This window comes from Haliaeetus leucocephalus, unplaced genomic scaffold (assembly GCF_000737465.1).
Source record: "Haliaeetus leucocephalus isolate CR32 unplaced genomic scaffold, Haliaeetus_leucocephalus-4.0 Scaffold351, whole genome shotgun sequence".
In the NCBI taxonomy this organism is placed as follows: Eukaryota; Metazoa; Chordata; class Aves; order Accipitriformes; family Accipitridae; genus Haliaeetus; species Haliaeetus leucocephalus.
Window position 1 is genome coordinate 4,760,281 of NW_010972787.1, and position 72,089 is coordinate 4,832,369.

At 43.0% G+C, this 72,089-nt stretch overlaps 1 protein-coding gene across 1 annotated transcript; it reads right to left on the minus strand.

The window, feature by feature from the left end:
• Positions 1 to 17,012: 17,012 nt before the first annotated feature.
• On the minus strand, positions 17,013 to 43,860 carry LNX2 (ligand of numb-protein X 2). Its single transcript, XM_010572684.1, has 9 exons — positions 43,460 to 43,860; positions 35,498 to 35,736; positions 34,210 to 34,409; positions 30,820 to 31,191; positions 29,152 to 29,298; positions 26,729 to 26,906; positions 24,098 to 24,329; positions 22,180 to 22,338; positions 17,013 to 19,410 (listed from the first exon to the last, which is right to left on the minus strand). Exons 1-9 carry the CDS (start codon positions 43,858 to 43,860, stop codon positions 19,275 to 19,277), a joined length of 2,064 nt encoding a protein of 687 aa, XP_010570986.1. The 3' UTR covers positions 17,013 to 19,274.
• Between the last annotated feature and the right edge of the window lie 28,229 nt (positions 43,861 to 72,089).

The following is a 72,089-nucleotide window of genomic DNA, read 5'->3' on the forward strand; positions in this document are numbered from 1 at the left end:
TTCTCACCTGGAAGGGCACAGCAGTGTGAGCAGATAGGCCCACTGGGGAAAGAGTTTCAGTTCTCTGATTCTCTCACTGCTCCCTGTACACCCGCCTTGGTAATAACTCTGTGGGGCTCAGTGCAAGGTCCTGAGCCAGACTTGAGCAGCTGTATGCTGTGTTCACCCCCATCTTATTCTTCCCTGGGGGGCCACCGCTTTCCTCGGAACTCAAAGCTTTGCTTAGGCTTCAAAGACCTGTAGTCTCAGGGCTTAAAAATACCTATATAAGTATTCCTTGTGTTCTTCAAATAAAGTGTTCATTCTCAGAATTTAATTGACAGCACTTGGTTTATTATTTATTTATAGAGCATAATTTTGGAGACAAAGGTCATGGACCACAACATCACAAAACAGTTTATATTCCATGTTCATCTCTTCAGTTTTCATCACAGAGGAAAGTGTGACAATGTACGTTGCATACTTCCTTTGTCTTTATCATATCAATCTTAAAAGAAACCTATACTCCTTTAAGAAGTCTTGCGTCATTAGCTGTTCAACAGATTGCTCTAGCTAAGCTTAAAAGGGAGGAGCTGAAAATTGTTAAGTCTTTTGTGGACACAGACATCCCACTTTGGTCCTGACTTGCGCTGCTCAATGGTGTTACTGTATGAAGCAGACTCAGCAGCTGCTGTAAATTGCATTTCTCTTGTTCCAGCCTATGCTGTGTCATACCACCCATTGAAATGTGCAGGAACTACGTCCGTGCTGTGAATTGTGACTGAAAAACTGATCTGGTTTAAAAATAAGTATTCTGCAGGTTTTTTTTAGAGGTGAGGCCAAGAGCCTCGACTCATTTCACAATGTGGCTGCAAAACGGTTGCTCCAGAGCCAAGATGTAACGCAGTACCAGGTGGGCAAAGGAATGCACTGCAGAAGCGAGGGGCAGAGATGCTCTGCTGCCCACCACAAAGCCATAGCCTCATGTGGAGACAGTTCTCCATCAGCCACTGCTCTCCTCTCCTTTCCCTGTCCTTTCATTCCCACCCACCATGCTACCACCTGTGCTGGACTGGCATGAGCAGTTTTGTGACTGCCGAGTCAAACAGCTGAAAAATGACTTGGCAAAAAGGTGAGTTATTTTTCATCCGAATAAGTACAGTGGTCCTGGTCACCCTGTGTTGCATAAATGACTGTGCTGGCACAACTGGTGGACAGACTAGAAGCAGAAGCAAATGCTGAAGATGGAGTTGGGAGGAAATACGGATTGACTGTCTTGTTAGTGGCTATGTAGACATGTATACGATACAAATACATTTGAAATGCATACAGCCCAAGAACCAGACTCTATGCCTTCCGTGTCCCCCATGGTCCTACCACATAACCCATATCCAGACACCAGGATCCCTCACGCAGCACTACCCCACCATCGCTCTGATGATGCCCATGCGTTGGCAGGTATTCATGATCTGCTGCCCGGTGGTAATACTCTCGGTGTCGGCGTTGACGTTGCAATGGTGCAATACCAAGAAACGTGCCTCAGTACCACGGCGGTGTCACTGAGCTATTGCAGAAATGTTTCAGGTGGCTGTGGATGGGGACAGAAGGGTCAGCGGCCGCTCCTGATGTCTGAGACTCTCCCACGTACAGGTAGTTGTGTCCCTCATATAGACTCTATGCTATGGAAGGGAACACACTTTTGTCTGTCTTCAGAAGGGAATGGTGGTGGATTTCTCCTGGGGGAAAGAGAGATGCTCAGAGAGAATTAAGGAGGCTACAGCTCTTCCATTAGTACAACCTGGCACACCCTGTGCTGTGGATCGTTTTCCTGGGAAAGAGGCTGTGTCTGCATCCAGCCTGGAGAAAGATGTAATAAGCAGCTATTAGCAGCGTGTCTGCAGGTTGCTGAGCACTGCAGCGAGCTGCTTGTCAGCTCTGAACCAGGTTCCTGCCGTCTGCCCTCTTTGAGTGGAAAAGTCCTTGAAAATCCATCTGTTTCTTAAAATGGAGAGATTTGATGAAATTCGTCTGACAATAACTATGTAACAGGATCGGTTTGGTGGCGTTTGGTTTGCTAGTACGCTAACGTATTGTCTCTGTGCTTACAAACTTCCATTTTCAGTAAGCTGCACGTTGATCGCTTTGGATTCTGGTTTGCTGCTGCTTAAATTACTGTGCTAGCCCACGCCTCGGAGTGCTTTGTGCCAGGCTGCTCGCCGACTTTTAAGACAGTCTCGTTGCTCTGATCTTAGCATGCTTACATCAGGGCTTTGCACTCTCTCTGTAAGCAGGGGGAAAGGAAAAATACTCACGGGGGTGAGAGGAGGGGATTTCTTCATCAATACCCAGGTTGTGCTTCTGGGGTGTAGAAGGAAAACTTAAACCCAAACTCTGAAAAGTCCAGAACAACCTAAACCAGTGACCACGTTGTTTTCTGGGTTAGTCAGGCCGAGATCTGTTGTAAAGCATCAGCTTGATTGACAGGAAATCTGATCGTGATTTTTTTGTGCTGTATGCCATGCCAGAGGGACCAGCCGGGTGAACTGGGGCTTTTTGGGGGTTGCACAGGCAGGGGCAGGAGGACTTGCCTAAACCATGAAGAAATGGGAAAAAGCTCAGTTCTCCCTTTCTCTGTACCCTCACCAGCGTGCCTGCAGCTTTTCCTCTGTCTGTGTGTGTGTTTATCTCTTTCCTTAACACACATACACAGAAAAAAGCAGTTTTAGCAAGAGGCAGGATGAAGGTTGTAAAAAGCGCATTTCTTTCCCTACTTGGCTCTCTTCTTGCAAAAATAGCATTAATTTTTATCACTATTACACAAAGTAAATGCTGAACAGCATCCATCGAGGAAACACCGGCAGCCAGGCCCGCGGCAGAACAGCGGAGGTGCTAGACGTGGGGCTGGACGCCCGGCGAGCGGCTGACGCTTTCTGGCTGGGTCTGCTGTTCTGCACCCAGGGTGGGTGCAGCGTCCCTGACTGCCAAAGCTGGAGCTGACCTCGAGCTGTCTTTATCAAAGATGAGTATGGATATCCACAGGGTTTCATCTGTTTATAGTGGAATGAGAAGGGTTGGTATTTAAGGATGTAACTGGCTCCCCGTGATAAATCTTTCCCTTCCTGCTCGCACCACACTCCTGTGCAGGCAGAGGACCGCACAAAAAAATCCCGGTTTCTCAGAAGTTTCCTAGGGTATATTTTATTTACAGAGCTACAGGTCTGGAAAAATCAGCAAAGCCACCATAGTTGTGCTTTTTAAGCGTTTTCTCCATCACAGTCCTTTTTGGCGTGTATCTTACGTGCCTGCCCAGGTGAGCTCCCCGCTGACCTAGCTCTTCAGCCTGCAGATCCTTCTCATAAATTCGTAGTATTTAAGGTCAGAAGGGAACCTCAAATCACCTGGGCAGACTGCCTGCCTATCACAGGCTATTACATTTAATTTGCTTACCTCTGTCTGGAGCCCAATTACTTGTGTGGGAATACAGGCATCCGGCCTTCAGCTGGCCATAGCTATTGCCTTTGGCACTGAGAGTTAATGGTTAAGCAGCCGGTGGAGGTCTGCTCCGCTTCCAAGCTGAATTTGGGTGGCTGCAGCTTCATTCCTTAGTTCTTGCTGTGACTTTCTCCTCTATATCACACAGTCCCTTTGCAACCCTTGTTTTGCCTCTGAACAAATTCATACAAACTGTAGCGAGGTCAGCTCTAAACATCCTTCATAAGCTCTTCAGGTTTTTCACAGCAGCGTTTTCTCCAAGTGTTGATATGGCGTTTTTTTGGTAACTTCTTAAATACTGAGCACCTTCCAAAACTGCAGAGGCCAGAAGTGGATACAGTGTTAGGGTCATCAATGTGCACAGTTAAAATAGCCCTTTCAGCCCTGGTTGGATATTCAGGGACCAAAAGAACCTTTTAGGCACAGAAGGGACATATTTCCCAACTTTTCTCCTGAATTCCTCATCCCTCCTTGGACACAGGCCTGCTGCCCTACCGCTCCGCATCTGGCTCCAAGATTCAAAAGCCTTTTCTTTGTAGGGCTTGGCAGACTGAGAAGTCCAGCTTACGGTGTATGACTCACTTAAGAGGTTGCTGTAAAAACCCATTAAAAATCATTCTGGTGCAAGAGCTTACGGGACCTTTGCTCTTGCCTGTGCATCCCCACGCAGCCTGAGCATCTCCAGCTGCTGGGAGCCGGGCGGATGGTTCAGCCTTCCCTAAATTGATGGATGCATAGTCTGTCGCAAGGACGTTGAGCCAAATATGCGCTGGCGCAAATAGATGCAGCTCCTGTTAAATTCAGTGCGAAACCAGGCGTATAAACCAAAGCTGAATTTCAGCTGGAGTCTCTTTATTCTGTAATAAATTCCTAAATGGATTGTCAGGTTTGATATTCTCTCATAAATGTCTAATTAAGGAAAAAGCAAATCTCTGCTTCATAAAATCCCTGACTGATAGTACTAATAAAATGTCATAAATGCAATGAATGTTGTGATAATGCTTTTAGAGACTAACTGCCTTTCATTATCGTTAGCACAGAACCGATCAGCACCCAGTCTAAGATACCGCCGTGCCATGGTGGCATCACCGGGTGCAGGACAGGGCCTGGCCAGGAGGAAGAGGAGGAAGGAGGGGTCTTTGAGTCAGCGGCTGGGTTTGGTACCTTCCTCACCAGTCCCTGGGCTGGAGACCACCTTGCCCCGTCCCCAGGTCCTTGGGACTTCACCAGCGTGGGTCGTCCCCGCGCACGGTCCGTCCTCCGCTCTGCAGAGCATTACCCTCGCGGCAGGGAGCCGGGTGGGAGGATTGTGGCTTCCATCCCAGCAATTTGGGGAGCCTCAGCTGTGTTCCAGGCAAGGAGGAGGCTCCCAGCCCAACTCGTGTGTCCCCGGGCAGGGATGCAGGACTTTTGCTGCTTCCCCTGCATCCCACGCTCGCCCCCACACCCCAGCCGTACAGATTTAAAGTTGGAGACAGTTGCGTGGAAATTATGTGCAAATATGCAAATTATTTCATTATGTCGCTGGCACGAAATGGCATACATGGAGCGGATAAAAGCTTGGCAGCTACAGAAATGGGGAAGGCAAAAAGGAGTTCAAAGAGTGATGCTAAGCTCCCTCGTCCTCCTCTTGCCCTCCAAGTGAGCGAGCTGCAGGGAGAAAAAAGCCTCCAGGCTGGCCTTGGGAAGCGTGACATCTCCACCTAGCTTTCCACGGCCACCTCCATCATGCTTGGTTAATGCAGCTGAACATCGACGCTCTGGCTGGAATTTACTCACATATCGAGCCACATCCCTGCCGCGTTTGCAGTACGTGTGTATTTTTCCCGGCCTCGTCTACTAAATCATGAGTGGTAGAGAGAAGGAGGGATGAGGAGCTTCCATTTTCTTTATCCTCCAAAGCGAAAAGTCAAGACTGGCAGTAAGAAAAGATTTTTTTTGCATAATTTGTTGTCTGACACAGCAGTGCTGGGAGTCAGGAAGGGATGGGACGGTACCTGTGAAACCCCTGGAGTACGACGCCGAGGAAGTTATGAAAGAATATGCATAAATCTTTCCAGCACGCACTTTTTCCCAGCCCTGCTTGGTGTCACAGTGGCTGTTGGTTAGATGGATGCACCCATCGCTGCCGACCCAGGAGCCCGCCTGCTCCAAAATCCTAACCCCGGCTGGCTTCTGTCGGCTGTGTCCAGTCTCAGCAATTAGATCATTTAATAAACCATCTCATTTCGGGCTGTTTTGTGTAAAGCATTTTACCTGGCTTTATTTCCCGCATTGCTTTGTATTCCTTCAAACTCCAACCCCGCAAATCGATGCGGTGCCGCTATTGTTGCCTCTAAAATGTTTACTCCTGGCTCTCTTTAGGACCTAAAAGGCTGAAAACTGCATCGTAATTGCCCAATTAGTCCTAATGCTGCGTAGTGTTGACTGTTTAGTTACCATATATTGTGTACAGAACTAATTGTGGTGAAAGTAAATGAATGTGAAGGAAACAAACAAGCTACTAGAAAATAATTACTTGGAGTGTTTCTTTTTAGTACCTGTACAGCAGATTTCATTATAGTCAACAGCTTCTAAAGCTGCTTGAAATAGCGGTATTTGTCATTTTCATAGAAACTTGATAATGACATTAATTTATCTTAATGGTCTGTTCTATTGTTATAAATAGTAAAATTAGCTTAAATTGTCTTGCTTTTGCTGGTTTTGGATGGCTCCAAAGGGCCCCACAACAGCAGATGAGTAGATAATTTGGTGTGCTTGACAGATTTCCAATAATTTGTTATGTGGAACATGAGGTAATGCTAGTACCATTAATGTTCATTTTCCTCTAAATTCATTACTGCCCTTTTCCCTTTTATCTTTTTTAATGTCTGGGCCATTTTTCTATATTTCAAGTGGAGCTACAAAGCCTATTCATATTCAGCTATAGTAGCTATTAACATTCTGCACATAGAGAACATCATGTAGAAAAACAACTCTTTATGAAATGATGAGGCTGGTGGCTATTTATGCTGGGAAGTAGGCAAAATGGGTTGTTTGCTGGTATTAGGGATTGGCTGTAATTAAGTCAAATGTAATTTTAAAGAAATTTAAATGTTTTCATTTTTATAGCCAAGGTAAAACACAATTCAGGGAAATTCTAAGAAGGTGTAAATGCATTAATAAAAACTATTTTCCCTGTTTTCTGCCACTTCTGTTTAAACTTCACTGAGGATTTTATGCAGGACTAGTTATTTGCACAACATTTTCTACCCAATTTAAACCTAATTAGTCTTGGGAAAGTATTAACATTAACGGTACTTTTATGTGGGTTTGCTGATACGGTAATGATCTGAACAAACAGGAGAGCTTTCCATCAGGGAAGAATTACTTTGCCTTCCTCTCCTTTTCTTTCTTTTTACTTTTGTATCTAACCAACATCGGCATCCTCTTCCCCTCTGGGTGCGGAGACGCGGAGCAATGGAAGGGAAGGAAGGGAACGAGGTTTCGCTGTCCATCTCTCTCCAGTGTGTACGTAGCGTATAAGAAAACCCAAGCAGAAGCAGTAAGACGGGAGGCTGGCTGCCGTGGGGTGACTATGGAGGGATGCCCGGCACCGTGGCCACGTCCCCATCGTGTGGTGGGGGAGCAGGGGCAGACTGGGAGGGGAGAGGGGCTTCGTACTGGTCTTGCTGGTGAACAGTGGTGGAGGTGAGGAGCTCCTGTTCAGCCAGGTAGGAGGGGGATGACCCTGCGGGCACCCCCTTTCTGCTGGAAAGCGCTGAGAACATTCTTAATTTCTGTATTATTTTTACATTAGTTCTAGATTTCACCGAATCACAAAGGGGTTGTGGTGGGAAGGCACCTCTGGAAGTCATTTGGTCCAACCCCCTGTGTAAGCAGGGCCACCTTTAGCTGGTTGCCCAAGACCGTGTCCAGAGGGGTTTTGGATATCTCCAAGGTAGGAGCTGATATTTCTTCAGTTTAGGTGTATCAGGCAACACGCACCTTTGAGAGACCACGAGTTAACACGATCATCAAAACAATGCATTATTTTAAACTCGTCATTAAAATCAGCCACTGCTTACGCCTGATGTAAACGTCCACCCTTTAAGTCCGCGTCCCGGCGCTGCCGCTCGGTTGTGATGGTGGGACCCCCTCACTCAGGTTTAGCCACGCAGGGGGGCCCTCAGCTAACCCCCTCATGGGTTAGGGGGCACGAAAGCCTCCAGGGCTGGCAAATGTCTAAGTATGCGGAGGAATCACCTTCCCGACCTCCCTGCTGCTCGTGGAGGCACGATAAGAGGAGATGCTCAGCCTCTGGGTGGGTGAAGTTGGCTGAGATGGGCCCTCCCCACAATGAGCTGGATGGACATATTCCCTCTGCAAAATTGGGGACCCCGAGGCGGGGGGGCCCTAAAACCAGCTGGCATTGCTGCCCAGCTCCCTGCAGCCGACAGCCAGCAAGGGCGCAGGTTTTGGGGGGGGGTGGCTCATTCCCGAGTTACCCAATGTTACCCCTAAAGAGGTCGCGTTTCCCTGACAGCCCCCAGACCTCAAGCTTTGAGCTGGGTTTTGTCTGAGACGCATCGTTTCCGACCCAGGAGCACCTTACAGGAGATGGCTTGAGGCGATGGCCCCCCCAGCGTGGACCTCCCCGAGTACCCCAACCCTTGGGACTCCCTTGGGCACCCCATCTTTATGTTTTACCATATGTGCTTAACGTTGTCTGATGCCGCCTGCGTCCCGGGAGCGGAGCTCAAATCTTCATTGCTTAATTTTTCTTGACTTGGCCTCTCCCAGGGGCTTCACATCTGATTTATCTGGAAAACTCCTCCTCCTGTCTATGGTAGGATTCATCTCACCTCCCTTCAGACACTATTGTGCAAAAGTCAGTACCTCGCCTGCTCATCCCAGCTCCCTTTCAAGACAGGGGAAAAAAAAAAAGCTATGCCCACAGTGTGAGTCATCTGATTTATTTCAGACAACTACATTAGGATGAGATGAACAGCACCTAAAAGTGCCAATTTCTCTCCATTAAGGAGAAAGGGAGCCCAAGCTCTCTGGTATAAACATCAGGTATCAACATGACAGATAATCTGTGCCTGGGCAGAGCATCTCTATCCTCATGCCTCACATCCAGACCGTCGGTGGGAGAGACGCCCGTCCGGTGAAATTCTCCTCCTTCGTGAAGGTCCCAGGTAGCTCCACGTTCGCATAGCTACAGCCATGTTTTACTTCAAGATATGAAAGTACAACGTAGTTACACATACCTGAGTCTTTCCAGACTTCCCAAGCTTATGTTTCTTTCCAAGTTTGGGCTGAAGCTTACCTGCAGTCTCCCCAGAGGTCTATTTTGCTGTTCCTGTTTCGTACATATGAGTTTTAAATCTTTTTTTTTCTTTAAAGTTGTGCTTGTCTTATTTTTCAATTCTGGGGATGTCACTGCACAATACTGAATTTTAAGAAAATCCTTTTTACCTGCTGCTGCTCCTGTACTGAGAAATATATTGACTTGATTGAGCATTTATAATTAAAATATCTGATACTCAAGGCTCCCAGAGACTCACCGAGTGACAGTCAGACACACCCGGCTGAGGCTGGAAACAGCACATTTTATCTGTTGTTCACAAGTGTCTGTCACAACATGCCAGCTTTGCTCCTTGCTCCCTGCTTAGCTTTTATCTCTTTGATAACAAAAAATCACGCTAAATGAAGGGGAAATTTGCATTGCAAAGATGCATCTCTGTGCTCAGCCTTCCACCCTCGTGCAAAGTCGACAGGTTTTTCATTTCAGCATTGCAACCCATACAATTGATAAAAAAAACACTTGCAAGCCCAGGTGAGCAGCTCCTTATTCTTTTCTGTGAATGGGAGAGCAGTGTCTGAAGGATGCGGCTGATAAAATATTTACCCTAAACCAAGGAAGATGTCCATCTGGCTGTTCATTTTTTAAATAATAACTGAAGAATGAGCCGCGAGCCTCACATCTTAGTTGATGTTGATCTATTTGCTGAGAGAATGAACTAATTCTAGCAATAACCAAAGGGTTTTCTCAAAGCAGACAAATGCATTAGACTTCGTTAAATTGGTGCTAGTTTTCTTCTGCCTCGTGAAATATGGGTGTGCAGCAGCAGCCATCTGCTGAAAGACGTTTCTGTGATGCTTCTCAATTGACTCCGCTCCTGATCAAAAAAAAATCCCTCCCTGTACCTTCCTTGCCAAGAAAAATAACAAGCCACAGAAATAAAATGAAATACATGTAGACAGAAGCATAGCTGATGGGTGCCCTCAAAGCCTGCCCTGGAGTTGAACCACCGGTCCTGGCTGTAGCTTGCAGCAGCAATTCTGGTCCAGGGTGGCGAGATCAGTCCTTCCCAGGTCTTGGTACTTTGGGAAAGGTATAGATTATTTAAAAAGTGAGAGGAAGGTGAATTAGGAGTGAAAGAAGCAAAGGAAAAATGAGCATTTTTTTTTTTTTTAACCTAGCTAAGACTGATTTACAGCTGTGTAAGGAAGCAGAGCCGTGCCTCGAGGAGCTGCGGGTCTGGAAGAAGAACAAACAAGTGAAATTCAGTCTTGCCCATGCTGGGCCACCCAAAAGGCTGCAAACTTTGAGGTAATTATCTATAATTTGTTACCTATACCATACAGGTAGTTTACAGTTAGTTAGATGGGTAACTATAATATATGGGTAAAACATAATAGATAGGTCATAAAAATACATTATCTATAAAATATGCTAGAAAGTTACCTACAATTTCCCTGTCCCGAGGTTCTGATTGATTACGCACCCTCATTCCTGACCACATCCAATCTGGCTGGGAAGCAGGATGAAACCCGTCCTTGTGCAAGCGCTGCTGGCGCAAGTGGCTCTGGGCCCAGGCCCAGGGTTTCGGAGCGTGTTTTTGGAAATCGGTCCCACCCAACCTCCGAGAGGGTTCCTGGGGTGGTCGCTGCCGTACAGGTTCACGTACAGGGCTATTGACTGAGGGAATATTTTCCTGTGAGTGGGTGAGTCCCAGGAGACTCAGCTGATGAAAAATATTTTGCTATGGTTGAGGTCTCACTAGATTTCTGGCAGATGCTTTCGGAGAGGAAAAAAAAAAAGGAGCAAGTGTTTCGTTCAATAAGTTCCTGCGAAATACAGTTTCTTTAGATTGCAGTTCAGGTTGCTCTGGCCGGCTGAGAAAGACACTCTGAAAAGACAACTATTTTTGATGCCAGAGAAAGTACCGAAACTGGCATAGATGATGCTATCGTCCAGGGGAAAGGCAGTAAAACTGGCACCGCTGGAACACGAGCAGCGTGGGGGGGCGAGGACTGACCCTGCACCCCACGGGCACGGCCCGGGGCGCGGACTTTTTGGGCAGGAGGGGGGTGTTCTCGGGGTCTTTTCTGCCTTGCTAAATGAACTGGGACCCGGGAGCCAGCCCTGGTGCCAGGCTGCTGGCAGCACTCGGTGCCCGCTCTGCTTTAGCTTCACAGTGCAAAGGTTTTCACTGGATGGTAGATTAAAATGTGGGCGCCGAAATGGTGTCCGCAGAGGAATAAGGCAGAGGGTCCAAAACCACCGTGGCCGGTGCAGGGGAGCAGAGGGACTGGTTTCACCGTGGGAGGTGCAGAGTTGGATCCTGGTCCGGTCTCAGCCCAGTTCATGTGCAAAAGGCACTGGGGAAAGAGGGACCACTCGCCTTTTTGCTCCCCCGGAGGGTGATGCCCTAGACGCACCTCTGCGCGGCGGGCGAGGAGCTATGAAAGGAGGCAGATGCAGCAGAAGACACGTCTGCTATTTGTGTCCCTGCCTATGGGGCAGGTTAACTGGGATGGAGGAGAGGGGCTGGCTGCTCTCGCCCCGAGATCAGTTGCAGCCCACCAGCAGCACTCCCAAATTTGCCGATTATCGTAGTTGAACTGAGCCGAGTTGGAGATGGGGTAACTGAAATTCAACAAGTCTTGAAATATTTGCTCTTCTGCTCCTGCGTGAACTCACACGAATCTATTTTTCAAGGTTTATGGTAAAACCCAGTCGTGCTGCGCAGGCCAGGCTGGAACGCTTTTCTGCATCATTAATTCCTTGGCTTGTTTTTCTTTTTCCGAAGTTCTCTGCAGGTCATTCCCCCCCAAGTGCAGCGAGGGATGGAAGAGCACATTGAAATCATTATCGATAAACAGTTACATCTTGAAGCTACACAGAGCCATTATTTCACAAAGAGGCGAACAAAATGGTTTTGCATCGTGTGAATTATTTTCCTATTTGAAACACAGAATTTCTCTCAAATAGCTTTAAAACCCATATCGTAGTGAAGCATCCAGTTTGTTCCATTAACTACTCACAGAGTCAACTGGAGAACCACTGTTATTAATTTCAATGGAAAGCTAAAATGCAGTTCATTTTCTGTAATTGCAGGCCCATCACCTAAAGACCCAGGAAAAGCTTTTAATCCAAGGCATTTTTAGAAGGGTATGATTACATCGCATATCTTCATAAGGTGCATAATTACCAGGACGTCAATCACAAAGAAACACAAAGAGCCAAACTTTCGGGGCTGTTAGAGACCGGTCCCCTCCCACCGCCCTGGGACCGCCGGTCTGTGGGGTGCTGGGGTGGGTGCTGGAGGTGGGGGACCTCACCGGGACCCAGCCGTGATTTTTCCCCCCACGGTGGGGAGCAGCAAACCCAGCAGCTGTCCCGGTGCCAGGCTGTATCCCCAGCGCTGCCAATGGTGTCGGCAGCGATGGAGAGCCCAAAATACCCCTTAGGCCTCCCTGCGGACCATGTGGTACCTGTCAGAGGATGATGCAGAGAGACCCTGAGCCCGGAGGAAGCATTAGTGGGCTGGAAGATGCCTTGGAAAAAACAGCACTTAAAGGGTCGTAGGGGAGCAGCCGAGCATCGTGGCAGGGGGACAGGGAACATGCAAAAAGGTCGGAAAAAATGATGGAAAGCTTGAGAAGAAAAATCTGGGGGTAAATGCTATTTAGTCTAAGGATGAGAAACACCCTGTGGGGTGCAGAATATTCAGTAGAATAAAATTTCAGCCCTGGGGCACAGGAGAACCCATCACAGCTGGACGGGTGACCCGGACCCCCTGGATGAGGGCTGCAGCGGTGTGGTGGCTCCCATCCCAGCTGGGCTGGTGGACATCACCCCGTGCCAAGCTGCCAGCCGCACTCGCACCGCAGCCAGAAAGGACCGTGCGGTTTAAATTCGAGGTCTTTGCTCCCTTGACTCTATTCAATCGAAACAAATTGCGTAGCTCCTCCAGCCTGCCTGTGGGAAGAGGAGACTCCAGCTGGAGGGAAGAAGAAAGGAAAACCTTTGGTTTTGAATTATTGCTTGGCCGTTTCGCTCAAGGAGGGACAGGCGTGATCGCCTGCTGTGATTCAAGGCTGCTGCAGCCCGGAGGCGTACTGGCAGGACTTGCAGCCGCGGGCAGAATTTCAGAGCAAGTCCACCGTTCCCAAGCGGGGTCCTTTGTACTTACAAACCTGAATCACGGAGGAAACTCAAATCGGTGGAAACACATAGATGCCAGAAGACAGAGCCACTTAAATCAAGCGTTTGATGTGCATTCACAGCCCCTTTCCTTTCCTTCAGCTCTTGGCTCCAGTCCTCTCACGCTTTAAGCACCGATGGATGCTGAGCAGTGGCTGCAATGGCAGAGGTGTGACAGACTGAAGCTCTTTCTTTCCAGGGCTGCCTGAGCTGTAAAGAAAGAGGAGCCACCTCTTGCCATGTCCCACAACGAGGGACCCTTTAATTGATTGCAAAAAGAGCTAAGAAGTGCACTTTGCACCTCGGTGGATGAGGACTGCGGTGGGTATTAGTGGTGGCAGAAGTAGCTGTTTGGAAAGCAATTTAATTAATCAAAAAGTAAGAAACAAAAAGGTCAAGTTGCCTCTGCTGTGCTGCATTTAATCTGCACGTGTACACAGGACTTCAGGCTCCTGAGTGTTTTGGTTTTTTTTTTAGCTGGCACATTTCCCCAAACACGGTAACATTTTTTTAACTTCTGTGGATGACATTTTCTAATATGTTTAAGGATCTGTAATATTTTATGCTTGTAGCTTTTTGCGATTGTTGTTCCAATATGGCACTGATGCCAGTATTAAAGTCTAATATGATTAGAAAGCTCAATTGTATAACCAAGGGGTTATACTCTTTATCTATTCTAATCTGATTAAAATGCTTCTCTTCAGTAGCTTTCTGCAATCGCTTTATAGCAAAACCTGGGAGCAAAGCCACCAGCGCTTTGGTTTGTCCCAGAAGGAAAGAAATACCAAATGGGTTCCTTAATTGCGTACTTCATTCGTTACCATACAAAGCTGGGTCCAAACCGCAAACCCGGCTCGTTTGGCTTTAGTGGAGCTGCTCCCCGAGAAAAGGGTTGTGGAACCGGTCGGATGCCTGGGCTCACCCTGCAGCTGGTTAAGGTTCAATACCTGCTTTAGGGGCAGAAAAAGGCATTTTGGGTCTTGCTGCCTGGTGCCGAGGTTGCTAAGCAATGAAGTCACTACAAGTGGCTAATGTTGTGGCTACATCTAAACCCCATCATAGCATTACATTCATCATTGTAATTAAATTCTCTCACTGCTTACGATACCATCTCCCTTACGTGATGTATCTTGTCCAGCCTAGTGCTAAACTAGTTAATGCAACAGAACGCATCCACCTCTACTTTCCATTGCCATTTAGTGCTCACATGCCACAATTTATCACAAATCTGAAGGCACAGTACAGAAAATGCGTTGCAGAGAACATGATTAGTCCATAAATAGGTAAAAGCACGAAGAGCGAGCTCTGTTTTGCTAAAACTTGCCTCCTCGCCTTCAACTGGTCCTCTAATGATTACCAACTGTGTAAGACCGACCACAGCTGCTGAAATAGTGCTGGTTTTGCACCACCACACACTATACTTTGGGGGCAAAATGGAGCTGCTAGATGAACCCCCTCCACAGCAGAGGTTATCGGGTGTGCGATGGGGCTGTAGAGTTAGGTGAGCCTAACTCCGAGACCGGAGTTAGAGAATGCTTCTGATACGTGTTTACATGAACCCTCGCAGTTGCATCGATGGGAGCGGTTGGCTCTCATTCTTCCTTCGGCAAAACAAACTTGGGTTTCCCTGCTGAGGAGCGTGCTGTTTCTGCTTGGCTGTGCTTGCAACCCGCAGATTCCCCCAGCCAGCCTTTACCAGCATAGTTTGACAATAAAAACAACCCCCAAACCCAAACGCATTCCCTTCTCCTTCAAAAACAGCTTCAGGCGCAGTGAATGCCACGGCTGATGCTGAGCGGGCTGCGCACCTTTGACTGGACTCTCAGGCCTCTCTGATTTCTGACTTGTCTGAAGTTTTCTGCACCGCTCTGCAGAAAGGAGCTCATCACCGTCATATCAATTGCCGTGCATCCTTGACGTGGGCATTGCATCCATAACGCGCTGCTAATATTCAGGGGACCCGTCCACGTGATATGGCAACAAACAGAAGGACAACATCAACATTTAGCTGGAATTAAGCTTTCTTACCCTTATAATATTATCTGAATTGTCCCAGAAGCATAAAGTCTAAAGCCTTCTCCAACCTCTGGGCAACAAGGAATCTAAGAATTGTTCTTCACTAGCTGGATACATTTGTCAGGTGTGATGAGGTCACTGCCAATCATTTTCTCCTTTTTCTATGTGTCAGGGGAAATCCACTTTTTAGCTAAGTAAGCTTGCCCAGAAGTTGCCTGAGAGAACTGGGATGAGGGTGTTCACTGACCTTCCTCGGTGTTAAAACATCTTCTTGGGCCATGTGGCGTCAGACACGTGTGGCCTTAACCCAGTGTTTGCCATCGTTGCTGCCCTGCCTGGCATACTCTTTCTTTTAACTCATCAGGATCTCCTACCTTAGTTCGTTAACAAATTTTTATGATCCATTAAAATCGCCTCAGAAGTAAATGGTCAAGTTTCTTAACTAAAAGGAACTTGCCTTGCTTCTGATATTATGGGGGTCACACTACATCTGAGACCCAGGCTTAGATTTTCATTATACTGGTCCCAGATCTATTAGGGAATCTGCAAATAAATGAATTCTTAATTCTTTTATGATGTTGAATTTTCCCCTCAGTTGTTCCTGACTCTAAATAGGAAGTTTAGAGCAGCAAATATCTTCAGATTTTGCTTCATCGGCATGCTGTGAAGCAGAATAAACTCTTTTACATTCTTCGCTGAGATCCCTCGGGTTGTTTGGGGAAGGTGTTCATGACTAGGTCCACCACCTCACACGACAGCTCTGTGCACCTTCAGCTGCAGCAATGAATTCATTCATCTGTCTGTAAATCAAAACTCTGACGGTCTGGCTCTTACCTCACAAGAAACACAAGAGCCAATAACCTACTGGCAGACGTGGTTTCTTCTGCATTTCTGTACATAGGCTTGGTTTTGTTTTAAAGGAACTCATCTATTCTGTGCTGGTTTTGGCTGGGACAGAGTTACATTTATTCACAGTAGCTAGTTTTGGATTTGTGTTTTGGATTTGTGCTGGAAACTGTTGATAACACAGGGATGTTTTGGTTATTGCTGAGCAGGGCTTACACAGAGCCAAGGGCTTTTCTGCTTCTCCCCCCACCAGTGAGCAGGCTGGGGGGGCACAAGAAATTGGGAGGGGACACAGCCGGGACAGCTGACCCTGACTGACCCAAGGGATATCCCAGACCATAGGATGTCATATCTAGTATATAAAGCTGGGGGAAGAAGAAGGAAGAGGGTGATGTTGGGAGTGATGGCGTTTGTCTTCCCAAGTCCCCGTTAGGCGTGATGGAGCCCTGCTGTCCTGGAGATGGCTGAACACCTGCCTGCCCTTGGGAAGCGGGGAATAAATTCCTTGGTTTGCTTTTCTTGCGTGCACGGCTTTTGCTTTACCTGTTAAACTGTCTTTATCTCAACCCACGAGTTTTCTCACTTTTACCCTCCTGATTCTCTCCCCCATCCCACTGCGAGGGGAGCAAGCGAGCGGCTGCGTGGGGCTCGGTTGCCGGCTGGGGGTAAACCACGACAGTCGTAACCCACTAACAACTGCAAGAAATAAGAAACCAGGTTCTGGGCAACTTTACTGCAAATCATTAAGAAATTGCTTTTAGACTCATTCCAGCTTTGCAGACGTCTAAAGACAGAGCATACTTGCCTGCAGGAGATGGGAATTGATGACCAGGAGGCTCAAGTTTCAGCTGTAAAACCGATGTTTCCAGCAAGGCTGCCTCCTTGCATCAAATCTACGCTGTGAAAACATCCTCCGGCTGATCGGTACCAGCTGGCATCAAGGGGAGAGAGGAAATGCTGCTTGCAGCAAAGTACTATAAGGCACAGATCTTACCTCCACTTTAGAAACACTTCTCAGTGCTGGAATTTTGGGTTAAACAGCTGGTATGTTACCCCGGCGGGATGTGCATGCCCTCAGACTCTTTTGGTACACTCACTAACTGTAATTTATGATAAATCACAGCAGAAAAAAATATCTTTAAACTGAGTCTGCATTGAGCTACCCATATCTTTTGCAAAGAGTGAGACAATACTTTGAGTTATTACAATGAGTAGAATGAACTTTTATTTTCATTCATCCTTCATTAATACCATACAATTAGATAGCAATGTCTGGAAAAAAAAAAAATCTTGAAATAATTTAAAACAGAAGGCACAGAAAACCAAACCCAACTATGCAGCTACAAGAGAAGGGGGGAAAATGATTCAGGAAAGGAATTAATTCAGAAAGGTTTTATCGCTAGACATTCTGATCAAAAGCTACAGCACACAGAAACAAAACTGCACAGTTTAAGCTAACCCATGCTTTTGTTACATATACATATAAAAGAAAAAAAAAAATCTAAAAATGTGATTTTTTGCAGGGTTTTGAATGAAAAGTGTAATTTTAAAAATAAAACCCATTAAATCTAGTATGTATGTCAAAATCTTCCCTAAAGTCTACACTGAGATGTACTTTACAGAAAAAACTGCATTAAGAGCAAAGCATACAGTTAAACAGCTTCTGAGGATGGAAGGAAACTTGTTCTCAAATCAGTTAGAGTATCAAATAAGTTTAGTGTTTGCTTCAGAAACAAAGATTCTCAGTACAGTAATATACTGTAGAGAACATTCTTTTGTATTTTAATATTATGAAATTAAACCGATAGCATACGTTACAGAGAGGAATAAAACCACTTCATTCATGTGAGATGTTTACAATTTTTTTTGCAAAAGAGTAACTTTATTTCTTTTGAAAACAAAGCTACTGGAATTAATGACATGCGATAATATGCCCCGATATTATACTGGCTAAGTTTGAAAATAAAGTTCATGCTTCACAATTGAAATATGCTGTGATTCTCAAATACATTCTCTGGTAATTATTAATACAATACAGAGGTCATTCATAAAATCAGTTCAGGTTGGGAACCTGGTTTATAAATGAAGCTTTTTCAAATATGCAGAACACTGACAACACACAGGGTTAGCTCCAGGTCAGCACATTTCTTTCTGCGCTCCACCCCTCTTTTCTTAAACAAATGGGTGCTTAGCCTGCAAATACCATGGAAAGGCAAAGTCTAGAAGTTACAGGTTGGTTTGTAAAAATACTAAATACAATCCAAGATAAACAGTATTACTCTTACTGACAACTTAATAACAGGTGCTCTCTAAAGGAGAAAAAAAAATAATATCCTGAAATGCAAGAGAGATCATTTCAGCATTTGATATCAAGGCATTTGCACATTTGTCAGGAGATGACAGAATAAGAGCGAACTTTGCAGCTTACTTTGTAGTTGGACTTGAATTCAAAGAGCCTTCCTTCTAGCCTGCCCACCTGTAAACCCTAACATATGGTTTCTTAATAGCTTGCTTTTTTCCTGGAAATAATTCTCTCATTTAGAAAGTACAAGTCAAAGTATTGTTTCCACACATGAATAAAGAGAGCTGACAACTACAATAGAAACGGTAAAAATGATCTTTGTAAAAATGTTCATCAAAATTCTCTGACATAGCAAAACATTCATTTGTAAAGTAAAGTCTAATACTGCAAGCCATTCACTCAAAGGCGACCTCGGGCATGTGTATTCTTGCCAGCGTTGCAACAGTAATTACTTCCATATTACTTGTCTTTATAGGATACAAACTCTGTAATATATTAAAGTTTCCTAACAAAGAGTCCAATTATTGCACTTTATAAAAATTCCAGTAATATCAGGCTTTTGTCCTACTTTTCTATGAACACTAATGCCCTGCAAGAAAAATTTGGGGGACCAAGTAATTTCTGATGAATAAGATGGATTACTTGAATTAGTCCGAAATACTGAATCAAAAATGGAAAGGCTTACAAAATGAAGAGACGTACCTTTGGAAACGGATTTTGATTCATAGCAGCAGACAGATGTGTCATTGCTGTACTGACACACGTTCTCTTCACCGGGAAGGATGGGCACATGGCTATTATGTTTATATATCACACCTAACTTGAGGAATGTGCAGAGAAACCCAAAGAACCACTAAGTTCTTCTGCTGACTCTACAAGCCTGACGGGGAAAGCTCAATGACAGCCATATCAGAGTGGGAGTTTCTCTGTGAGCTCCTGTATATTTGCATTTGCGTCAGCAATGGATATAGCAAACCGAAATGGCTATTTCAGGATGGAAAGATATATAGAGTAAGCCTGAGAGGCCCGTAAAAAAAGAAAATACAGCAGTTTTGGCCCTGCTTATAACCAGCTGTATCAATAGGGGAAAAAAAGATAGAGGAGATTTTTGTGCCAGCTATCTAGAAAAAGACGCTGCTTGAACCGAAGTGATTCGCAAATCTATATGAGGCTTCCAGGCCAGCAAATCACGGTTAAAGTTACTTTGTTCCTCTGCTCCTTCAGCATAGGAACGAGTGCAGAATGGCTCATTCCAACCGTGGACAGTCCGTTTACAGCAACAATCATATCACCACACCTGAAAAACACAAGAAGAAAAAAAGCAAATGATGACTACTGTTCTGCAGTAACTAGTACACACCAACAAAGAGCACTTCATTGCTGGGGTGACAGGTTTGCATCAGGTTGGAAGTGTAGCTAAAAAACCCAAAGGGGTTCAATTGTAAGTCTGTTTTACTACTGAAACTCATCTGGGAAATTCCCAAATCACTAGATTTCAATTCTAATACAAAAGATAGTTCTGCATTAAGAGCTGACCTGTTGGGAAACGTGAAAAGAGAGCTGGAAACATCTAATGGAGTCAAGAGAAGATAATGAGATAGCATGTGCATGACAGAAGCCTTTCTGTTTGTTTGTGTGGATTATAACACATTTACACCAAACATGCCTTTACCGTAGGAGGTGTAAGTAAAGATACTTATGGTTACCAACCGCATTCCAACCGAGAACCTTGTTTTCAACGGCTTACGATTTTGTCAAATGTAACCATTTGGCTTGAAATCTCCCTCAGCAGATGGTTCAACTGAGAAACTGTAGCATCTCTGTGTTTTGAAGCAGGCAACAGAAATTTGGGAGGGTGCCGTTTGCCGGCCTTGAGAAAATTGACCTCAAAGTGTTAAGTTCCATTTTTTACAAGCTCAAGAGAAACTTCAAAAAAGCACCTCAGTTCTGCCTACATCAAGCGTGCTCCATGTCCAGGCATCTCTTCTCTGCAACTTGAGTGTGTGTTTGGCAGCCCCCAAAGCAGTCAAACATGACTCGGGAGATCAAACAGGACTTTTCCTAAAACTGATCCTCCCAACTACTGGAGCCACCAAAATGGAAGGCAAGAAGATGCTCTCCTGAGCTCTCCCAGTGCCCTCCACTAAGGCAGAGCAGAGGGAGAAGGGGCCCTGTGACCCACACCAGTCAAATGCGCGTTCAAAAGCACTTCCCTGCCTGAACCAAGGTACCCACCACCCAAACCACAATGCTCCAGTTCACCGAGCGGGGTCTCACTCACCCAGCCTTTCTGCTGAAGTCATTTCACCTTCTATAAAATCACACCAGACAGAGACTGTCGGCAGAAAACCATCTTAACTATTGAACTGTGAAGTTGCTTGCTTCCTTCCTCTCTAGCTGAACAAAACATTTAGGTAACTTAAAAAACCCAAGAGAACAGCTTCAAAAAGTCCTGCCCCAGGGTAACTCATGGTGCAGGTTCCAAGGAGCTCTCTCTTGTCAATGGCCCATTTTTAAGTCCATATTTTCAGTGAGACAGTATATTTGAACGGAGGATGCTATAACACAATATCACACAAGAGCATCTTTTCCATTCCTTACAAGGGGTAAGTGTGACCACAACCACCCTTCCCTTCTTCTTAGGAATGATGCTTGAATTTCCATTTGTGTGAAGACTTCTAGTTATTAATTTCCCAATCTGAAATTATTTACTTTGGGTTGAACTGAAATCTTTCATTTAATCCCAACTGTTTCACAGTTGGCCAAAAAAAAAAAAAAAAAAAAAAAAAAAAATCTAATTTTGTGTTCAGCCAAGCTATTTTTTCATTTATTTATTTAGTCATTGAACTGAAAAATCAATTACTGGCAAGGCTCTAGGCATAAGCACATTTTTTCTTAAGTTACTTTGTAAGTAAATCTACACGTACAAATGATGCCATAAAACTTCAAGTTGCATATTCTTTACTTCCACCTTCACAAAAGATCAGTTTATGAACGAGAGAACCTTTAATAGGAACCGTAAGTTCTGAACTAATCCCACACAAGGCTAAGATGCATATACGCCTATTAGACCTCAGGGTTGCATCTAAACATAACATGCAAGTAGAATCATATAATCTTTAAGGTCAGAGGGGTCCTCAGGAGGTCCCTAGTCCCACCTCCCGCTCAAAGCAAGGTCAGCTGTGAGATCCGACCCGGTTGCTCAGGGATTTATCCAGAAGCCTCCAAGGACAGAGACTGGGCAACCTGTGCCACTGCCTGACCGTCCTCATGGGTAAACACTTTCTCCTTATAACCAGCCCCACTCTTTTGTTCAGCTTGTGCCCGTTGCCTCCCTTCCTCTTGCTCTGCAAGTTACTCGAAGGGGCTGTTCGGTGACCCCCAAGATATCTCTGCTCCAGGCTGAGCAAGCCCAGCTCCCCCAGCCTCTCCTTGTAGGGCAAGTGTTCCAGCTCCCCCCATCTTGGGGGCCTCTGAACTTGCCTCATTTATCAGTGTTTTTCCTGCCAACTAATGACTCTCGGGGCACTGACATGGGGACATGATCTTTTCAGAGGTGCTGACTTTTTCATCGACTTTCTTGCCTTTCCATTAAAGCAGCAGCACCCATCTTCAGTACCAGAGTTTCCACCGGTGGCTTCAGAAGGCTATATGAAAGGATAAAGCAGTTTTCCCCACTTTACAGAAATAAGTTCTAATTTTTCAGCTGTGCTCTGAGAAGACAAAAATGTTACGAACTAGCCAGATCTGCACATAAACATTTTGCAATGTCTCTTGGCCTAAAGAAGCATTCAACAGGGAGACGGAGACAGCAGGTGACATGAGCACTGCAGCTGGGGAGGAAGACGGGAGATGGCAGCAGTGCCAGCACGAGCATCACCTCTGACGGACACCCCGTAGAAACACCCCGTACTTCCCAGCATCACACCGACTGGGAGGCAAAGCACTACCAGGCTGCACGATCCCCCCAGCACAAGATGCTACAGTATATTTCCTTAAGCGGTTAGTTGCACCAGCTCGTAATTATTTAAAAGTGTTGATTATTATTAATATTATTTTAGCTTACTTTAATCTTCCATCAAAGTATGCAGGAGTTCCAAGAACAATCGTTTTAATGAAGAAAGGCTGGTTCGTGTGGTTCTCCTCGTAGCCACCGACGATGCTGAAACCCCAGCTCCCTAAATTGCTCCGCCGCAGTACTACATCATGGCAGCTATGTAGGCAGCTGTGGAATGGAAGCACAGGACAGCAAGAGAAAAAGCCATGTATACCGCACATAGATATTTTTATTGTAGGCACAACACCTGCTGCCTCATCATTACCACTGTGCTAAGCGTGGAAGAGACGGGGAGGGATGTTGATTAGACTTCTGTTCCCAGAGTAATTTTGCAATATTCAAACCGATTACCAAAAAAACCCACAATCTTGAGACAGAAAAGTGTCATGAAAGAAATAATGCAGTGCTAGAATAATTACTTAAACACAGTTAACACTGTAAACTGACAGTAATAGCATGGCATTTTAGGGATTTCACAGGTGGCAAGAACGTGGGTGGAAAATGGATACCTGATGCGTTTAGTTTGCAAATCAAAAATGCAGTGCCTTTTTCTTCCAGCCCCAGTCTTTAAGTAAAGGTCTAAAAATCCATGCATCATCTTCACTATCTCTGAACTGATGCATCACCAGTAATGAAAATGTAAACGATTAACCATTTTACTACACAGATCGTAAATAGTTCAGATAATGCTTCACTAACTGTACTGGTGTATGTTATCTCCCCCAATGAAAATTAATTGTTGCCAATGAAGTTGGCAATGACTGCAATTAAAAAAAAACAACACAGAAATGAACTTTTGGGTAAAAAAGATGCCAAGTTCTTTACTGAGGTACAACACTCCTTTAATGAATAGCAGCACAACACACAGCATAACTTTAGGAGCCACGCATGGGCAGCTGTAGTATCTAAGCAATAAACCACTGCTGAAGCATGGAAAGGAAGTACATTTACCAAAACTGAGAGCTGTTTATTGAGATTAGGTAACTCATTAATACTTGAATAGGAGAGAAATTAATTGACAGTAAAACTCAGAAGAAGTGTGAAATCTTTGGAGGGCCAACACATGTTTCTGTTATCTTCAGCTGCAATTCTGCTACCAATACACCTGGTTCCTGTTGTTGTTTTAAGCTTAAACTACAGACCTGAGCCTGGTAACTCTATCAGAGGGAGAGGAATTAACCTGCATGCCCTGACTGAAGTTAACAACACTATTTGCTGCGGTGGGAGCTCTTCTTGATAGCGAGCAATGTGGGAATGAGCTTACAGCTGTAGCCACAAGAGAGTGAAAAATGGAAGAGTAAAAATGAAACATGGTGATGTCTAGCAGACTGCAGATTAGTCAAGAGGAGGGAACTCGCTGCAAATCGTGAAGGGTTTTTGTGTTTGGCAGAGATGGTAGTGGGTTCTTGGAAAAAAAAACCAAAAAACACAGGGGCATTTGTAACTACAGGCTCCTACCTGTGCAAGAGACCCATGTCAAGAGTCAGTCAGAATGGCAAGTCTGAACCAATATTCTAAACTTATGTATTTGGCCTCGTAAATTTAGGTAGCAGATTAGCAAAGAGACATGTGGGTATATACTTTGTGTTTTTTTTAATAATCTCTCTGGTTTTAGATATTCAGAAAGATACGATAAGGTTAAACAATAGAAAAGGTGACTTGTGTTCAATGAGAAGAATCCACATGGGTAATTACTACGGTTTGTGAAGAGATAAACCAAGTCTATTCATCTTCCAGTTTCCTAAGGAGACACTGCTCCCGTTTGCAGTCCGCTTTGTAAGCACACTGCCAACCGAATATAGCTGAGATGGTCAGTCAGGCAGAAATAAGGGCAGATGTGCTGCAACTAATAAGGTCTCTGCTTTTCTCTCTCTCTCGGACTTAGCTTAAAACAGGTAACTAATTACTTTATCAATTAATTCCGTACCTTGGAAGTCCCAGCCACATCACCCACGATGGTGACCAGCTGGCATCGTATTCATTTTCACTGATGGTACTCAACTGCTCTTCGTTAGCCTGGGACTGTTCTTCTACAATCTGGACTTCCAGGGCTTTCAGGGCAACTACCGAAGAGGCAGCACTTGCTTTCAGCATGGCCACCGCCTCGCTGTGACTTAGGTTAGTCAAATCGATGCCGTTGATGTTCAGCAGCACATCACCTGTACGAAGGCGCAAGTGAGAACACATCAGTCCGTCAGAGTCGTGCCTACCGACAGCACCTCCCGCGCCAGGGTTTCATCTGATACTGTATTTTTTGGAGCTGAGACAGTCTGAACTAACAGCCTGGGAACGTGAATAGCTCTGAAGCCTTATACCGTCAGTTTGAAACATTAACGTATTGAACTATTAAGCTGGATCAGTATCATTTATTTCCGCATAACACATCAAATGCTGCGGCTTCTATGGTATATCGCCCTGAAAATTCGAGACAGAAATTACCTAAGCACCTCACCATCTTGTCCGCAACTGCTATTGCTGATGCCACTACATAATTGTTTCCAGGGGTGGATCATAGGTCCACTCTAACTTTAAAAGGGAGGGAAGAATGATGGAAGGAACAATACAGGCACCAAAAAATAACCAACTCTTGTAGATAAGTGAGTCTTCACAGAGTGTTTTAGGTCATCTGCTTTTTCTAACTTGTTACTTGGGAGAACAAAATGGAATTAAAAACTACTGGAAAGGTTGGTACAAAACCCAGTCCATTAGAAGAAAGGGTGAGCATGTCTACATAGATAATCTGGAAAGAGTCAAAGCCACTAAAAAAATTGCCACGATTTTTATGTTATTTTATTTCAGAATATTTTTTAAAAGCCTCAAGGTGAAAACAATAATGTTATTTACTGTCCAAGCAGTGACAATCTCCTCTTCCACACAATGTCTCACTTACTGCTGAAAACCAGAAAAACCAAAGCAAAAGTGTGAACACCTGGGTCACATTTGGAACGAGACTCATTTTTTAAAAGCTTTTTCCTCCCAGAGAAACCTGAAGTTGAGGTGCAGCTTAACTTGAAATCACTTTTGTTGCTGCTGTGCCTACTTTAATGTTACACGATGAAAAAGCAATTGTGATTCTTCCATCAAGTGTGTTTTTCACAGTAGTACAGAAAAAGAAAGCGTACCCGTTGGTATGTGGGTGTAAATCTCCCTCTCTCAGAAGCCTGTAAGGATGCTCCCACACTGTTCTTTTAAAATTTGCAATCTGTGAAGTTTTTTTTTCCTAAATTTCTTTCCTAAAACAATCTGTAATTCTGCGAACTCTGAATCGCAGAGATCCCATAGGCAGTCTTTGTTTCACACATACGGCACAACATGTTTTAATCATCAAATGCTTTGCTGTCGATCAGGCAGGACTGCCTTCACCTACACCGAGTCCAACCTCCACCTCCCGGTTCCCTTCTGCAAAGCTGAGGAACACGGGTGGGTGCTGTGGCACCTATGAAGACTGGCAAATCCAAGCTGTCCCGAAGGGTAAGAAAGCATTCAGGAACCAGGGTCAGCACTGACGTTGCTTTGGGGGTAAAATGAGCAGGGGTGAGCTGTGGCCTGTCGTCGGAGCATCTCTGCTGTTCAGAGATTATACTGAGGAGCAGAGATTCCTCGGAGAGAGACGGGGCCCAGCCCACCAAATCAAACGCAAAAACAGGATGCGTGCCCTACAGGGCAAAGCGTCACACCGGACCCTCAGCTCAGGGGATTACCGTCAGCTTTAAAGAATTTAGTCAGACATTTCCTGGTCTTATCCGCTTCCCCTGCTATCGCTCTCTAAACATCCCTTTCCTCAAAAAGGTGGAAGTGCGATACCAAATACTCTATTTCCATTATTGAAACATGAAGAAAAGTATCCACCAGCGCTTCCCTACATCTGTGAAAAGACTTTTGACACCACCTGACTCCAGAGCACGTACTCGTCTGTCGTGGTTTAACCCCAGCCGGCAACCGAGCCCCACGCAGCCGCTCGCTCGCTCCCCCGCAGTGGGATGGGGGAGAGAATCAGGAGGGTAAAAGTGAGAAAAAACTCATGGGCTGAGATAAAGACAGTTTAATACGTAAAGCAAAAGCTGTGCACGCAAGAAAAGCAAAACCAGGAATTCATTCAGCACTTCTCAAGGGCAGGCAGGTGTTCAGCCATCTCCAGGACAGCCGGGCTCCATCACGCCTAACGGGGACTTGGGAAGACAAACGCCATCACTCCCAACATCCCCCCCTTCCTTCTTCTTCCCCCAGTTTCATATACTGTGCATGACATCCTATGGTCTGGAATATCCCTTGGGTCAGTTGGGGTCAGCTGTCCCAGCTGTGTCCCCTCCCAATTTCTTGTGCCCCCCCAGCCTGCTCACTGGTGGGGTGAGAAGCAGCAAAGCCCTTGGCCCTGTGTGAGCCCTGCTCAGCAATAACCAAAACATCCCTCTGTCATCAACACTGTTTCCAGCACAAATCCGAAACACAGCCCCGTACTAGCTACCGCGAAGAAAATTAACTCTGTCCCAGCCAAAACCAGCACATCATCAAACAGCAATCAGAGGCCACCCGTGCCACCAGGAAAGCCAAGCCCCACCTCGTTTAATCCTGCCGTCTCTTGCCAGACACCCGTGAGGCTGTACACTTGTCACAAAGATGGGCAGTTCGCCACTTTTGCTGCCTCTGCCTCCTGCCACTGTCATTCCCAGAGATTCATGTGGCTCTTTTTTCACAGTAATGTGCTTTTCTTGGCATGTAACACACTGGGAGAGATCCTGTTTGACAAGGATAAATAACATTGTTAAAACTTAAAAAAAACCCCGAACAAAACACAACTAAATACACCCCAAAGGTATACTTCGGCACTTTAACAGAATGGCTTAAAAGGACTAAGTAGTGCAAATCAGCTTCAGCTGGATTTCCTCCAGGTCAGGAAAAAAAAAACCAACCCAACCCAACCCAAACCAAACCAAAAAAAGCCACTCATGTAGATACTTAAACACAGACAGACAGAAAGTTTATAAAAACCCATGTTGAAAATCTCACCCCAGTTTTTCTTATCATCCTACACTGGAATAGCCTAAATTTTAGGACTGCACTACAAAACCATATGGTCAAAAGAGCGGACACAAACCAGAAACAAATCTTTTGCTGTCTTGGTGAACATCAGCATTACCTCATTTGTCAGCAGAATATGGCCCAGAACTATTAAAGATGCTCCTAAGAAATGAAAACACGTGTGTTTTCACGATGACAAAGAGAGACCATTTAAAGCCCTTCTACATCATGTTTTCTTTCACAGCTGGTGTGTAGAATCTCCCTGAGCACCAAGTAACTAAGGCCAATCAACGCGACGTGCTGGTAACAGGTGCCTTGTGCAGACTCCCTAATGATTACAACAAAGACCCAAACTTGAAGCAAGAAGAGATCCCGTATTTCATTTTCTAACACCTGAATTACAAAGTTTAGCCTGTAGTTAGTTTTGCCCCATCAAAAGGATCTAAACCTGAATCAAAGTATATTTTATTTGCTGAAGCCCTTTCTCTTCAGGATATTTAGTGACACATTCAAACCATAGCACATATGCCTGTAGTAGCATCTTAAATCAACAGAATATTTGCAAGGAATCAAAAATAACAGAAGAAATAGCCTGGGAGATTCTTCCAACTACAAATACTTATTTATTCCCCTGCCTTCTCTTGGAAATGGCAACACTGCTTTCTTCGACTTCCAATGCCATATGCTCCCTCTGACTGACTCTGTTCCTCGCATATACATCTTAATCACTTATGTAGCTATACGTATACATACCATAGTTTATAAAGACAGCTCCTTCTTAAGTCTTCAGGCTTTAAGGACTAACTGGCTGGTGCCATGCAATTATATAAACATTTTTTAAGCCACAAGACTTCTAAGCCAACTGCAGGTTAATGAGAGAGAGGCAAAGATAAATGGTATAAAACATGGGAAATGTCCACTTGCGGTTACATGGGGCTTCCCACTCTGAAAGAGCCCAGGGATGGCACTGATACGTGAGAGAAATCAGCTCAGCCACTGGATCAACTTTGGAACTGTGATATGAACACAACCCATGCTAGGAGATGGAAAGTGGGTTCAAGCTCTGATTATCATTGTGTTGATAGGGCCTAAAATTGTGGCAAGTACTAACGGTCACTAACTGTATTCAGGAACCTCACCTTTGTTCCTCAGGAGGAAAACAAGCTTCCTAAAGCCTCACTTGTTCTTTTCTGAAATTACCCAAACTTTCAAAAGAAAATACTATCAACACATGTAAGTCCTCCCAACAGAAGTATGACGTTAAACAGTGATGCCAACAGAGTGCACAGGAGGCAAGGTGGTTTGGTTGACACGGTCAACATGACATTTATTCCACAAAATCAACTTCTCCACAGTGAGAAGTCATATTTTTCTAACTACAAGAACATCTCAAGCAAAGGCTTTATTTCTGCAGGTCTTCCAGATAATTTGACACTAGCTTCATGAAAGTCTCTTCATTCTGCCTTTCTCTCCCTGCTTGACGCTGCACAACTCAGCAGTCTTGCAGCCAGCACTGCTGGCTCATGGAGGAGATGACACATCGCTCCAACATGCTCTTTATATGCTGGATGGTGTGCACCACATCTCCTGTCCTTGCTGGTTGCAGCCAGCACAGTGGCAACAAAAAAACTAACGTGCTTGAAAGACAGCTCTCCTACGCAGCAGTAACACATGAGTCACTGTCTTAGACAAGGTCTAACAACTACAGCTGTATGAGATCAGAGAACTTGCCTCTTTTATTGCAGTCAGCAAATCCAGGAAAATACTGAAAAGCTGTTGCATATCTTTTGTTCCCACTCCAGACATGATGCAGGACTCGAGTACTTGGAAGTCGGCACCTTTTTTTTTTAAGTAGGTAAAAAAAGAAGGTATAACCCTTTCTTCCAGTCTTGCCCTCCCACACACTTAGACCATCACATGAGTAAAATGGTATTTATACCTCTTGGAAGGAGAAACACCAACCTTATGTGAGTTAGGTCTGCTGTGAAACAGCTGCTGGGACTGGTGTTGGTGTGGGTTGCTGTTGTGAGTCCCGGTGTCTCGGATAATACTGACCGTCTGTGACTTCAGGGGTCTAGAGATGATCAAATTCACTCTCTCCCCACTAGCCTGTTGAATATATAAACCACAGGAACGAAGTTGTTAGGATATTATTAGCAGAGAGTGAGGAAAAAATGTATGATGAAATATGAAGCAAGACAACAGCAGAACTTGTTTTCCAGTTCCTGGGGGTGCCACAAACTGCTTAGACTGCACTGTCCCTTACTTGCTTCTTGCTGTAATTCCCCCCAGAACGGAGGGGTTATTAACACTCCTCCCTTGCTTCTGATACTACATTTCTATCAGGTGGAAATCCTTTGCTGAAAGGACGTTTCTCACTTTGTGTTATGAAGCTTCAAACACTAAAAATCACCCAATTCCATTTGCAGCCTCTGTGAACTTCTGCAACGTGTAGCAATAAAAGAAAGAAATGCCCATGTGATGGCTCCAGGGTCTGCGGATCTTGGTCAAAAGCTCTGAACACTGCTGGTGCTTCCCAAAGAGACTTCCAAGAAAGATGTTACATATGAGCAGATCATCAGATTCTGGAGTTTGGGGAGTATCAGGAGACTCAGTTACCAGATGTTAAACATCAACTCTCTGTATTGCCACAAAACCACACCTCAATAGATAGAGGTAAAATTGTAAAATTCTGACCACTTCACTGTATACAAAAACTGGGAAACTGAAATTACAATTCCCATGATTGTTGTTATTTTCCTTTAACTGCAAGGGAAGCTCTTGAAATGATTCCTGAAACAAATATTTACTACTCATTTTTATCGGAGTTCTCTGTGTGGTGCTGGGTTAAGCAAAGATGACTGCACTAGACTGCAAGAACCTACTACTGGTCTATTCCAACTTTCCTAAAACCAGAGCAATTTTCACCAACAACCCATCAGCAGGAAGCAGCATGTGCTGCAGCTGTTTCCTTACAGACTGGGAGAAAGGCACAGAGTAAAGGTTTTCCTGTAGGAACAGGGAAGGGTCATATGTCACACTGCATCAAGCTTTGGGTAATATTTGTGTCCAGAACAGAGCCAGACATTGGGAATAGCTCTTTCTTGAATGCTCAGAAAATGAGTTTTACTGCATGGGACTCATGGAAGACCTATTTTTTCCCTTCCCAGCGGCTACCTGTTGCCTCTACAAAGTCTGAAAAATCACCTTCCTGTTTTAACCCCAATTCCATGCACAGGCAAATCAACACAAAACAAAGCCCACTTTTATAGAGCTTACTGCGAGATTAAAACTACAGTACATACATAAATATAATCATCCTCATTTTTTTTCTGCTAAGCAATAGCTATGCGGTGCTCTCCTTGCTCACACGAGCAGTCTTCTAACCTTCAGGCTGTATGCCAGGGAAGACTAACGCACTTTTCACTTCTGAGGAGGTGAAGTTCATCTGCTAGGTGCCAAAGCAGACCCTGTTTTGCACTATGATTTCCAGAACATAAATCACAGCAAATTGCATCACTGCAGGCTTTTAGGTGTTACACAAGCTGTTCTGTCCGGGACAGACTCTACCCAAGACTTTGCCCAAGAAATGAAGCTGAGCTAAGGACTCAGGTAGGGAATGGAAATTACCTGTATAACCTGAGCAGCAAGCTCAGGTGTCCCATGCTTCAAGTCATGTCCATTAATTGCAAGTACACGGTCGTTGCTGCAGAGCCTGCCGTCTTGAGCAGCCAACCCCCCTTCCAAAAGGTCGAGAATAAAAACTCCTGGCTCATCCGTCCTGCGTACAAGTTTAATGCCAAGCTGCTCGCTGGAGTCGCGTTTATGGAGCGTCACTTGGAAGCTGTCTTCCCGCAGGGAGCCGGTGCCGTCGGCGTGGTTGTGCGTTCGGCTGCCGAACCGTCTCTCTCTCAGCACGGTGAGGTGCAGCACCGAGCACGGCTGGGAAAGCACAGCTCGAGCGTGGTTGTGGGACACGTTGCTTATGTCGAAGCTGTTGACCTGCAAAACAACAAACGACAAAAAAACCCCAAACAAAACAGAATGATATTTTCGCGCGTTTAGTTGGTTATGGAAATAAAGTCCTTCCCAAACTAAATTCAGGGCTCACTGCAAAACCAACCTTGGACCAACCTACGTATCTGGACCTACCAGGCTTTCTCTTTTGTCCTTCCACCCTCTCCTGCAAACCCACTTTGGCTGCTCAATCTACAAACCTATTTTTAGGTTGGAGAAGACCTAGATCAGAGTTTCAGACTTATAACTTGTATCACTCAAAATTCAGTTGTAAATGAAAAACAGATTAAACTTTCCCTCCCTATAAACAAGAATTGTGCTTGTTATGTGGCCCACTGATACAAAGATCAGTCATCTTCAGCCATTTCTCGCATTACAAACTTAAGACAAAACTTGACAATGCAATGAGATTCGGCAGGTAACAGGAGCACCACAAAACCCAGCACAAAAGCTCTATTTACCTTGTTCTGTAAGGAGGGGTTCAAAGTTAACACTAAAACTTCATCCTTAGCATGTACTATTGTGCCTTGATGGAGGAACCCCTGCCCCATAATTTCAGCAGATAGAAACTAACACCAAATGGACGGTATTGACCTGCCTTAGCTAAGCCTTTTAATGCTCCCCATTGCAACCTAAGTAAGTAAAAATATAAACTTGCAGCTTCCCACCATCTAATAGCAATATTATCACTTAAAAAAAAAATAGGAAGAGAAAGGACCCAGAATTCTATGTATGACAGCCGCCACATTTACATCACGCATCTGAGCTGAAGGGCTCCGAGAGGTCAACGCCAAACAATTTGGCCATGGTGGTTTTGGCCACCTCCACCTGCAGCCCAACGCCCAGTACAAAGCCACCGCTTCCAGCAGCACCATGAGCTCAGACACTGAATCATGGCCATGTCCTGGTCTGCTGCTGCCCTGAAACAGGCTGCAACCTCGGCAGAGAGAAAGGAAGCATAGCTAGGAGAAATAACATTTAGACCTGCCACCAGCAAAACCCACTAGGGCTCATCCATCAGACCCCTTAAATTAAATCTAGTTTTATTTTTAGCTGTCGCTAGCTAAAGTAAATACATAAAATATGGAAGCATTCAAAGGGCACAGAGGAATATATGCAATAAAATGTAATTCTTCTTTCTACAAGGCAGTCCACAATTTCAGAATAAAACAGCCTTAACATTTCTTGGGGAAAGAGATACTCATTAGGACATGTTTTACATGAATTACAGTCACAGTCCAGCACAAAAAAGGGACAGTTTGTAGAGCACTTTGAAAATGTTAGGCACCTATCTATGCCTTGCAGACAACATACGCTTTTATGTAGCTGTTACTAAATGCTGTTCCCTCAAATCTTAAAAGGGTAATACTTCTTGTTTGACTGGGCAAGAAAATGCTGAGTTTCACCTTGCAGTCCTTTCTGGCTTTCTTTTAGTCCTTTACTGCTCATAAAAGCCTTTGAAGACATTTTCAGAAATATCCAACTGAAGCGTGCACGCTGAACTGCATCTAACTCTGCACTTAATCACAGCCAGCAGAGACCGAGCCTGGTCATTTTAATACAACAGCTCTCCACTCACACAGGTGAATTCAAAGTAATAAAGATATTGTATCTTCCAAAAACTTCGGCTTTTACCTCCTGTACCTCTCCCTTGGTGTGACAGGACTCCGATGGACACCCCTCTAACATCTGCCAGCCCCGTTGCCAGCACATTGATAGGGAAGACTCACTGCAGCTTATAAATCCTATTTGTAGTCCATTTATTACCACTTACAGCTTTGGAAACTATAATTGACACCTGCCCGAACAGCAAGAATTTCCAAAGCTTCGCTGGAGCTCAAGCTCCCTATTCTGGCAACCAAGGAGAGCCTTTGAGTATCGAAACAAATTAGGCAGCATTCAATCAGTGTCTGCAACTGCTTGTTAAAAAGGTAACATTTTGGAAACCTCTTGGGTTGCTTTCTTGGCCAGCCGCTATGCTAAGACTCCAAGAGAGGAAAAAGGCATGTTTCTCAAAAGGGACTTTATTTTCTGAAGTGCAAACTACTTTCATTCCAAGAGTAACTGCAGTATTTAAGCTACTTCTATCGGCTTGATTTCAAAAAAGTGAAATGAAAAAGGCTGATGCTAATTTTGGACTGATCTTAGGCTATCAGATCAAAAGCAAACATTGTTACTGAAGTAATTTTGAAATGATGGTAACATGTTTGTTTCAGGTGGAATGATTAAAAATAGAAGAAAGCTGGGAGGACTGTCTTGTTTATGTAGAACTCAGTGCCATTCTTAAGAGTCCTATAAACAACCCCTTCCCTTAATATAAAATTAAAAGTCTGAAATGAATAGATTTTGATCTTTTTACACTGTCTGTGGCTAATTACTTAAAACCGTAACAAAAATACACACTCGATCATAACCAACTTAAATTTTAATTGTTTCTTTACTTTTTTTGAAAAATATTTAGAGCACCTTGCTTCAAATCATGCCAGTGAAGAATATCACTGACTTTTACACATACTGAAAAATGCAGGTTAACTGCCTAGGCTATTGGAAGGTAACAGTGAAGCCAGATTAAAATAACAGTTTAGATGAAGTCAGCCTTACAATCCACAAATTGCTGTTTACAAAGGACAAATTATGCCAACTTGTTAGCTAGAAACAACCTTGGGTTCCTTTGGAAAGTATGCATAAAGTTGAAATAAAGACCAAGTCCCTCAACATTTAAAAACAGAAAAATATGAGTTTATTTTAAACATTGATAAGAGATGCTAAGAAGGAGAAGTAATTCCAGGGACTGGTCCGATAAACAACATAAAGCATCATAGCCAAAAGCGCTAGAACAATAGGCTCTGCTCTGAATATTAATTTGCCTTCCAACTGATAATTGCAAAGCTAACATTTACACAACATAGTCCGACAAGGCAAATCTCCCATCTCATTTAACAGGCAGTTCTGCAAGGAGTGAATGGAAAGCAAGCAGCCAGAATACGTAATTAGGCTCCATACTTGCAGTATTTGGTCTCCAGCAAGAAGTCTTCCATCTCTGGCAATGATCCCATCTCGATAAACCTCTTGAATGACAATGTTGATCAAAGGCGTTTCATTGCCACCCACTATGCTAATTCCTAATTCGATATAAGGATTGGATCGATGAATTTCAATAGTAGTGATCTCTCCTTCAGGCAAGGTAGGTGGCTGTTGATTTGCTGCCAATTATTTTTAAAAAGAAAGATGATTAATATCCTTTATACCTCGTTCACTTTCAGTAAAGCAAATCACTAAAGGACAATGTAGACAGGCCACATGACAACGGTTTAACAGCAAACTAACCAAGTGCAATTGGATTAGTTCCACTACTAGTTGGAACACCTAGCTCATTAGAAACAGCTCTCTAATGACTTAGTAGCATCCATGCTTCCTGAAATGGGGTCATTTGGGTTGGAAAAGGATACTCTGAACCCTTTGGATCCTGGCCTTTGTAATAAATTTCATACAATTCATTTCCAATTGGGTCGCCTGTGTATTCACATTTGGTGACGATGACAAAAATGTGTTTTAGGGGTTACCCCACAGCGCACGACTTGGTCATGCCTCTTCATCGGCTGGTCTCACAGCTGCGCTAGGAGCTGCCATTGAGTGACCGGGTCAAGAGAAGGAGCCCATTTCTGAAGCAAGCACGGAGACAACTAAAGAGGCAAAAGGGGGATGCTAAAGGATGGCAAATACAGAGGAGAAGGAAGCGGACAGGACCACCTTCCTCTGTGGTAAGGCTCAGCGCTTCCTCTCTAAAATCCCAGATGCTAGAGACATTACTGCTCGTTCGGTGCAGATGGATGCAGGAGTTACTCAGCTGCCTTTTCGCTCGAGCAGGACAGCACTCCGTGTGCGAGAAGGCTGCTGATCGGGGTAGGGAGGAAGGGGGAAGAGGGGAAAAGAAATCTCGTCTTAGAAAGCAACTTTTGTAATTTTACAGAAGACACGCTCCTTCCGTCTCGCTGCAAGGCCAGCGCTACCAGTAGATTAACATGAACTACTGCACCACGATATGATACGTGATGGTACGGCACCATGACACCTGGCACACACTCCGAGATATTTCTTTCCTTCTTACCTGTGACCTTATCCCCGTTGTATACTTGCATGTAACCCAAACCCACTAAGATTTCTCCAGGAATCACAAGAGAAAAGAGAGAAAATGAAGACACGCATTCACGGTTGGCAAGAGACAAGAACTGACACCACAAATGTTTCCACATCTGATAAAAGAGACTTGAGAAGATAAGTGATGACATACTGTCTGCTACTGTGCTCTCCTCAAAAGGCGGATTGTCGATGCCGGGCTCATCCGTCCACGCAGGAAGGGAGGGCGACGTGAAGCTCTGCTCGGCCGGCACTATTCCCTGATCTGCGTCCGTGGACAGACTGCTAGGATGCTCCGTCCCACCGGGACCGCTCTCGCCCTCCGCTTCTGCTTGCAGCTTGCTCGTTTTCCTTCTCTCCAGAGCCACCCTTCGATGAGAAGCCCCAGGACACCTGTGAAGACATTTATACCACGCTTCAAGCCTGCAGCGATATCTGTAGCAGAAAATGCCCAAGTACTCCATCAAATGAAATCAGCCTTCTTCAAACCCACAGCTTTAAACTAATAATAAAAATTATTAGACACATTGGATTTTAAGGGCAAAATACGTTTTAGTGGACAGAACCCCAAAACAATACTGCCTTCTTCACAAAACTTCTACTGCGTAGTTTTTTGGCCATGAACTAAATGTGCTGTAACAGCTTCTGAATGTGGACTTACTCTGTTACATACATTCCAGTTTCTGGAAGATAACCTTGCTGAAAAGATTAAACAGGACTGGTATAAAATTCCACAGAAAAGAAGACCCGTTCAAAGACACGTTTGAAGACCCACTGAAGCAATCTCCTTTCACCTTAGTAAGCCAAGAGAAGGAAGCACCATATTTTCCTGAGGTCATTTAGGGGAGGAAGGAGATGAAAATTTTACCCATATTGCAGTCTAAGTGTTAAAATACTGAAAAAAAAATATGCTTGTCTAGGAGGTTGTATAAAAAGTTTAGCAAAAGTAACAGCTCTGCTCATCATCTCCTCTTGAATCAGTAGAAGGTGTTTCATCCTCTTCCCATTTCCCCTTTTTTCTTCCTGACTTCACAAAGGAAGTGAAATTTTTTGCTTTCCTTCATGTAACAACGCTCCATCAGCATCTGGCGCTTTTCACTATAAACTTATTTTTGTGAGTTCCCATCATTCTTAATGCAGCAATTTTTTTTGCTTATGTTTAAAATCCTACAACAGTTTATTGCAAAGAAGGGCTGCAATTTTGCAAATTCACGGAAAGCTTTCATTTATCGAATGGTCTTACATTTATGTGTAGGTAATTGGATGTGGACATCAATCTTACATCTGCCTGTGTGACAGTTTTGCCAGTGTCTGATATGTCACTTCATGCAGGATTTGATGTCCTTCTTAAAAGTTCCTGCTTCTGGAGCTGCTGACCACCTAAAGCTGCTCGTACTGTAGCAGTGTCAGAAGAAAGGAACAGTGTTCTTGAAAGGACTCCCTGTTGGGAACTTGACAGATTGTTATGACAAAAGAAGGAATGATTTCTTTTTGCAACAGGAGAAGAAATGCGTTAACAGAATAAAAGACAGAAGTCTAACGATGTCCTAACTTGTTAAACCAGAATGCCTTGAGAAATTCTGTGAAGGGGATTTGGTAATTACATGGTTAGACTGTTCCGGCATGAGGGATTTTGAAGAAATGTTAACAAAGTCATCCAGCTCTGAAGAATGTTGATAAAGACACCTATATAGCTTTTGTGACCCTCAGCAGTGTTATACATACATAAAGTGATACATCTCAATCATTATATATGTAAGTCATGATCTACATGTTTAGAAGAATAGCATAAGGTAACCCGAACGTGCTGTGAAATATGCATAAATACATAAATTGGAGACAGTTCACATTATGAAATGACACATTTAAGAAATAACTTCTCAGGGCTTTCCCCAAGGTGACTGCTGGTCACCTTGTTCTTCAAAGTTAAGAAAGTGCAAGCACAAAAGAGGAAAGTGACTTGAAAGGTTTTGCTTTGTGAAAAACTTTCTCTGATTTTAATGATGGAATGCAACCCTACTTCTTGGTTTTGCCCAGGTAGTATTTACTACATAAAATCATTGGCATAGTGGGACTGATCAGCTAAGAAATCTCGCCAGTCCTTGCTGTCCCTGAACAGCTCTGCTATAGGAGAGGCGATTTTTCAGCAAAGAGGTGAAAGAATAGCTCAAAACTGATGCTGTCAGAGGACAAAACTTCAATCCCACTGAGCTTGAACGGCAGAGTCCAGCCTTACTGGACTACTTGGGTGAACCAGATACTTCCTTAGATATCTTCTACCAAAACATGGTGCTGTCGACTCTCATTCAGCCAGCTCAAAGGACCTGGTGTAGATGGCAAAGCATGCCTTGGAATTATTATTTTTTTTTTTTTTAAAACTGTATCAAACCAGGACAGAACAAAAATCACCTGTGGAAGTGTCCTATTTCTGTCAAAGCCTTCCAAACCACAGCCAGGTCCTCCTCCACCCTCCTCCACAGGGCAGATTCCCCCATCGTTACCTGGCAGCTGATGAAAGTCGTCACGCGAAATATAAATAGATTTGATGTTTATTTTTGCCAATGATATTTAATTATAATTTTAAAGGCTAATATCAAGAAGTGTAAACAGCCTCCTGAGCATACCTACTCAGCCCAGCTGAATCCCTTTTGTGCAGCACTCTACAAGGCGAAAAAGAAAAAAACCCAGACTCTTCCCCAAATTAACCAGTAATTGTAACAGACTACAACTTCAGCCTTTTATAGTGCAATTGCATTGCCAGGAAAGCAGTTGTCTGGTGGAGACATTAATTAATGGGATGCCAGTTCCTAGGTCTTTAAACACGATATGCCACCTACCAAGCAGCAAAGCCCAGTATTGGTATTCGAGCACATCTATAAGGAGATTTTTCATTTCCACTTGCAACATAAGAAGATTTTTATTGGCAGTAGGAATGTATTATTCACAAACAGCAAAACCATACAACAGTTGTTAACAGTTAACAAGCGCCAATAAATCTCTAAAGGTGCACACCTTCACTAATACTGTTTTTGCCAAATATCTGAGATAAAGAGCATTTTGGACTAAATCTTGTAACAAGCTATGTACACAGATGGGCATCTTGGGATCAAAACGAGCATTGAAGATGGGTTTTATGGGTACAGGAATCCATTCTCACACAACAAATTGCATAAATAAGGGCTGAAATGAGACTGAAATGTGTCTTACAGGAACAGCATTTCATATCTACCTACAAAGCCAGAATATCTTGGCTAGGAGCAAGAAGAAAGGCAGGTATGTTTTTTAGAATTTCCAGTAATTATGTAATTTCTTTCATGAACCAAGATGCTCAAGAGTAGAGATACAGAAACAACCCGCTAAAGCAACTGAGTGATGTCATTTATCGGGAACTCGGAAGGGCAGTTGTTCTTGGGATGTAAAATGAGCTTCTGCTTATATTCATCGACTCCCTCCTCTCCTCCCTTCAGCACCAGCTTTTGCTCAATTCTGGACGGTGACAAAGTGTGGCTTTTACCTTCAACTTCTCTTAATCCAGAAAATGGATATCAGAGAAGAAAAGGTTTTTCTGGTTGGTTTTTTTTTTTTTTTTTTACAGCCAAGTCTCCTGGATTTCTCATTTAAAAGCCAACTTCTTGGAACACTAGTAGCAATCTCTCTCTGCAGATAAAAAGAGCTTTCATACAAAATTAAGATATAGTTTACAGGGTATTCCATGGAATAACAGTAGGGACTTGAAAAACACATTTGCTCACTGGCTGCTGAAAAGAAAGATTTCATTGTAACTTACACCATCAGCTTCTGCCCAGTCTAGAGGTTCGATAAAAGCAAACACACCAAATAGCCTCAAACCAGTTGCACTAAATCGTTTTCCAAGCAGGAGCTGAATTTAAGCAAAGACTGCAGAGAAGCAGCCCAAATGCCTTCGCTATTGCTCATAAAACTTTGCCAGCAAAGTGACCTTAAGCAGTAATTCTGGCAATTCAGAGTAAAACACGGTGCTGCTTTGGAAAGCTAACTGTTTGGGTCTTGGTTTTAATTTTGTCAGAAAAAAAAAAAAAGGAAAAAAAAAAAAAGCAAGCACTAGGAGTTATCTAGGTATGGGAATCAGAGAGGACTCAGAAAAAGAAAAAAGAATGGTTTTGTTGCACATTCCTCTCTCACACCCCACAATCTGAGGAGCCTACAAGGAGCCAGGTAGCTTCAGAACAGAGAACAACCACAGAAAGATCCTTCACCTTTCCAGCAATGGAAAGAGTCCATAGGGCATGGAGAAACTCTGAATCTGTTGCTTATCCACTTACTCAGGTGTAAGAAAAGACCTGCCAAAAGAGGGTTAAATCCTACAGATCCTCTTCATTTCTCCTGGTGCTAGAAAGAGCAGGGTAGGGACAGTGCTTACAGCTAACATGGGACCGGGTGAGAAGAACGGGACTCAGCAGCATGATCATAAACACCAAAATCACTGGGATTGCCAAGATTTTGAATGATAAAATTCTGTATCTATACAACTCATTTTCCCATGGATCTTGTTAATCTAAATCCATATATTAAGCGTGCCGACTGACACACAGTGAAGAGCTCAATAATTTCTCCAATTCCAGAAAATGCTATCCTAGATAAAGTTCAAACTTAACTTGACATAAAATTGGCTTGAATGTTGGCCTCAATATTAAAAGATTTGGAAAAATGTCTCCATCCAAAACGATAACTTAAACTACCATAAGAATATAAGAGGGGAAAACTGAAGCCCAACTCAAAAGCAATACATAAACATAATACCTAACCCTCTCATTAACAAGTCGGATGAATTTCAGAGTATGTTTTTGTACAACGGAGCTTCTTCAGGTCTGAATAATCCATAAGAACTAACTGAATTAAAATCATACACAGAAAAGCTCAATCATTTTTTTGTCAGATTTCCTTCTGATAAATTTACCTTTGATATTTAGAAGTGGAATTGGCACCTACTTTACTAAACATCAACAAATTTTCTACACTGAGTGACTGGGGAAGACAGTACAACTCAGCATTACTCACGTTTTTTTCCTTTAAATCAGATTATGTGCATTGTGTTTAACTTTTAAAACCACAGTTCCCAAGTGAATGTGATGAAACCGAAAGACTCATAAATCAAGAATATTTTCTTGATGCAAGGAGGTATCATGGAGTGCAATTAGTGACCATACAGTAATCAAGTTTATGTCTTGTGCCTCTCATCTCCTTGCTGGAGCAGCTTGCAGTAACCTTACACTCCGAGGTGCCTGGTAGATACGATGACATTTTCTTCCAGCTTTTATGCTCAAATTGAGCTGATTAAAACAACACTGGAAAACCTGAGTGTGAATGTTTTTAGACAGTGAAAACTAACCAATCATATCGCATTTCTTAGAAATACAAACTAGCTCATGTAAGGGCTTGCTGAGACTCGTTTATATTAATCTATGCTGAAAATTACAATAATAATGAATTTTATATTTCTTTCCCACATTTAATGATCAGTAGTAGAATTTTACTGGATTCACTAATCCATATAAAATCAAATTCAAACTATGCAATTGCTGCCATCGTTTATGTCAGCAATGATAATTTACAGGTGTTCAGATGTTTGCAAATAAACTTAATCGAAAACTGTAAATCACCATATACTCAAAATGCGTATCAGCATCCCAAGACAACAGAAGGAATTGAAAATGAGCAGCCTTCTGCAACTGAAAGCTTTTCTCCAGCCGACAGACAGGAAAAGCTAGTGACTCAGCTCACTCAGATTTTGTAATAACCTTGTGCATTAAGTAAATGAATATTTCATATATACCTAAAGAGAGCATACATCGTGTTCCATGTACAAATAAATTATGTGGCCCTGTTGTAAACAGCCCTAATACAATTCAAAGAGATGTCAACCAAGGAAAATGGAGTGAGGAGGTGAGGGAACATGGCAGTGACTCCCCGACGATCTCCTCCGCAACGTCACCCTTCACCCGAAGGTGGTCTCCAAGACTCTCCAAATGGCCAAAGACTGACGCTTGGAAAAGAGTTCATGGGGTAGATCCACGCGCCTCTCAACGAAACCTTGAGGCAGGCGGAGGAGGCACATGGCTAATGCTGCCCGTTGGGTTTTCAATCCCCACGTGGAGGGCTTTTTGCCCAAAGAGCCGGCACAGATAAGAGCACCAAACCATGAAACAACCCTCGTGAAATGGGCAACTGCTCAAGTTTACGCAGGCTGGTTTAAAAAATAAGGGGGGAAAAAAAAAAAAAAAAAAAAAAAAAGAGTATCAAATTGAAAGAAAGCAAAGCAGGTATGAAAAAAGCCCATGATGAAGTCATGGAAATGAAAAGATCTCATCTCAACTGGTGACAGAAGAGTTAGGACTCGTACCACCCATTTTCATTAAGAGTCACCATACAATATGCTTGTTTTTATGAATGCTGCTGACAAAAACGCTCGCGTGTTGAGCTGTATTTCCCTAGTGCCTTTTGTCTATGTACAATGGATATGCGCAATGCTTATTTTTCTGGGGTTGATGCTTTTTTGCAGGGACAGTTACATACTTTTCTGAAACCTCTCTCTGAAAAATGAACATAGGTTTTCAAATAGCATGGAGCTGTACACAGGGAATATTTTCTGGCAGCAGATGGAATTCACCTGAGCTGGGTCCTTTGAAGTCAGATGCACTTCCTTTGAATATGTAATTTCCTTCTCTACACAAATTCTTCACTATACTCCTCTTATAATTTCATAAATCTCTAAACAGTTTAAAGTTAGTTGGTATAGCTATGCATAATATTTTTTTAGCCCTGACTCATTAATTCCACCATATTTTAGCTTTAACATAAATGTTATGTCCAAGTTTTTGTTCATGACTCATGTAATGAAATAGCTAATGATTAAAAAACCCTATCTGCTAATTTACTGAAACAAAAGAAGTCAAATGTACCCCACAAAACAAGTTTAACATTTTTCCATTAGAAAAATGGCATTGCCTTACAGAGAAGAATGAAACATGTTCACGTAGCAGAGTACCACACACATGGTATGGAAGCAATTCCTTTGCTGGAAGAACAAAGTGCACTGGTTTGCACAATATGAAGTATCATTCCACCTGAATTTGATAATCATAGAATACCAGGTTGGAAGAGACTGCAAGGATCATCTGGTCCAACCTTATAATAATGTTATTTCCCTCTTTCTATCATGGCCTCCTTTCAATATTTAAATATTTAGGGTAGGATGGCATAAAGCAGAAGAACTATAAAATTAATGAACAGTTCAAAATAAGGTCCTAAACATTTAGGTGCAGGTAATATTGGAATGTATCTCTCTCGCACAAAATCACTCACTAAAGCTGCACCAAAACTTCCCACTGGTGTGAAGTGATGAGTTTCTACCAAATTAACAGGCTGTTGCCAGTGTTCTATAAGCAATCAAAACAAACAAACAAACAAATCCTAGAAACTACATTATGTTCACATGACATACCATCAACCTGTTCAGCAAACAGATTTTTTTTTTTTAAAACAGAAAAATAGGTCTTACAGGGGTCTCGAGAGATACCCTGTCCATCTGCCTAGTCAAAGCAGAATCAATTCTGCCATTACTGATCCTGATAAAGGTTGGTTTAACATGTTCATAAACAATTCTGAAAGTGGGGATTACACAACCACCACCCAAGCAATCTATGCCAGTGCTAGACCATCATAAAGCTTTTTTTCCTAAAATCTGAACTAAATCTCCTTTGTTCCTATTCCACTATTTCCTTCCTCTTTGCAGGCAGTTTTCATCTCTCTCATTTTTCCCCTCCCTCAGCCTTTTTTCCCCTACCAGAAACAACCCCCATTTTCTTTAACTTTTTCTGCTAAGTCATGTTTTTGAGACCTCTCATGAATCATGTCGTTCTCCCCGTGACTCTCTCCAAGTCTTCTTCACTATTTCTGGTGCGATGCCCAGAACGGGATCCAGTGCTCTAGTTGTGCGCAGTTACAGACTGACCGTTTCCTACCGCTTTCTACTGCGAATTTAAAAGCCATCACCAACCCTCTCCCCGCTCTTGCCCCCAATTTCTGCTGCTACCAAGCGTGTTAAGGAACACGCAATGCAAACATCTGCACCGCTCACCTGTTTTTGAGATGTGCCGCCAGGTCGCATCGCTGCATGACCTCCTGACACACGGAAGAGAAGGGGCACAAAACGAGTAGCTTGTCTAACAGTTTATGAACGAGAATGCTGGATTTTTTGCAGAGTTTAAAGTGGAGTCTTTTTCGATCCAGCGGGCAGAAATCCTTCTCCTGCAGAAAGTTCCTTAGGCACTTGTAGCAGAATGTGTGTCCGCAGGGAGTGTCCAATGGCTGCAACAAGGGCTGAAGGCAAATGTGGCAGACCAAGTCATCGTCCACCTCGTTCTGGTAGTTGTAGAGGTGGTTCTCCCTCGTCCAGTGCTGCTGGCCGCACTCGAAGCACAGAGGGTTCAAGGAGGCATTCTGCTCCGCCGAAGCCATGTCGTCACCTGTAGTCCCCATCGCAGAGCGAAGGCGGCTGACGGATCCTCCTCCTCGCGGGATGGGGTTGCTCACATAAAGCTCAGAGGGAAGCAACTCACTCCAGGGTGACTTAGGCGCTTCAGCCAAGCGTCATTTTCTGCAACAAATAAAGAAACGAAAATTATTCACTTTGCACGCATTATGAAAACTCTCGTCAGAGCTTCTGACTACTTCTGTGTTTACCAAAACACAACAGCTAGATAAAGAGAATATTCCTGTCTTCTGTAAATTTATCACGGAAGAGAGCAACAAAATCTGTTAGTACAATTCCTTTCACAACATAAACATTTTAGAGCTTCGTAACAGCTGCTGCACTCCACAGTTTTCACCTGCGAGATGACCAGTTTGTGACAGCAAGGACACCGCATTACGCAATGTCACACTAGAAGCGTGCAATTAGCATCTAGCACAAAAATACCCTATTGTGGAATAATGGTTATATGACTGAGTAATTAAATGTGTTCTTTAATATGAGATTATGATTTCAATCTGGTCCTACTCTCATTTTTGGATTTTGACTATTAATGCAGAATGTTACACATTAAACATCTAAATACATTGCATTAAAAATAACAGCAACAAACTGCTTACCCTGTTCTTTCCATTAGTAATATTGCATATATGTCACCACTTACCTTCAGGTTTTCTCTGTGGGTTGCTACACAGTAAGAGGGACTGATTCCATCCAATACGCCACATTTAATTTAGTTCAGAGGCCAGTAATAAAAATATGGAATAATCTAATCATATGAAGCTATTGGTTCCAAATAACTAACCTGTTTTGCTTTTTATCTAACAAAATTACAGCATACTCAATGTGACGATAATCATGTCAGTCAAAGGTCTGTAGGTCTGTCACTCTGGAATTTGTTTTCTAAACTTTATAAGTCATTAAACTTTGCCCCTCTTTCCTGCCTGGTCAGGAAACTGTGCAGCCATCGGTCTGTGATTTCAAACACTAAATCCTTACCCCTCCCAACCTTATTTACCCTTCTCTGCCTTACAAAATCACATTGCTTGACGTTCATAACAGGATGATTTAGAAAATAAAACAAATTTTCTCACATTCTTAAGAGACCTCCTCATTTGTTAGTTTTGGTAAATGTTCTCATCGGGTGGGGGGGAATCAAATTTGAGCAATGCTTACCTTGTGCCCAAATTCTTTATTGCAATTCAGCAAGCACCACTCATGACAGAGTGACAGACACTGTATTCTAGCAGAGTAGTAGCAAGCATACGGAGAAATGAAAACTGCTAGTCTACGTACCAGCCCATCATCTTTATTTTTAGCTGCTGAAATGTGATCATAAATATATTCTGAAATTCATGTGGAACACGTGCATTTCACCGTGTCTTACTTTTTAAGAGAACCCCTGTTTTGGTTTTTGCTCCTTAACCCCACATAGCCAAGCACAAGACTTAGAGCACATTTTACAAGGATTATCATATCCTTTGACGCAAAAAGGATTAAATAGTAATTTGTAATCCAGGCTTCTATTCTGCCGTGGCAACTGATGCTCATCATTGCCCTGCCTTGTAGTAGATAATGTGCACCTTCTGGAAAGGATTTCATGAGGGAAGAGCATAGCGGTTCTTTGTTACTGGAGGCTAAGAATGCAAAATGAGACCCCAAAAGAGATTACTCAAAAACCAGTCTTAAACGTATTATGTAAGAGTTTAAAGATTGGAGAGCAGATAAGGGAGAGCGCGCAGGGCCCTCGTGCTCCAACCACAGCTCCCTCGCTCTGCGTTCCTGCTCCTGGATTAACGCAGAAGGGATGAGACCCATCTCATGGCTGTTCTTTAGGTAATGCAGAATAAACCACATAGATGTTCTAGAAAAAAACATTGCATTGATTTGCAACTTTAGCAAATTATTTTGCCGCTTAGGGCACGAGGAGAGGAACACGTGGTGCGTGTCGTATTGTACTGGAGGGTACCTGCAACACCAACAGGCAGGGCAGAGGAAAAGGACACGGAGAAGGGGCAGAAAAAGCCATTTTATGAGTGTGTTGCCCAAATACTAGACCCACTGTTGACTACGACCAGGACTCTTCCTCCTTCTCCAAGTAACCAAGGTCCCGAGAAAGAGCAAGTCCTGCATCAGCAAGGCTATGGAAAAACCCAGGGACTATCCTGTGCACCGCAGTTACGGAGCTCTGGTTACGGACCCCTGACAGTGAGCATCCTGAATTCACCTTCCCGAAGGCTTCTAGCATTTTTATCCTTCGAAGTCTACGTGACTCACATGTCAGTCTGCTACAGAGCACCAGGCAGCGTCATATAGTAAATATACCCAGGAGATACTCTGACCATATACTTGCTGTGGCCAAAGATACCTGCACCCCTCTTTTAGAAGGTTGCACTTAAATCCTTTTGCGTGTTAAAAACTTTTTTAAATAGCTTACTATAAATTTTGAACAAGGAAAAGTTATTGAGCGATCAGGCTTTCACTGCCACGTTTTAAATTATCAAGACAAGCCTTCTTTCTTAGGAAAGCTATCTCCAGAGACAAGCTCTGTTTACTGAAATCACAAGTTTGTCCTCAGTGAAACACAGGCAGTCACTCTCTGTTGCCCACCACTGAAGGAGGCGAGCTGACAGCGTGCCCCATCCCAGTGGTTTAATGCTGCTGGCGCAGGACCAAGTGCCCTCGGCTGTGCTTTGCAGCCGAGCTGCCGCTTCAGGCCATGGGCAGGCTGTTTCTGCTGCCGTTTGACATTGCCTCTAGCCACTTCCCAGCGCTGCCAGCGCCCTGTTAGCTTAAACCATCAATAAATGCCATATAAGCTAACCCCGCCACCTTGTCTAACAGCTGACGTGACCACCCTTCCACCACCTCTCTGCCAGCAGAGCTGCAGGAGGACTAGACAGTGGATTACAACATGAAGATTAAAAAAAAACCGAACAAAACCCACCACACCCCGCTACCACCATGCAACCCCCCCCCCCAAAAAAAAACCCCCAAAAAATTGATATTTCCTCCCTTTCATGCTGCTGTCTGCTTCCTTCACTGCTGTGCTGCATTTGGGGGCAAGCCTATTCCACGACTGAGGAATCAGTCACCAGGATTTGTATTGATTATATACCACAGCTGCCTAATTATCAATTCCAAGACTTTTTACAGGCTATTCCCAGTGCAAAATATATCAACTAATTTACAAAGTCCACAAACACAATATTTGTGGTCTGACCAACAAGTGGGATGGCAGGCAGGGTCTAAATTTCACCGATGTAAAGCACTATGCCCCTGAAATCCACAATACAGGAGCACTGCCATTTATAATACCCTACTTCAACCCTCATTATGCATTCCTTATATTATTTGCTGTATCTCTTATCACTGCAGATCACCAGCTCCACAGGACAGTATGAGCTCAGGAAAGCTGCAAACAGGAAACACAGTCAGAATTATAAAAAAATATAAAGAGGGTAAAAGAGCCAGCCAGGCCTGTTATTCAAGTCATATAATTCCCTAGGAAATAATTCTCCTGGGACTTCATTACAACAGCCAAACAGTGCCCTGCTTTCAGTTTTAAATCACAATCCACTTGGGAACTGGGTGAGACTGGACATCCAACTGTGCAAATTTTTATTTTATTTTTTTAAGTGGAGTGTGCATGAGGGTGATTTCAGACTGAAAAAGACAGCCTTATCCTTAGGCCTCCTCTAGTTCTGACTTACTGATTCAACTAACATTGTTTGGAGAAGCTTGACACATTTTTACAAAAGCATAAGATGTCAAGCTTTATACCTACATCAGATTTCACGGTGTTTATTCCTTCTGTCTGAATGGGCACTATAAACAAAAACCAAACAAACCACAAGCAAACCGGAATTGGAGCAATAACTTCGCCTTTTTACTATGGTTGTCTTTTTTTTACATAAGTCACAAATAATTAATACCAGTTTCAGTTTGAAGTTAATGGAAATATGTATTTTGCAATGAATGCTCTCAGAGATTTAAGTAACCTATTTCTAAATTGTCTTATTAAAAGCCTGGAGATTTAGAGCCCATTAACTGACTGTTCAAAATTTTACAGAAAAAAATCTGATATAACCCAGAAGCAAACAGCTAAGGAAAACAGCCATCTTACCAAGGAATCTCTCTAAAAATTATCTTTAATATACCATAATTTCCTCTTTTGTTTACTACCCTATGCGATTTCCTCAAGCACAAGCAAAGGTCAAAAGAACACCCTTTGATGAATGACACCCCTGTTCCTTTGCTGGACTGCGGTGCCCCTGTATCCCAAAACAGCCGGGATGCAGATCTCTCAGTTCTGTGGCTAACGATGTAATAGTAATAACTACGCCAGAACGGACATCTTCTCACTGAGACGTATCTAACCACTGAATCATTGTTTAATTTATACTGTGTAGCTTAAACCAACTGCAGGTGAGAAAATGTCCACCTGCATTTCCTCTCAATTCAAGGCTGCCTTACCCCTTCGCAGTGGGGAAAGGGAGGGGATGGAAAGAAGTTCTAACAGCTACGGTGAAAGGTTTTGTGTGACCCTAAACTCAGGCAGACCTTTCCCGGTCAGTCAGATTTGTACTTGCAAGGCAACACGTAACACACATCGATCAGTAACTCTGAGCAACAGTACGGTCATCACCCTGGATTTCGAGAAAGGTTGGCTTAATTTCAAAATGTCACAGGATTTCTGAAGTCTGTTCTCCACGGCCATGGCACCCGAGCACCCAAGCTAGCTAGGAAGAATGTCAGGGTACCCAAATTCCCCTGCCTTGTCCAAACGCCAGGGCTGTGAACAGCATCTCTTGGCAGCCAGGAGTGGATCAACACAAGCCCCAGGAGAGGGAAACGAGAGAGTGATACATCCATCGCTTAAAAGAACACATCATAACCGATTAAAAATTAGTTCTTAATTCCCAGTCCAGTATCCTTCACAGGAATTACAGCATCAGGCTGATGATTCATAACTGTTTTCAAAGCAGACCCTAGCCTGAGTGGAAGAATAAAATATAGCAGAAACTGTAATAAAAAACATGATGAGAATAAATAGCTAGCGCACAGCACTAGAGGGGAAAAGTGTTATTCCACATCTTCCAATAAGCATGACCTAGCTCATTAGATACAATCTCTGCTTTAATATTAAAGCCACACAGCAAACAAATGAAGCAGAACTAGCAACTTGTATTGACTTTACAATATCCCTGTTAATTATACTGATATCCGAGGGCTGCACTGTCTTCAAATACCGAACCCCGATTCGATTTTAGTCCAGGTTTATGAGAAAGTAATCCTGTTAGACTTCCTCCTTTGAAAACGCAAACAACTGAAAGTGTTGTCAAAAGGCAGCATCTGGCAGCTCAAAGTCAGGAAAAAAACCTATGAGAGATGGGCAGAGCACAGCAATTAGACTGGGGCAGATTTCTGCTAATGCTGCAGCCACACTGTCACCGCGTGCCAATTATCCAATACACCTATTTTTTGTACCAACGAGCAACCCTCTTCCACGTTTTTTTTTTTTTAAGTCATTCAGCAGAATGACTGGAATTTTTATATTCAAACTAAATAAAACTGTGCCTGAACGGTGACTTGGTTCCACTAAACCACAACCAGGCAAGGCTGGGCTTGCAGTAAAACCGTCTCTCCGCAGATTATTTTTTTGCCTCTGTGCTCATCTTTTTGCTCCATCAAAGCAATGCCCACACAGCCAAGGTGTCAGCCCTGTACCAGATGTTGACGTGGCATCACTGCTGCAAAGGCAGCGGGTCGCAGGTGATGGTTTTCCTTCCCCGCCTCAGGGGTGTGGGTTTTTACGAGCAATATCCTAAGAAAGATGCGCACGCGTGCTCCCCTTGCTGGGTATTTCTTAAGTACTGCGTTTTTCCAGGCTGCGAAATGAAACCCTGCTTAAATCTGGCAAACAAGGAGCGTTTGGGAAAATGAATAGGACCGTAAGTTGTGTTCGGTATTTGTGGAGTGCTGCGTTTCCCTGGCAACGGGGGGGCTACGGGCTTTAATTAACCGCTGTGACGTTAAGGGCCCCCACCGTACACGTGTGAGACACATGAAGAGATGTAAAGAAAGGGGAAACCGAGGGGAAGTGCAAGGCCATCCAACCTCAGGAGATGGATGACCCCCGCCTCCCAAAACTAACACCTCAAACCCAGGGATGCTCGACACCAGGGGATGACGAGAGGAAAGAGAAGGACGTGGTACCCAGAGATAAAACAAGCGGCCAGAAGGTTTTGCTCAAACACGCGAAGATCATCCTGCAGCCGTTTTCTACGGCACAAATGGAATGGCTTCTATTTTGGGACCAGGAGATTAAAATAGCTTTACTTTAGTCAAATCGGTCTCGAACGAGACAGGGAAGATGAGGATTCTGACCCTACGGAGGTCTCTGCAACAAAATATCCATTCTTTATAGCAAACACAGAGCTACATCCGATAAATCATCTAAGAATAGAAGAAAAGGAGACAAGAGTATGAATCTTTAATGAAGATACATCTACGCATCTACAGATCAAACTTCACATATTCCTACCGAACAAGAGGAGCGCTGAAAAAGGAAGAGTTAAAACGCACAAGTCCAGCTAGACGAGAGTCGCCCATTTCGGACGGCCGGGCTGCTCTCCTGGGCGGCAGCAAGCCTGACCCCCCTGGAGGAAAAAGGACTTGAAGTTGCACCCCCTCCCCTGCAGGCACGGCAGCCGCTGCTGCCCACCCTACTCGAAGTCTCGCTCACGAGTATTTGCCCTTCTGCGCCAGCCCAGGTGGTGGCCACCTTTAGAATTTGCAAGAAGAACCATCTTCTGTGGGTGCATTCAATTTTCTGCTAAGTGGAAAGAGAAGGGCCGGTTTCTGGGGGCTAACCCTGCTTGGCGTCAGAAGCCACCCCACCGCAGGAACCCCCAAACATGGGACAAGCGCCCGGGGGCTCAAGATGCTTCCAGGTCTCTCAACAACTGAGCAGGTTTGCAATACTTTCAGACCTGAGAGTATACAAAAAAACCCACTCGCATGAAACCTCCTTCAAGCTTCTAAATCCCTTTTCGGATTTTTGCAGCAGTCAAAAAAATAGATAAAAAGCAGCAAAATGAGCTGAAAGTGAAAATAACCACTTACCTGCCTGTCGAGCCAAAGACAAATTTCCTTCCTAGTGCAAAGAAGATAACGAAAGCAGTATCTCATTACTGCTGTTGTAACAGGTGGGCTTTTATATCCAGTGGGAGCAAAAAAAAAGTACCCCAGCAGTCAAAAATCCACGACAAGGAGACAATTAGCGATGCTTTCTTCTCACTGATGGAGCAGAGGAGAAAGGCAAGAAAGAGTAAAACATTTGCTTAGCCGCCATGGTTATTTTCTGCAGTGCAATCTGTCCACCAGCCCTTGCCATATGTGCCACCCTTTCTGTTTGGAGAGATGAAGGCAGCAGAAAGCTGTCCATCAAGATGCTAAACCTTCTGGAAACCCTCCCCTGCGCACTCTGCCCTGAAACGGGGACTTTCGTGGATGAACAGAAAACACTTAACTAGATTAAACGTAGCTGGTTCCTGGATATACACAGAGACAATTTGATTTGATTAATTCAAATTTTAAGGAGCTGAAGCGATTCAAAGAAAATAAAGAAGAAAGCGGTGAGCTATGTTCCCTTCTTCTGCTCTTCTGTATAACCAGGCCCATCCCTATGGGTGTGCATGGAGAAAATTCAGGGAGACAACACTTGGATTAATCACAAAACGGCTTTGATGACAGAGAGAAGCTGGGGGTGGAAGGGTGGAAAGAAGGATAAAAGAACTTTCTGCGTAGTTAAATTGCAGGACTAACTATTTTCAGGGAGAAACACCAGCCCCATCTCTTCCTTTGGGCGTACGCCACCTTGCCTAACATGTTACAGCTGGTTTCCCCCACCAACCACAACCCCAGTGATGGTGGAAAGCTATTTTAAAAGGTAAACTATGCTGTTACCAAGCAGTTCTTCAGCTCAGCCACATCATGAAAAATTGAAGCTACCCCCTACCAAGCTAACAAAAAAAGCCCAGTCTCTCTCAAAACAAGGATTTCTGAGATCTGTGTGAGTCAGAGCCAAGAGGACATGCTTTAGAGATGGCTCAGATGAACAAGCCACACGCTGTCCTTCCTCTGCATGAAAGCAGGCAGAGTCCTCCGCAGGAGCGAGCGCCCATCGGCTGCGAGGAACCCACGACAGCCTGTGGCCAGAGGAAGAAACCTGCAGGTATGGGAGAAAGAGTGCAGAGGATGGTGTAGACGGAAGGTTTGCGGCTTCAGCCTCCAGCCTCGACCTGCCAAACAGCACCCCGGCAGCTCAGGAGCATCACTTGAAGAGCTGAGGCAATCTCCTAAACCGGTCTGCGCTGCCTAAAGACTGCTTATTTTCTCCCTAATGAAAGAAAACGAATCTCACCACATCAGGACTCTCCAAAAAAAAAGAAGAAAAAAACCCTCTGCCTTAAGCCTACAGTCAAAATGGAGTGTTTAACTCGGGCTACCTACACCCGGGCCAAGTTAACCAGGAGACATGACTTGCTCGTGAGCAGGGGTACCGCATGCGGAGGGACGAGTTCACCTGCGAAACCACCCCAATTTGGTCTGCAGCCCAGTGTGACCAGGGAGCAGGGAAAGCTGGGCTGGCTCCGGCCAGCTCTTGGCAAGCAAGTGACTCCCGAAATCACTGCCACGGCTGAGCAGTCCCTACCTGTGCCTGCGAAGGACGATAGGATGCCATCCGCTAGCTGTCACTTGAATTAACTCCACAATAAAGGCGAGTTCTTTGATTCTTAACGCTGTGCCTCTCCCTGCTAACTCTGCTGAAGACATTTCGCTTTGCTGCTGTACATTACTCAATTTCCACCTAATTTCCAGGGAGAGCTTTCAGTCTGACCCGTGTAAAAAGGTTATTTTCAGAGCCAGCTGCCCGACCCAGCTTTGAGCACACAGGAAAGGCAGAGCGTGACCTGTCCTCATGTTCTCTTATAGTTATACAAAATAACCCCATGTTATTTTGTAGGACGCTTGTCAGAAAATAAAAACTTTACATTGAGATCTTCTGATTACACTCTCTATATGGACACGTACCACGCCTCAGATAGATGTGCTCTGTACACAGATACTGAAAATAAATGCAGCCACACATCATCAGAATTTATATAACAAGAACCTGTTAGATCTAGAAGCTGTCATCTTAAATATACAAATAGTATCTTAAATAAAAAACATGTAAATATTTTGGATCTAAGCAGGTCTTTACATACCCAGCAGACAAGTACTTGATCCAGGGCCTCCAGACTGGATTCAGAGAGGGAAGTGGACGTTGAGTTGACTATGTAAAGTCAAGTCTGGTTATACAGATTTGATAGAGACAAAGAATATGGAAGCAAAGGCAGCACTGCATTTGTTTTTAATCTAACTGTAGGAATCATATATTCTCTGCTTCAGCCCTTGTAATTCCACAGCCACCAAGAAAGACTGGAGACAACATTTGTTGAATGAAAAAAAAAACCCAACAACCCCCACCCCCAACATTTTTCCTAAAACATTTCTCTCTCCCCTAACCACGTTTGTGAGCTGTTTATTTCAATTGCTTTTGCTATTAGCTTGGCTGACTGCACATTAAATATATATATACACATACATACATATATATATATATATATATTTAAAAAACCAGAATTTCAGCACCTATTAGATAGGGAGGCTTTTAGAGTGCAGTTTATCTGCCTGAAGTGCAAAGTTTGGCTGCTGCAGTGTGTGCCCTGAATCCTGTTAGTGCTCTCAGAAAGAAACCACTTCAGTAGGAGCCCTGTTGAAAAACAGGCCTTTAAGATTCAAGTGAAAATGTTAGCAAAGACACATAGTAACACGCAGTAGGCCAACAGGTCCTGGTATGTATTCTCAAATGAGTGATGGGCTAAACATTAAGTGGCAATCTTCTACCTCCCCCTTGCAGAATGAATAATGTGGAGGAGTGAGCGCTGAGCTGCTGTTACAGCATTTCTGGCCGCTTTCCTCAGTAGTCTCGTTCTCTTTGTTTAAAAAAAATAAGGTTCCTAAACAAAGGCAGACAAATGAAAATCATTACCTTCTAAGTAAGTAGTGCAAATTAAAATAAAATCAAAGAAAAAAAATGACACTAAGGACACGTAAATGGTACCACCTATGTAAAACACCAAACTGGTAGTCATATGCAGAAATTATATATAACGGATATATTAAGATAACTATAAATAAAGAAACAAACTAGAATAAAATTGTCCAATAAAAGTACAAGACAGTTAAGTGTTCAGAGAAGGCTACTTGTCCTACAAGAAAACAGCGGGAAGGGTCAGGAGAAGTTTGCTGGGTTGGAGAGTCACGAGGGCTCCAACTGCTACGCTCCTCTAGCAAAGAAAAGCTGAGTTGTTAAAAAAACCGAAGGCCTAGAATGATGAAAGAAAAATGCCCTTCGGTTCTCAGATACTTAATCATGAATTTGCAAAACACATAGAAGACATTTACTCACGTCAGTAGGGAATTCTGGTTCACCACATTTTGGGAAGAGAGCGGGAAAGGAGCGATGCGCTAAAGAGCCCTACCAGGTAGGACATTCAGATTCCTAACTTCAGGCACCACTTTTCTGTATCCGTGGTCAAAATGGTTCCAGCAATAGAGGCTGACAGAAGCATGCTACAGTGGGAAGAAGCCAACCTTCTCCTCCTCCTCCTCCTCCCTGTCCAATCTCTTCTCAGCATGCTGAAATTTTGCATTTGAGATTCTGTGGGGGATGATACATTTTTCACTTCCTCATTTATTCTATGTATTCAACCCTTAAGAGCTAGCTCTTAAAATACCAGTCTTGCTTTGAAGGATATTACTTCATTAGCATTGCTTTTAGAAAAAGGTCTTTAAGAGGCAGACGATTCAGCTTCCAGAGTACCCATCTTCTTTGCACTCGCTAACCACAAGGCTCATTTTCCCAAACCAAGCACTTCTCAACAAGTTAGGTTAGGTTCACAGACATCAAAAATGCAAACTCTCATTTATTTCCATACTTTTTTTTTTACTGCTAACTCATGCTAAACACTTTCACATGTTTTATGCCAAATACTTAGATGAAACATTTTTTAAACTTTATAAACCTTTTTTTTTTTTTAATTGCCATTTTGTCCAAGAGCCAGAAACCATCACAGACAACGGTCCTACTGCACTGGGAGCTGTGCAAATCAACCCAAAAGATGATGCTGTCTCTGAGATAAAGACTCACATTCCCAAGGGATACATCTCTTTTTGTGCTGGTTTCAGCTGGGACAGAGTTACATTTCTTCACAGTAGCTAGTACGGGGCTGTGTTTTGGGTTTGTGCTGGAAACAGTGTTGATGACAGAGGGATGTTGTGGTTACTGCTGAGGGGTGCTCACACAGAGTCAAGGGCTTTGCTGCTTCTCACCCCACCAGCGAGCAGGCTGGGGGGGCACAAGAAATTGGGAGGGGACACAGCTGGGACAGCTGACCCCAACTGACCCAAGGGATATTCCAGACCATAGGATGTCATGCACACTATATGAAACTGGGGGAAGAAGAAGGAAGGGGGGGATGTTGGGAGTGATGGCGCTTGTCTTCCCAAGTCCCCGTTAGGCGTGATGGAGCCCTGCTGTCCTGGAGATGGCTGAACACCTGCCTGCCCTTGAGAAGTGCTGAATGAATTCCTGGTTTTGCTTTTCTTGCGTGCACGGCTTTTGCTTTACGTATTAAACTGTCTTTATCTCAGCTCACGAGTTTTCTCACTTTTGCCCTTCTGATTCTCTCCCCCATCCCACTGTGAGGGAGGTGAGCGAGCGGCTGCGTGGGGCTCGGTTGCCGGCTGGGGTTAAACCACGACACTTTTTCATAAAAAGGGAGCAGTGCTGTGCACCAAGATGATGAGACCTCAGAAATGCGACACAGACACCCGCCTACCCTTCGTACAGAAGCAGCAGCAGTGGCAGCTCTGCTGGTAAGGCCAGGCTAGCTTAACGCAATGGCACTAGCATGCGATGGAGTATTTGGAAATAACGTACTTCCAAGCTTCTCTGTTCTTATCACCAACAACAGGGATTCAAGGAATTAGTCAGAAGTTCACCTGCAAACTGCCAGTTCATAAAATTGTAAGAAATGACTCAAACTTACTATCAAGTTCAGAACAGTCCAGCCGCTCACAGCAACAGGGTCTAGTGGGTCAAAGAGACTACGCCACAAGTCATCTTCACCTGGCAGTCGCTAAAAAGCTAAGGAAAACCTAGAAAATGAGTGCACACTTTATTCCGAGAAGGATCCCTTCTGCGTCAAGTTTGTAATATAGAGAAGTATGAGGGAACCCGCACAAAAAAACCATAGTCTGCTCTACAGTTATTAGTTTCCAGCTAGACACAGACATTTGGGTCAGAAAACCAACTTTCCACGTTTCTGTAAAGAACTGTTTAATACTGCAATAAAAGCCAGCCTTGATTTTCACCTGTTTTGAGAGTCAAAAAGCTAATAATTCCAATTTAATGAATCAAGAGGTGGGCAAACAGAGTAATTAAAAGCCTACATCCTGTCCTTTCTGTGTGTGATCTGAAAACCGAACTGCAGTCAAGAACATGATGCGTTTTTCCTTCAAAGGAGACATCGTTCTTTAAAAGCAGCAGACTCAACTACAAGCAACACTGTGTCTTATTATCCGTCATATGGGATGAGAACACAGAAATAATAAATAAAATCCCAGGCAGCTGGTCTGCCTCCATATATTGAGTGAACTTAAAGAAAACACATAGGGAAAGGAAAGAGTCCTGAAGAGGCCATCCTAGCTCAACAATTTTAAGATGGAAAAGGTAAAACCTTTCACAGAACCAAGAAGTTACACTAGAAAGCTACTGCAATAATATAGAATACTTGGGCTAAAAGGAGTCATCTGCATTACATTTCCCTTTATAAACTTCAGAACTGGAAATATACTAACTCAGATTTACTGCTTGTCCATACAAACCGGTTTAACTGAACATGAAGTTTCAATAAGGTCAAATTCTGAACTGATACTTATTTTGTTGTTAAAGCATCATGTGTTGCTTTAGCTTCAGCCAATCCCTACTACTAAATGGAAGTACATATAAAGCTGAAAGTGTTTACAAAGAGTCTTGGGTTTTTTCACTAAGTAAATGCAAATAAATCACTGCACCTTTCCCATATGCAATAGAAGATGGATGTGGGGTTTTTTTGATGCTGGATTTGGAGAACAGCACGTCTGTTGGGGCTCCGGCTGGCTGGAGACCCACGTTCTCCACTGGCCTCTTGACTCCTTTCAGACTTGTGAATGTAACTGAGGGGATGCTTTGGCTCAGAGATTCCTATTTAGCTGCAAACTGGGGGTCAAAGCATACAACGAACTAGCTAGAAAACCTTGTCCCAAATAATTATTGTAAACATTGGTATACAGCATGCTTAGGGTAAGAAAATACTCAAACAAAACCGCTGAACCTCACCAACAATTTCAAATCTTCAATTAAAAAAAACTCCTAACAGCCAGACCTGACACCTCACTTGCTTTCCAATTTTTCTTTTTCCCTCCGTCCTCTCCCCAAATCCTGGAAAAACAGTGAAACAAGAATCATTCTTCTGGGACAAACATTTCCACCTGAAAACATTAAGTAGAGTTATTTCAAAATGCCTACACACTAGAGCTCTTAACTTTTATTTTCTTCTACCGAGAAGTCCTGAAAGCAAACAGATTTAGTAAAAAGAAGGAACAAATGCATGAATGATCTTCTGTTTCTCGTTCTGTTTTTCAGCAGTGTATCATCCCTTTTTGTCTTGAAAAAGTCTTAACCAGAGGACTTGTGTTACTTAAAGTTTGCATGCACTGCACAACACCTGACAAAACGAGAAGCCTTTTTTTACAAGGTGGTTATAAAGGCTACCTGGAAGTTCACCAGTGTTTCTAGGATGCCTATTGGAAAACCTTATGGATAACTGTACAAGTATTACTACATACGTATCCTAGGAGACCAAAGAGCTTTCACATTTAAGAGCTTATTTCCAAGCCACCCTCTCAATACACATCTCATGCATTTTTATAAGTAATACAAATAGCCATGAGAAAGGAGGACATTGGCTTAATTTCAGCCAGAATGTACACTAACCTCTGCTTATATCAGCATAAATGTTTCATTTTATTTCACTTCTTCATTCTCACCTTCTGACTACAAACATATCAGAAATCTCAAGTAATTCATGAAATGTGTTTTTAAATTTGAATTTTACAAATGAGCAAAGCTAAAATTTTTTAATCTTTAAAAATTCATATACATACATGCAAATCACCGAAGAGCCTTTGTATTCATGCAAGTGAAATGTAGATTTCTGACCACAACATTTTGCAAAGCATCAACCTGTTAAATACAACATATCAGAGAACCATATGATTTAGGAAAAACCCACAGAAAGAGAAATGAAGAAAAAAAAAAAAGAAAAAAACCACAAAACGAAAAGCACAAACCAGCTAATTCAAGAGAGATTCACTTTACACTTCGGGTTAGAATAGCCTATGCATTTGAAAAAAGCCAAATTGAAAGGACTCCCTTCGTTTCTTGTTTGTCATTCTCATCACAAGGTCTAACCTGCAATTAAGCACTCGGTGCCCAGCCCCTGAAGGAGAGCATCTTTAAAATGCTGAGTGGAGCCCCGGAAACACCCAGGTACAATTCCTCGGCAGCCGGCACCGAGGATCTGTTACAAAACCCGCAACGGAGAGCACGACAGCCCCTTCCCCTCGTCACCTTTTTAGCCTACATTTCTTACCCTTCCATCCCAACAGAGGCGAGGAGGGAGCACAGCATACCTGCCCAACATAAAGGAAAAGAAGAATATACTGTTGTTCTCCTGGAGGAGGGGATATCACATGACAACAGGGAACTTCAAGGAAAAAGGTTGTCAGCATGCCGGTATACACAAATTAATTCACTGGTGGGTAATTAAAAGAGGACCAGCCCCTCCTATAAGCACTAAGCAGCTCTCGGGGTCTGATTTACTTGAAGCAGTAAATTCACCTCCTCACCTAACCTCGCACGAATACGAGTGAAGCCCTAACAGCTGTGGCTCAGCAAATACTAACCGGAGCAGAAGCCAGCCTAAAAGACCGGCCGGCCGGCGCTCTCTTACGCTGTGTCCTTTTCAAATACTAAACCCAACACTAAAATTAACCGCAGGCTAACATGTCGCCAGCAATTTCTTACGAATGCATAATGAAATGGTGCTACTACATCTAGCGCGCCACCGTTTTGTAAGCACAGCCGGTGAGCATGTGCGGGTATCTCACACGCAGGAATACTTACAATAACTCCAAGTATACAGTGGCTTGACAACACGTACAGGACATTTCAAGTCTCTGCCATGCTCGCTATGTGCTATGAATATTATGAAAAGCAACACAGTGTTTGCAAGAAAAACAACAAGTTTGATTATGTAACGTTATTTTTCTTTCCTCTCCTCCTCTATTTAAGAAAATTCTGCTTTTTAAAAAAGAAAATTAAAATGAAATGTTGGAACTCTCTCAAAACTGTGCGTACTTTCTGGAAAAGTTTCAATTTCTGTACAGTTTTTTTAATTCAGTATCTCAATACTAGAGGGGTATTCAGAGCAAAAAGTCAGTTTTACATCCCGAAATTACCCTGCTTTTATCAATTAAAAAAAGAAGGGGTGGGGGAAGGGAGAGGGGAAGAGTATTCTAGTTTTTTTCAAATTAACTAACTTCCTGGCTTTTTGAATACTAGATACACTGCATATCTGCAGACTTACAAGCTACAAACTACTATCTTCCATGGCAGCTTTTATAAAGTCCAGTGTATTGGACTTCAATAACTCCACTTTCAAATTGAATACTCAAGTACTATTTTTCCATTATACTGGACATAATACAAATAACACGCACGAGAGGCTACAGCCAGCTAAATATGATAACCACCATATCCCTCAAGACACAGTCCTCTCCCTTCACTTACTTAGTTCCATGAAGTGGATGAAAAAACCCCCCTAAACCTACAAACACCACCATAAATCACCAGTAGACAAGTATGCTCCAGTGGCAAAGGTTCAGTTTGAGGTCTCAGTGGATGCTTCAGAAGACTTCAGGGTGGTCTTTATACCACCCTCCACTTGAGAAAACATGACTGCAAAGTAAATTACCCCTCTGAAAAAGTACCAAAACTGTTTTCCTTGACTCTTCTTGGCTTGGCATGGTCTTAAACAAACAGGCTTGGATGAACAGCGTAATGAAGAGGACTGATGTCCCTCTGGTTCACAGGACAGCTGCATGGCCTGGAGAAGGCATGGCCCCCACCGAGGCCACCAGACCCGTTAAATAAATTGTCCGATCAGAAGCCAGGCTGGTTCTGCTCCTTCCTGCGAGATAAAACCTGCGATGGTATTTCAAAGACCTAGAGAGCGCTATGAAACTTTTGACCTCTGCTAGAGACGTTTCCAACAGCACTAAAATGACGATGTCAATGATATTTACGCTAGGCGAGGGTCGTTTTCCTTCGGTTTGAGCATTTGCCTGTAATACACCATTTCACCTGGAGAATCAATATAAACCAATCCTGGCTACAGCGTTCCTCTGTCAACACACCAATACTACACCTACATGGGCTTCCTTTAGCATGCAAGTGTCATTAATTAAAATAAAAGGGAAGCCATGGTAGAAATGGCATTTGCCAAGATATGAAGATTTTTAACGTGGGGATCTTAGCTGTACTGTGAAATGCAGCAAAGGAAGGGGGTAAAAGCAGAGCCTTCACCCTGCCGCACAAAAGTAGGCTCAAAAAAAGTTGTTCCCCAGCCCAGCCACCGCAGGGTTCCCTCCGAACCCCCAAACGCCAGCACTGCTCTCACTGCCGACGAAGGCGGAGGAGGACAGCCCGGATCTGCCGGCTCAGCCAAAGGGCTGAACCAAAATTCTGGGTTTGACCCCCAGAATCTCCTTCAGGAGCCGTGTCTTCAAAAGACATGGCTGAAGGAAGCATGTTCTCCCGAGTGATGAGCCTATTCCCTGCATCAACATGGGGTTTAACGCACGGACTCCGCAGTTTTAGCGGTCCTTTGCAGCAGGAAAACTAAGATATTAAGATTTGATTTCAACTAAGCATGCCACTTGATTGCAATGAACAGCTGAATAATGAGATTTTATTGGAAAGAAAGAAAAACCCACCACAAAACCCCACATTATACTAACCTCAAGAAAAAAAAAAATGTATTTCCAAAGGAAGAAATAAACAACTTTCACCCTCGGTAAAAAGTTGAGAAATGTGCACACCACCACTGAAATATAATTAATACACAGCCTTCAGAAGAGTCCAAAGGAGCAATTTAATTAACTACCCGCTGATTTCATAAATGACAAGAACACACAAAGGTAATGGCACCTTATAATTGAAAATGTCCTGTTTATTTAGCTGAGCAATTGTGCTGTTCTATGTTGTGCATAAATATGAGAAAACACGTTTTGAACTCGTGACATTTTTAACTGTCATGTAAGGTGTAACAGTACAACGTACTGCCCATGATATAGTCATTGCATACTCCACTTACTTAATGCCTTTACCCAAGAACCTCAAAGTCACTGACAACCATAAAGGTCTTGACCTTTCTGAAGTCTTTTGATGGGCCTTTTCCATGCCCTTTTCAAAAACGCAGAAAAGCTGGGAGGAAAAAACACAATTTTATTGGTATGCCACTTCAAACAAACTATCGCCTCATGGAGGGACTTAGTTTATATCTGTAGTTTTCCCACTTTCATACAAAGGGATCCTCTGTAAGCCCCATGAAATACTTCTGTTGACAATCCTGTAAATATATTTTACAATTTCTCACCCTTTTCCTTCACGTGGGAAAAGCCTCCTTTCAGCTACTACACCCTTTTTTAAAACTGAAGAGAAGCAGCTTTTACCAAGGTAGGAAAACAATGTAACAAAATACGTGAAGGCTCTTCCTCATCTTTTTCATTGGTCTTTTCATGGATAAAGCTGAACTACATTAATATTCCTTCCTGCATTCACAAAACTCAAAATGCCTTTGTGCTGCTACATTACAACCATCAAAGTCTATTTGACTGAACATGAAACAGAGCAAGATCTGAATTTATGAGCTGTCCATCTCCTTATCTAATGGACGCACTAGGAGCATTCATTTATACCTGCTTTGGGGCATACATAATTTAAAATAACAGACTGAAGAGACTCTTCAAGCACAGCGGTCTCCACTGGCAAGCTGATCGCCAGACTAAAAGATTTTCCTTCCAGGACTCAACGACGTACCACGAACCGAACCTCAGCGGTCCAGCTCCGCAGCAGCAGTGGCACGCGAGGACGGATGCGGCTGCCTCGTACGTCGGTCTCGGGATGCCTGGTCCTGCCTGTCCCCGCCATCGGCAGCCCTGGGATGACATCAGTGACTTTACGTAGCGTTGGCTCCCTGCCCACCTGCTACAGGAAAAGCACCCCCTAGTAGAAATTGTACCATTAAGTGCTGATCCCAACAGCATCACTGGACGATACATCTAGCTGAAGCAATTAGTTTGCGGGTACACATTAAATACACATTTCTGCGATTTTGCATCCAACAGTGAAATCTTTACTTATTGGTATTAGCTAGTCACGTTTACTGTTCCTGAGGGTTTCCGATCCTTAAATGTTTATGATATTTACTCAGTCTGTAGCAAAGCTTTACCAAGCCTACCTAGCTGTATTAGCTGCCTGTCAGTGATGCTCCAGATATGTAAACATCTCTTTAAAATTATGAACCCCCCCATTACTTTAGGCATTATGGTTTATTTACCAGTTAGATGAGGCAAGAGAGGTTCTTGAATAAATACCATAAAGCAGCCTCTAATAATTCTTGTAACTCTTTATTTTTTTTTAAAGTCTTTCCCAGCTTTCATGTGTTAACTCTTTCTAAGAGCATTCACATCAGAAACCAGCAGGTCCCGGGTACCGCCTGTACCCCATACCCCAGGAACAGCACCTTCGGGTTCCTTGTTAACACTCCCTTACGTATCCTTACTCAAAGTACACTTAGGCATCTTACCACAGGACTGAACAGAGCTGCTTTCCAATGGTTAATCATGATGACTGCTGCACGTTTCCAGGATGCATTCACCCTGTGAAAACGGTTCAGATTTTCTGCTTCTAAATGTTATAGAAAATTTATTCCTTAAATTGTAATATATCATTCAACTGCCTGCAGCTTCCAAACTAAATTGGACTGCTCAATATTGCTGACTTGTTTCTAGCATTTACTATTGCAATAAGCTTTATCAGAAATGCTCGCCTTCTTCCATGCCACTAATATATTTTGAAAGAAAATGACGCTCCACGACTCTTTGAAAGAACTCCATTTACCCATCATATTCCTCCCTAACAACTGCACTCGAGTTTTCTTGAGTGGTCTTACCTGCAGTAAGAGCAAATCCATAGTACCCAGATTTCATGTGCTAGGTTAACTTGGTAACAAGCATTAGAAAAGAGACTGACTGCAGCTAGAGAAAGGCTTCATCATACAGTTATTTGTTGCAAGTGTCACCTCCCACTGGGGAAAGCTCTCAAAGATAAATGGTGTTTGTGTAACTCACCAAAAGTTGCCTGGGATGCAGGATGGGAAAAGGAACAAGGAGTCCTCAGTAGCACAGGAGAGCTCTGAATTTTTCACAGAATATCAGAACTTGCCATTGAATAGAGCAGAAATATCAGATCTTGAAGATGACCTTCCTCAAAACCTGCCTGTAAGAATCCCTGTACTGCTCAGGTTTGTTTCTTTTTAAATGGGTTAAATGCTGCCCATTTTCCCCTATTGATAGGCGGATTATTTTTTCCTTTGTAACACCATTCTCCCAAGTTTTCTGCTACACAAGTCTGAAGAGCCAGAGCCGTGGTGGTCTGCGGCTTGTTTATGAAGCTGGCCCTTACCATCTCCCCAGGCAGCCCAGAGGGGCAGGCAGCACCCGGGCATCACCCTCCTGCCTCCCGGTGATCCCTGAGCCTACGGGTATGCGGGATGGGTGGGAGGAGACAAGTTATTAAGTGATCAAAATACACACAGAAAAATAATTCATTTTAAATATTACACGAGGGATTTAAGTAGTTTATTAATTGCATCTTCTAGATTAATTTCTGCTTCCATTAGGTCATGGCACAGTGAAGTAATTTAAATCAAGGGATTTAACAGCACTTTGAATTAGTTTAATAATGCTAAAGCTTAGTGTATATATCCAAGTATTCAACTCGCAAGAGCTACCTTGTTTCACTGTTTTATTAGTGAAATTAGTTTAAAAATCAAATGTATTTCATTACCATTCCTGGTAGAGAACCTTATTTAAATTTTACAAGAATAATGAAAATAAACAATACCATTTCATGTTTAAATACAACTTAAACCTTTAAACTTAAAGGTATTCACTTAAACAAATCATACTGCTTATCACTACAAAATTAGATTCTTCCAGTACAGTAATATTGCTTTTTTGCCTTCCTGCCCTCCCTGCCACCAAAGAAGGCTTATGTTTCATTTCTACCACTGAACAGCCCTTCCGTTTGCTGGTATTTCACCACAGAATGTAATTTTGGAAGTGGCAGAGCCTTGCCTTGAGCTTGAATCATTGCCACCAAAAATCTCATCCTTACAAAAATCAGGATGAACAGAAAAGCACAGTCCAAAGTGTTTTTCTTTGCACATCAGCGGTTCAACTACCTCAACACCGACACCTCTGCACAGGACCCGCTTTCATACAGCCCACTCAGATTCTTCAACCCAGCAGCTCAAACATTTGTTATCTTTTAGCAAATACCTGCTACTGACTATTTGCATTTCACAGCCTTTCCCACAGTTTCTGGTTGTAAGAGTAACCTTCAGGGTGGCTTTCACTAGCACTCTCTCATTTCATATTTCAACAGACCAGGAGAACACGGATGCTCAGCTTCCAGGGCTCAGCTGAGGTAGCTTGTAGCTCACAAAACCAGAACTTCTTACACCATCTCCCTATATGTCTACTAGTGTCACAGCCAGAGGGTTATTTTCAAAATGTCTTCTGTATGTGCATTATCTGTTTTTAATGAAATAAAGAATGCAAGAAAATTATTCAAACAAAATATGAGACTATCTGCCATAAAACTGAACCTGGCAGAGAACCTTAGCATCTCTTAGAGACAACGAATGTCCTTAAAGTCAATTTTCTGAATTGAGAGGAATCCATTCTACTGATACATTTCCTAAGTAATTTCTTATAGAAGAATTACATTAGGAGTTGAGGACAAATTTAGTTCTTTCCACGCCAAAGCCTGCATTCACTGTGTGCCTTTATAAACTCCAGAATTGCTAAATACATGTAAACCTCTTAAATAAATAAATTAAGCACCAAGAACATTTTTCTTCCAGAATTACTTTGCAGCGTAACTAGAATGGTACTTCTCCTTCACTGCAATATTATGTCGTGCTACTAACTCAAAAGTTCAAACCATTTTCATTTCTTTATTACCAGTAGCAATCTAGGAAATGCTGCCATCAATAGTAAATCTACATGAAGTCGCACTCCTCTGGTGCATTTCGTGCATAGCAATCAGTTCATAACGCAATCTTGTGTTGTTTAAAATTCAGTTTATTCTTCAATTACTCTGCTAGCCCGACTCTAATTTATTATATTTTCTGGTACATTTGATTTTGGATATTATGACATCCTGGCTCATGCCATTAGAGAGGAAACATAAAATGGTGAGGATGTCTAGGGACAGCTGAGAGTAAGATAGCAACAGCCTGGAAAATTAACAATATCACTGTCTCTGTGCTCAGCTAGACCTCTCCTGCATTAGCGCTAAAAAAAATTTGGCAGTATTTCTCCAATATAGACTTGACATCCAGGAATAGCCTCAGAGGCACCATAAAACCTCAGCTAGTGCGGCAGGCAGCTCGGGTGGTTGGGAGGGTGGATGGCAGCCTCCGAGCCTGCCGGGGCAGCTGAGCTGCCAAAGAAATGAAACACTGGCCCTGCCACTGCTCAAAGCCCACCAAAGAACCCAACATGATTCTAAATGCCACTGATACTATATACATTGATTTTTTTTTTTTTTTTAAGCTTTGCATTGTCTCTGTCCTAGCTACCCTTTCTTTTTCCCAGCACCCAAGGTGAAATGAGAGGCAGCAGCCAAAGTCTTCTCAGAGCATCTTTCTTGAGAACCCTGGCAGAAGGGAGGGCTTCGCTTCCCCCTCCAGCTTGGCGACCGACTAAATTAACCTTCAGGGCATGATGCCAGCCCCACCTGCTTACTCAGGCTTTTGCCAGCAAGGGAAGCTCTCACCGCACTGATTTGTCCTTCGAAGACGATCCTCTTTTGCTTACTTCTCACTTTGCCCTCCTACACCCGGCATTTGAACTCCTGCATCCAGAGGATGGAGGGGCAGTCCTGATGGGGAGACATCAGGCTCCTGTATTCACATCTGACCTTTTTCCCCTACAACAGATTCTGACTTCAAACATGAAAAATCCTCATGTGCCTGCACAGCTTGCTCTGTCCCAAGAAATTCCACACTGGGTTTTGAAAAAATTTATATTTCCCTTCTTCTCTCTGTTCTTTAGAAAGCCTGAAGACAGCTTGCCAAAACAATACCCAAGAGTGAACGCTTTGCAGGGAAACCCAGGCAGCTGGACCCGTGAGAGGCTGCCAGCATTGGAAAGACCTTGCAGTGGGGGAAACCTGGCTGGACCCAAATCCTCACTAATCATTTTGTCCTCCAGAAAAAAAAACAAAACAACCAAAACAACAACAACAAAAAAACCAAGCAGACTACTTTTTGTCTGTAGGATAACAAAGTTTTCTCCTGTCTCTAAGCTGTATTGTAGCTCAGGCAGTATTGCCAGCTCCTTCTAAACCTCATAAGCAGAAAGGATTTTACTAATGATGTAGCTGCTGCAACCATTGCAGTCATTTAAAAACTACATGTAATTTTTGACATTGTCTAACGTTAAAACATGACGATTCAGGTTGCAAGCTAACTTACGAAATTAAGAGATGCCACTTTTTAGCTTACCCACTTTCAGTTTTCCCCACCCCTCCTGAACCTGTGTTGTAACCCAGCTGCTGGTTTCTGTTCAAAAGCTTTTTTCCTCCGCAGCCCAGTCCTGTGCAAAGGACAGACACAAAAGGGAGTAGCATGAGGGATGCACAAGCATGTTACCAACATTAGGTTGCTCAATTTCACACTTTAAAAACCCCACTGAAAGAAAGTTATTGGTGCATGAGAAATACGGAGCACAATTTTAGCTTGTAGTCAGAGCAAGTCAGATCAGGCCACCCTTAGGTGGGATGGGGAACTGGGAAGGAGGGGCCCTTCCCTCCTGTTAACCGCTATCCCATGCCCCAGTGTTTCACCACCACGATGAGAGAAAATAGCTCCTCTCATTTCGGTGTATGGGTACCAGGAAAACATACTGACTAAGTTCTTTAAAAGCACACGACAACATCAGCTCCAATCATTTTCCCTTCTGAATCCCATATACTCTTAAGTAACTTGTCCATCCTTATGCTGCAAATCAATGTACACGCTCCAGTGTCTGCCTGCACCTGCTGTCATTATCCATGTTTCAAACAAACCACAAATTGAGACCAGAGACTCGATTTCATTTCCCAGCGTGCAGAGAATAATCATCAATAATTGATGTCAGTCGGCTTCATTTGGGGCACTGCCTCGGGCATGCAATGGAGACTTACGGTATGCACCAAGAAAAGGAGGATTTGTATATATAAAATGATTTGATAATCTGAAAAAATCCTCAGTTAACAAAGGAAGTTTACAGATAATCATATTAAAGATTAGAGTTGTTTTAAAACAATGCAGAATGTATTCGAGAACATCTGGGAAGAAAGATGGTAGTTTTAAAAGCAAATCCTTGGGGGAAAATATCTTCCCCCCTCAAATAGAAAACAGTAATTCACTTTATGAAATCCTAATCCTCTTCAATTAGTGTTAAGGCAGAGCATTTTTTCCAATAAAGAGTTTTATCAATCTATTTAAATGCAATTTTATAAATAAATATTTAAATATATTTAAATACAGTCTTAGTATCTGATTATATGATCAGTTATTCCACCTTTTTTTGATTGCTTCCATTTTATTTCAAAGTCAGAAAACTGAGTAAGCTTAATATTAAATAAGGATAGAACTTAACCTCTGGACTACAGAAAAATATATCATGGTAGCAAAAGCAATCTGATGGCTTCTTTTTATATGCACCTACTCATCAGCTGGAAAATTAAGAAAATAACTCCTTCCATCTTACAAATGTTATTATTTTTCCATCACTCATTTACTGTTTTCCAAACTTTTGTTGTGGGGATTTATGTGAAAAATCCCCCAATAAAACCCATAAATGGTTCATAACGTTTTCTATAATTGATGTTCATAATCGATAATATTTATACAGATCTTCTATTCAAACAACACATTATCAAAGCTCCTCATTGCTATAACTGCTGACAGCACCAGAAGAATAAAATTACTCCACAACCAAGAAGTAAAAACTACAGAATTGAACAATAATTAAGTTGGTAAAAACATATTGGATCAGATTTCTATAATGACTTTACCTATTATATCTCAACTTCATTCTTACATAAAAAATACTTAAAGCTAAATTTGGAAGGATTTCTAAGATAAGATCTGAAAAGAAAGGAGAGCAAAACATTGTTGAAAGAAAAAGAGTAAGCTTGCTTTTTTTCCTTTTTATACTGTTTTATTTATTTATTTATAGAAATTAATTTTTTATATATACACATATATGTAAAGTAAGCTCAATGACAAGTAGAACGCTAACCAGATTTGTACCAGCAGCAATTGAGCCCTAGCAAAGAAATCCCATAAGGGATGCTTTGCTATAACCACTTCATCACAGCTGTGGTGAATTCAGTGACTTTCTCAGGAGCAGAAGCAGGCAGAAGGACCCTCATTCCCACAAAGGACCCCATGGAGTCACCACTGGAGATTCAATTGTACAGTCAAGCTGTAGGGATGGCTAAGCAGGACTCAGCATTTGATACATCATCTGAAAAATAGCACATATGGAACAGCAACTGTTCCTAACATGTGTGGATGCATTGTAGTGAACTCCCTTCTCTCCTGCATTTCAGCTTAACTGCTTAGCAGGTTTTCAGGTATACATGGCCTCACCTCTATCAATGCTTTAGAACAAACCCATCTTCTTTATCCTCAAAGTCAGTATTGCAACTAAAACAGAAATCTTTCCTCTTTGACCCTTTGAGACAAAAAAAAAAAAAGTCACAGTACAATGTTGACATTACTGTGTGAAATAAGTTGCCTTCACTAAACTTGAGACTTACTTAAAGACAAACCATACCTGTTGTGAAACCCGTATGGTTCTGATCATTTGTAGCAGGTAACATGTCAAGCTGTACCCAAAGTTCTTCATCAAATATCTTCCACTTCATAATGGCATGACAGGTAGTTACGAACATTTCCTGGCTTCACAGCTTTTCAAACTTTTCAAAATATAACTTAGGAAAGCATTACACTTCTACAGCATTTCTCTAGTCGATGGCACACATCCCTTACTAACAGTTTCATTTCACACTCCAGTAACCCAAAATTCTGTATTACCGCTCACTTTGGTGTTAATTTTCCGATAGAGTCTCTTTTTCTGCTTACATGGCAAGACAGCTCAGGTCAAGTGCACAGACAAGCTGTGCTGCTGATTCTCCTTTTTACCACCACTGAATCACCTTCACTTTTTCTTCACTGGAAAGTTATTTTCCCTGCAGAAAGCAGGAGAGCCACAGTCAATAGGTAAGTCAGCAGCTATCAGTCAAAATGGATTTCAAAGTGGGGAAAAAAAACCTCCCCACAACTAAAACCGCAAGTATTACTTACGCAGGATCATGCCCATGCTGTATAAATACACCACGACAGATATATTTGCTGCTGTACATGCAGTGAAGCTTAATTCAGCTTGTGTCACTTCCAGCTATAGACACGTATCAGAAGCTATAGAATATAAAAGTATCAGTGCTGAACAGACACACTGAGCCATCCCCCAGATAACAGGAATGAAGAGTGGTTATTTTGCCAGACGAAGTAGAAAGATACCTTTTTTTACTGGTGATTTGAAAAAGAAACACATTTGGTGGTTGTCACTGAATTCTTATGAAGCTTTGTAATGTGTATGTGAAGATCTAACTTACATACCTTTTTAAGACATTTGGATGAAATGCATGATAGATCTACAAGTACACAAAAATATCTGTATTTTTAGCCTAATATAACCTGGATGAGATTAGCTTTACCTTTAGCATTTAAAAGGAATTAAAGTAATTAAGAAGCGAACCTAAATTCTGATGGCATTCAATCCTGAGCGAATACCATTTTATACTGGTTCAGTATAAGTCAGGAAACCCTGTGATTTTTAAGTTTCAATCTTCATTAGAAGCAGCAATGACAGCTTAGTAATGGACTACTTGTAAAAACAGTCCAGGAACTGGCTTGCACCAATTCTTAATTAACATAATTGCAAGATCCAGCACAGACATGGAACTATTTTACTAATTCACTGGGTGAGCCTTCACTAGCTTCTGTCAGTAACAGTAAGTGCCTGAGAAAACTCCTTTAGAGCAAACAAGACATAAAGACAGGAAAAAGAGGCCGGACAGAAGGAAATCCTAATCAACCTGCTCCGGAAAAAGCTCGACTGAAAAAGGTTTTTTAAAAGTTTAAAAACCAAGTTATTTCAATCAACAGTCAGGGAAGCCACAGGGAGCGGAGGGGGTTTGGATGACAGCTATAGTGCGTACATACTGTACCAAGGGTACAGGTTACAGCTGTACAATCAGAATGGGGTCGATAGCAAACTCTTTGAACACAACCAGAAAGTTTATACAACACATTAGGATCTATGTGGTCTTGTGATGTGTCAATCAACTTTCACTTAGTTATTTCAGTCTGGTTACATACAAATTTTAAACAACTTGATTAAAAAAAAAAAAAAGGGGAAAAAATGATGATATGTGGCAGGGGAACAGATCTAATAAAAAGAGGCAAGAACACAAGGAAGGGTGGGCTATTGGTAAATAAATGCATGAACTTGGAAGTAACAATAAGGCATCCTCCTCCGCATGAAGTGGCAATAGCTGTTACCAATTTTTTTTCCTATAACTTTTAACCTCCAAATGTGTAGAAGCAACTTAATATGGTCCACATTTAAGTATTTAATCTGTTGCAGATATCTCAGTGCACTATCCACGAGGCACACAAAGATATTAACACCTCCAGTGCCCTCCCTGAAATATGACTTGCTCTACATGTAGGCTACCCAGCCATAAGATGGACTTTGAACGTACCGTTCTGCACAGACTGTCACTGAAGGCAGTGGAAGAACCAACTGTGTTGAAGTCAAAATGTGGTTAGCTTCAGAGCCTTGTGAGGCTTGTGGGTTTTCTTGTTGTTGTTTTGTTTTTGCTGGCATAGCAGGCAGCAATGTCAATTAGGGGAATGATTTGAATGACATCGCCACACCCGCAGAAAACCCCAGTATAGGCTCTATTCTACTGCCTGCCGTAAGAGTACGTTGCTGATACAGCTCGTTTCATCTGCGGACTAATACAAGGTACGCAGACAAAAGCACATTCACGTTATGACAGAGTAAAATGCATGAACAAAGAAGGCTCACTTATACCAGCCAAGCTTTTTTTCTAAATGAAGATTTTGTTCAGGAATGCCAACTAAAACTTGATAGCCGGAAAAATCATGACACGCCTATATTCAGAAATGTTGCTTTGTGTCAGGAAAAAACCCCCATGGGTCGGTCCTTTCAAAGCAAACACAACATTCCAGTGGCAGAACATGACAGCTTATTCGAGCACAATATAGCAACCACTGAAAACCGCTTTCCACAAACTGGTTTCAGTACACAAGTCAGCGACATTTTACCTCCGTTAGCTTTGCTTGAATTTCATTTGCTTCTGTTGTGCCAAAAACCTCTGCTGCACCAGCTTTCTTTTTCCTATGCGTGAACTCAGAAACGAGGATTAGCACCAATCTGAAGAACAAAGCCACAGGAAGGTAAGAGCTTAAAATCCTCCATCACTAGTATTCTTTGGTGTTTGGCCAAAATTTTGAAGATGACACTGCATTAAAAGAGGGTTGTCTGTGGAAGGTAGCTCGGATTCAAGCAAAAATTGCAT

Bases quoted from the DNA above. Each gene is read 5' to 3' on its own strand.
- LNX2 (XM_010572684.1), bottom strand. From the start codon at position 43,860: ATGGGGACTACAGGTGACGACATGGCTTCGGCGGAGCAGAATGCCTCC. The intron at 31,192-34,209 runs GTATGGAGCCTA...GTTGTTTTGCAG, and splicing joins CTGGAGACCAAATACTGCAA to GTCAACAGCTTCGACATAAG. The intron at 19,411-22,179 runs GTAAGCTAAAAT...TGTGTTTTTCAG, and splicing joins TACTTTGATGGAAGATTAAA to GTGTGGTGATATGATTGTTG.